The sequence below is a fragment of the Dipodomys merriami genome, unplaced genomic scaffold (assembly GCF_024711535.1).
Source record: "Dipodomys merriami isolate MVZ:Mamm:240054 unplaced genomic scaffold, mDipMer1.0.p SCAF_3, whole genome shotgun sequence".
Lineage (NCBI taxonomy): Eukaryota > Metazoa > Chordata > Mammalia > Rodentia > Heteromyidae > Dipodomys > Dipodomys merriami.
The window spans coordinates 81,427,075-81,499,163 of NW_027204492.1; the positions used below are offsets into that span (position 1 = coordinate 81,427,075).

General features: G+C 42.7%; 1 protein-coding gene across 1 annotated transcript; it reads left to right on the top strand.

Moving 5' to 3' along the window:
- The first annotated feature begins 8,818 nt into the window (after positions 1–8,818).
- Itih6 (inter-alpha-trypsin inhibitor heavy chain family member 6) lies at positions 8,819–44,286 on the top strand. Its single transcript, XM_070039157.1, has 14 exons — positions 8,819–8,920; positions 11,785–11,939; positions 19,511–19,621; positions 20,439–20,686; positions 23,006–23,175; positions 28,344–28,460; positions 34,227–34,398; positions 35,945–37,736; positions 37,849–37,985; positions 40,341–40,433; positions 41,088–41,123; positions 41,425–41,538; positions 42,850–43,227; positions 44,075–44,286. The coding sequence occupies exons 1-14, from the start codon at positions 8,819–8,821 to the stop codon at positions 44,284–44,286; spliced, it is 3,837 nt and encodes a 1,278-aa protein (XP_069895258.1).
- Positions 44,287–72,089: the final 27,803 nt, after the last annotated feature.

Below are 72,089 nucleotides of genomic sequence, written 5' to 3' on the forward strand. Positions count from 1 at the left end.
TTGAAGTTGGGCTTCCAGAGTTGTTTCCTTTTTCTGAATTTTGTTTCCTCCAGGCTGCAATTTCACCTCATCACTTTCTTGCCCCCTAGCTTCTCTGCCCTAACCACACAAATGTAGCCTCTCCTTTTCTTCCATTTCTAGTGCCCCAAATCTTTGTCCCTTCTAAATCATATCAAGCCTTGTTTATCGGCATAAAAACTCAGTCTTGATCCCAAGAACTCTGAGAGGTTATTTAAAGTCCCTAAGGATAGTTGCAACATAGACTGTGTTTTAGAAGAAACAATCTAAGTTGTTATATAGAGGTGTAGATCAGCTGTCATCTTGGAAATGAGGAGAGAAGTGATGACCTTGGAAGTCATCTGAGTAAGCAATGGTTGTTATTTGGCCTATGATGGTAACAGAGGAGGTAGTGGGAAGTAATTGGATTCAGGAAAGAGTGGGAGAAAATTAAAAGGAAGCTAGGTGCTAGTGGTTCAATCCTGTAATTATAGCTACTCAGGAAGCTGAGATCTGAGAGTCACAGTTCAAATCCAGCTCAGAGAGACAAATCTGAGAAATTATTGCCAACTAAGCACCAAAACGCTGGAAGGGGAGCTGTGGCTCAAGTGGTAGAGCACCAGCTTTGAGTGAAAGAGCTAAGGGACATAGCCTGGATGCAGAGTTCCCAGTATGGGGGAGAGGGGAGAGAGGAAGACAGAGACACAGAGAGAGACAAACAGAGAGACAGACACAGAGACACACAGAGATCTGTTAATCATGATCAATGCTGCCCAGAAGTCAAGAAAAGCAAATTAAATTTTAAAAATATGCCCAGGGATTTTGACAATTGGGTAGTGATCTCTACTGACCTTGGAGGAATATTATCAACCGTGTTGAATGCTGCCCAGAAGTCAAGATGAGCAAAGGCTAAAAAAAAAATAAAAGGAATTTTGACAATTGAGTAGTGATTTCTAGTGACCTAGGAAGAAACATTATCAGTGTAACTATTTGTGGTTTCAACAGCTAGGGACTTATCCAGAAATTCATTCTTTTCTTCCTCCTTAGTAATAGGACATCTAATTTGTAGATAAATACAACCAAGGGTTGTATTCCCCTTCATTTAAAAGACTTAAGAAGTCAAATCAAACTCTAGAATGGTGGATCGATCAGTAAAGCAAAACACAGGATCCCTAATGAGTTTGTGAAGCTACCATGGCCTACCTACCTCTGGCTTTAGTGAGGTAAATAACGGTATGTCTTACTTAAACCATTGTTGTTTAGAAGCTTATTCCATGAGGCAGTTTCTTAATTGTGCTGAGTTGAGATATGAATGGCAGGTAAAGTAATCATGTGTGTACATGTATGTTTGTGTGCGTGTGTGCCGGTCCTTGGGCTTGAACTCAGGGCCTAGGCACGTCCCTGAGCTTTTATACCCAAGGCTAGTCCTCTACTTCTTTTTTTTGGGGGGGGGGGAGGGTCCAGTCGTGGGGCCTGAACTCTGGGCCTGGGCACTGTCCCTCAGCTCTTTTAGCTCAAGGCTAGCGCTCTACCACTTGAGCCACAGCGCCACTTCCGGCTTTTTTCTTTTTGCTTATGTGGTGCTGGGGAATCGAACCCAGGGCCTCATGCATGCAATGCAAGTGCTCTACCACTGAACCAACTCCCCAGCCCCGAGTCCTCTACTTCTTGAGCCACAAATCCACCTCCCAATATTTTTTTTGGTGCTTAATTAGAGATAAGAGTCTCATGGGCTTTCTTGCCCAGGCTGGCTTCAAATCATGATCCCCAGATTTCAACCTTCTAAGTAGCTAGGATTTTGGGTGTGAGCCAACTGTTTTTCTTTTTTTTTAATTTAATTTTATTTTCAAGGTGATATACAGAGTGGTTATAGTTACATATGTGAGGTAGTGAGTACATTTCTTGTTGAACATTGTTACCCTCTTCCTCATTTTTCTCCCACTTTCTCTCACCCCCACCCCCACCTCACCTCCAAGTCGTAAAGTTAACTTTCAACTGTTTTTCTGAGAACTATGCATGGCTGTCTGTATCCTCCCTAAACAAGATGTGTCCCTATTACCAAATGTGCCCTACCTCTATGAGATGTGCCTATGGAGTTTCTTCCACACTGAACACTCTCTGTTACCTCTACCCCTGATATGTCTACCTTCTGTTTCTGTTTCCAATGTTTTAAGTTCCATAGTGTTATTTCCAACTGCGACCTTTAGGATCCTGAAGTAACAGAATGAGGTTTTAGGAGAAGTTGTTGGATTCAAAACAGTGAGGGAAAATTTTCAATCCAAGTCCATGGTAGAGGCAATTCCTAAAGATTTTCTAACTGAAAGCTTTCCCATTGCCTTCTCCATTCCACCACTTTCTTAACACAGTGCATCCTTTACCTTATGATTCAGAGAGCACAGGACTTTATTTTTTACAAAAGAAAAGACACATTTAGTCTACAGTCTTCACACTTTGACTAGAGAGATATCTTCCCACCTTCTTTGCCAACTCTTGGAATCTTTTGATTATCAGCATTTATTCACAAAACTGTGAAGAACCTAAGTTACTCAGTCTCAAGCCTATTTCCAGTATCTATAGAATAGTAGAAAAAACCTGAAATGACAAAGATTCTATATATCAACTAGAGAGAAAGATGAAAAGCTGAGTTATCACCAAACATCTACATGGTGGTACATACATGTAGTCCCGGCACTCAGAAACTGAGACAGGATTGTGAGTTGGAAGAGTACATAGTAGCCTGTCTCAAAAAACCAGGAGACACAGAAGTAGAAAACTCAGTCAATTGTGTTGAATTATAGACTCTAAATGTGTCTTGATCTATAAAAGAGGAGAACGATTGCTTAGTGAAAAATAATCCCAGAGCACCAAGAGAACAGACCTCCTGATGCTCAAATGGGAAGCCCAGAATATCCTCACCACCACTCCTGTCTTAGCTTCTCAGACTATACAGAATCAATACCTCTGAAATTTGATAACCTCGGGAGAGAGTACCAAAACAGTTCCCTTCCCAGCCAGGTGCTAGTGGCTCACACCTGAGGACTGCAGTTTGAAACTAGCCTGGGCAGAAATGTTTGTAAGACTTTTATCTCCAATTAACCTCCAAGAAGTCAGAAGTGGAGCTGTAGCTCAAGTAATAGTGTGCCACCACTGAGCAACAGAACTAAGGAACAGCAACTAGGGCCTGAGTACAAGTTCTACACAAGAAAAAGATTCCCCTTTAAGACTTCCTTGTTAGTTCTTCAGTCACCTAAGCTGAACCGCTCAGCAGATTTTAAATTGACATCAAGACTTATTTTTTACATTTCCACGACCTTTCTACCATTCAAAAAGGCCTATAAACTATTTTTCTCATGGGCTGTACACCCAGAACCTTTCTATCCTCTAACATACTGGCAGCTCTACTTCTTTCATATCCAAGCTTCCAGGTCCTTTCTCTTGAGCTACTGGTGGAATCCAATTCATTCCCTATTGTATATAAGACGATTTAACTCACTTGTTACTTCAAGCCTCAAGGGCTAGCCATCCACAATCAAATTTTCATTAAACAAAAGGCACAGTTTCCCTTAGGTAAGAAAACCTGGTACCCATTTCAGGGCTGACACTGCTTTTTTCTGTCTCTTTGTACAGTGAGACCTGCCTCCATACAAGCTTGTGAGGTAGGATTAGTCCATTCAATAGAAAATAAGGAGCAACTACTTATTAACATCTCTACAGAGGTGGTCCTTGCTTATGAAGGACTTACAGTTTGTATTGCATGAGCACCAGCTTCATTTTATACAGGGCAAGATTAGGGATGACAAAGGTAACTTGCCTAAAGCAGCTAATGAATGGCAGGGAGGACTTGAATACAGGTCAGTGTGATGCCAAATACCAGAGCCTTAACCACTAGACTTCCTCTGATGTTCTAAGTTCCAGAAGGTTATTTCCAACTGCTATGGTTTGGATTGTGTGTATCTCCAAAGGGTTCATGGAAAAGATGGAGCCTAATGGAAGGCAATTAAGTCGGGGGGGGGGCACCACCCTTGGAAAGGATTAATGTGGTTCTCATGGGACTCTGCTCAGTTTCTGGAAGAGTTGGTCTTAGAGTTAACCTGACCCATGCATTCCTCTGACTTCATGTCCCTGCATACGCTCTCTCCATTTTGATTATGTTCTTCCATGATGCCAATCACCATGTTGTGATGCAGCCAAAGAGGCCTTCATCAGAAGTGGAACAGATGGAGCCATCTTGTCTTAGATTTTAGCCTCCAAAATCATGAGCAAAATAAACCTCTTATCTTTATAAACCATCAACCTCAAGTATTTTCTTATACCAATACAAAACAAAGTGACACACCAACCCATTTTGTAAACACATTAGGCACATTATAATGTGATTTTTATCTATAAATGAAAGTCTACATATTCGTATGACTACTTAGTGTTGTTAAGCTTCAAAAAGTTTTAAACATTTGATTATTGTAGAAGGCAACGAATCAACCATTAGAGAAAAGCATAAAATGAAAGTCCCTTGCCTTTTCCATCTTTTAGGAATTTTCTATCACTGACTGCCTTTATGATTCTAGGTAATATATGTGTAATGTTTCATTTTTTTAGTTTTAGCAAAGATTTATTTTAGTACAACAGGGTAAAAGTAGGAAGAAATGGAAGAGAGAATCATAAAGGAAATGGGAAGTAGTGACTCTTATAATGTTTCTTCATTTATAAAATTTAAACCATACCCTATTGACTCTCCAAGATAGCAATGAGGGTTTGTTTTATGAGCACTACTTCCTCACTTTTCCCTCTACTCCTCTGAAATGATCAACAACAACATATATTTGTTATTGGTTTATTTTGTAACTTAAAAAGATATTCAGAGCCAGGCACTGGTGGCTCACTTCTGTAATCTTAGCTACTCAGAAGCTTGAGGAGCAAGGTTCTAAGCAAGGCTGAGCAGAAAAGTCATGAGACTCATCTCAAATTAACCACCAAAAACTGGAAGTAGAGCTCAAGTGGTAGAACACCAAAGCTTGAACCAAAAAGCTAAGGGAGAGTGTGATGCTCTGAGTTCAAGTTTCATACTGGCACAAAAAGAAAGGAAAAGAAAGAAGGAAAGGAAAGGGAAGGAAGAAAAGGAAAGAAAGGGAAGGGGATGGGAGGCAAGGTGAGGAAGGTATGGAGGGGAAGAGGGAAGGAAAGGAAAGGAAAAAGGGAAGGAAAGGGAAAGACACTCAGATTTCTATTTCCTATAGCATCCATTTTCTGATCCTTTCAATGACTTACTTTGTAAAACAAGGGTTTTAGGGTCATTACCCTCTCTCTGCCTCTTCAAGGTACCACACTGTCAGTTTCATCTTTCCTTCTATATTATCCAAGTTGTTAACATTTACATCCTGTTCTACAGCCACAACCAAGTCTTCCCTACTTTGTCTCTCCAAGTTGAATCTAATATCTGAGAACCAATAAACAGCATTTACATTATCATGACTATGTAAATATTTTTCAAAATCCAGCTGACTAGTGAGCCAGGAATATATTTCCTTCTCTACAAGTCCAATGTCACAGATCTTTGGTCCTCTCAAAATAAGAGTGTTTCTAAAGTCAAGGTCAAATGCTCTCTCTAATGCTCCATCCGCTGCTTATAATCATATGCTATTTTATTTTGCTTTATATTTGAGCTACAACTTTCTTGTGTAATGGTACACACAGAGTTTCTAATAGCTTTCTCTCTTCCCTTGATTCATATGCCTTTATTATATTCCCTCATTCAACAAATATTCATTGAATATTCACTATGTGCTGAATACCATTCTGAGAGTTGAAGATAGGGCAGTGAAGAAGACAAATTGAAAACTTGGCTCCCTATGGAGCTGATTCTAACAAGACAAAGAGAGAACAAGAATCAGATAAATAAGTAAAAGATATAACAAGTTAAAAATGAGTGATTCGATGCTATGGGGAAAAAGCCGGGTAAAAGGTAAGCAGAAAAGGTCAGTGAGGAGGGAGGTTTTAAGTAGGTTAGTCAATGAATGACTCAATGAAAAGGTAGCCTATGAGCAAAAGCTTGGATGAGCTGAGAGAGTTAGCCAAGTGGATACCTGGATACCTGGGAGAGAACATTCCAAGCAGAAAAACATTCCATGCAAAGGCTCCCAGTGAGGAGCATGCATGGCATTTTCCCCCACTCCTAGCAATCTGAAGAAAAGTAAGACCATAGGTGATGAAGTGAGGGAGGAAGAGGAGGAAAGGAATGAATAAGAAATGAGATTGGAAAGGTAATGAAGTTATCCTAGTTATCCATGCTCACTTAGGTCTTGTAAGTCAAGGTAAGGTTCACTCACAAAGGAGAGATCTGACTTGAATTTTATTTTTGTTGTTGTTGTTGAGTTTGGGTTTTTTAAATTTTTTTTTGTTTCAGTCGTGAGGCTTGAACATAAGACCTAGGTGTTGTCCCTGAATCTTTGTGTTCAAGGCTAATTCACTACCACTTGAGCCACTTCTGACAATTGGAGATAAAAGTCGGATGTACTTCCCATGATTCTCAGATCTCAGCCTCCTGAGTAGCTAGGATTACAGATGTAGGCCACCTGTGCCAGCCTTGACTAGAATTGGTTTTTATTTTTTTGGTCATGGAGCTTGAAATCTGGACCTGGGCGCTGTCCCTCAGCTCTTCAGCTCAAGGCGAGTGTCTACCACTTGAGCCACAGCACCACTTCTGGTTTTCTGGTGGTTTATTGGAGATAAGAGTCTCAAGAACTTTCCTGTCTGAGCTGGCTTTGAACTGCAATCCTCCGATCTCAGCCTCCTGAGTAGCTAGGATTACAGGCATGAGCTACTGTTGCCTGGCTTGACTAGAGTTTTAAAAGAATATGGAGTCAGGCACTGGTAATCTTTCTTTAGCTGTAGGAAATTCACTTCCAATATGTTTTTTTCAAGTTTTCTTCATTTGGTGTGGGGGGTGTCTAGGACTTTTTGTTTAAAGGTCAAACCTGCTTGATTGATCTGTAACTCATATATTTTCTCTCATCATTTTCTGTTTCTTAGGTTTTCTTGCCTTATGTTCTGCGAGATTTCCTCAATGCTATTTCCTAGTGTTTCTGTTGATCGTTTTTTAAATTTCAGTAACTTCTTTTCAATTTCTGAGAACTTTCTTTTTTCTGAGTGTTCCTGTTTTAAGGCATCTTGTTCTTGTTTTATGCTGCCATATCTTCCTGAATAGCATTGAGATTATTTATCATTTCTCCTTCTGAAGTTCTCTTTTGTTTCTCAAACTCCCAGAGTGATCTGCAGTCTGTTGTTCTATTTGTTTATTTTAGTCTGTTGCTTTCAAGCTGCAGGATTCCTTAATTTGCCTAAGAGTCCTTGGGCAACTATTCATCTTCAAGAGAAAGAGCCTGGGGAGCTGATGGACTTTGTAAAATGTCCTCTAGGCTTTGTCCTGGGTAAGTGCTAGAGCTGTGTAAGCTCTATGTGAAAAAAAAGAGAGAGAGATTGACAAATGTTCTAACCACACTAGTGACCCCTTTGTGAACTTCCAAGTACTTTTCTTTCCCCAGACCCACGCCTCAGTCCTCTTCATAAGACCTGTAGGCACTGAGCCCAGAGTACTGAAACTCGGCATCTCCCTGATCCCCGAAACTCCTGCCTGTCATCTCCATTCTTCTCTCCAAAGAGACAGAGAGCTATCTATGTAGCCCAGGCTGGTATAGACCTCATCATCATCCTGCTTCCACCCCCAGTGTGCTAGGCTGTCTATGGCTGGCTGCCATACTATTATCGTTGCCATGTTCTGTCCAGCTCTCATCTTAGCAGCTATTTACCAGATATATACAATGTGCCAAGCATTCCAGAAATACAAACTCCTTTTATTTTGCTTTTGTATGTTGGTACTGGGACTTGAACGCAGAGCCTTGTATGCTAGCTTAGATTTTTTTTGCTCAAGGTTGGTGTTCTAACATTTGAGCCACACCTCCACTTCTACCTTTTGGCTGCTTAATTGGAGATAAAAGTCTCGTGAAATTTTCTGCTCAGTTGGCTTTGTGCCATGATCCTCAGATCTTCGCCTCTTAAGTAGGTAGGATTACATGTGTGAGCTACCAGTGTCCAGCCTACACATACTCCTTTCATCTTCACAATTTTACAAAAGAATTGCTATTATTATTTGCATTTTATAGATAAAGAAACTGAAGTTACAGTGAGTGTAGTCAACTTGATTACTATCACAGAATCAGTAAGTACCAGCATTGAAAACTACATTCTCTTTTTGGTCTCTGCTTAATTCTGCCTTCGTCTCTGACTGCACTAGAGATCATAACTCTGTGTCTGTGGTGCCCCTAAAATGTTATGGGATCCTGAGCTAGTCTCTCCCAGCTTAAGACAAAAGTCAATACCAGAAAGAACTAAGATCATAGGCTTGTCTCTCCAACCTCTCTTTCATCTCTGCTACCTTTTTAAGATGATCAGAGCTGAGTGACCTTTTTTTGGCCCCAGTTACTAAGCTCTGGTGGATGTTTATAGGAAAGAAAAACCCCACCCTGAGCCAACATAGCAAACAGACAGCCCCAGCACTCTGGTATGTTTAGTTTCCATTCATCTTACAGCTGGATGAGGGGAAAAAGGGAGGCATGGAACTGGCCCTTCTCCAGGCAAGATGCCAGCCCCAGCTCTTAGACAATCCTGGTTTGTATGGGCCTCAATGCCACATTCACAGCCCGCTCCACACTTCAGGATGGTCCCTCCCTCTCAAGAGAAGGGATACCTGGAGGTTTAAAAGAGCAAGGGTTTGGAGATCAGCCTTAGACCTTCTGGATGTGAACAGACCCAGACCAGAAGTAGCACCATGTCTGAGTGGAGGTGCCTCATCTGTGTCAGTTTTTTGCTGACATTTCTCCTTGAACTGACATACCAGGGACCCCCTGATCCCTCCTCATCAAGCACAAAGGTCAGTTTGGGGATAAGGGAACAAAGCTCTGGGATATGTGAGAAACTGAGTTCCTTGGGGAGGAATATGGGAAGGCATAGTGTGCTTCTTCAATCCGAGGCTGAGAAGCAAGGGCTAGAGAAAAGAAACACTGTATGCTGAGCAAGTGTCAGAACCTGCATTAAGGGTCTAAGATTTATTATTTTAGTTCTCATAGGATCCTTATATGCCAGCCTCTATTATTATGCCCTCTTTGGAAAGGACCAAAAGCTCAGAGGTTAAAACACAGGAAGTATGAGAATTAGAACTTGAACCTACAGACATCTGATCCCAGATTGCTTCCATTTCTCACTACTGCATATACAGCGAATTAGATATGCATGATTTGTGGGTATATAAATGGATCTGGACTTTGGAAAAGGTGCCAGGTGTTGGTGCCTCACATCTAAAATCCTAACTACTCAGGAGGCTGACATCTGAGGATCAAGGTTCAAAACCAGCCTGGGCAGGAAAGTTTATAGGACTATTATCTCCAATTAACACACACACACACATACACACACACACACACACACGTACACACTCATGCACACACACATAAAACACCAGAAGTGGAATTGTGGCTCAAATGGTAGAGCACTAGTCACAAGGGAAAAAGCTCAGGGACTGTGCCCAGGCCCTGAATTCAAGACTCAGTACTGGCACACACACACACACACACACACACACACACACACACACACACACACCTTCAGAAAAGGTGAGGAAGAAAATCATATACTTGATGGGTTACCTCACAGTTTCTGAGGCTCACGTAACACATTTGTGAAATGTGAACAATGGATAGTATTTAGTTCATGAGCTGTTGTGTGAATTCATGATCATGATGTCAGATGCTTTACATGCTTGGAGTGCATGATTGCACTGAGTATGATCAATTCTTTATGCCTGGGACATGAAAAAAGAAAAAAACTGAATATATCAAGAGTGCCTTGCACAGAGTGAAGCCCAATCAATGGAACTATTCAGCTACATTCTAAAGCCTGGTAAAGTGTCATATCTGCTCTAAAATGAAATCCATGCCGGGCGCTGGTGGCTCACGCCTGTAATCCTAGCTACTCAGGAGGCTGAGATATGAGGATCGCGGTTCAAAGCCAGCCCGGGCAGGAGAGACCGTGAGACTCCTATCTCCAATAAACCACCAGAAAACCGGAAGTGGCGCTGTAGCTCAAGTGGTAGAGCGCTCGCCTTGAGCTGAAGAGCGGAGGGACAGCGCCCAAGCCCAGAGTTCAAGCCCCACGACCGACAAAAAAAAAAAAAAATGAAATCCATGGATCAGCATCTTCTGGAAACTTATTAGAAAAGTAAGATCTCAGAACTGGAGGTGTGGCTCAAGTGGTAGAGTGCAAGCCTTGAGTGAAAAATTTAAGAGTGGAAGGGCCTTAGTTCAAGCCCCAGTAGCAGTACAAAACAAAAGGTAAGATTTTAATATTCACTCCAGATGTGCTAAATCAGAATTTTTTCTAGGTACTCAGGAGGCTGAGATCTGAGGGTTGAAGTTCAAGTCCAACATGGGCAGAAAAGCCTATAAGACTCTTATGTCCAATTAAACCACAAAATAAAGAGAAGTGGAGATGTGGCTTAAGTGGTAGAGCACCAGACTTAAGTAAAAAAGCAAAGAATGAGGCAGGGTGTCAATGGCTCACAACTGTAATCCTAGCTATTCAAGAGGCTGAGATCTGAGGATCATGGTTCAAAGCCAGCCCAGGCAAGAAAGCCCATGACACAATTTTTTTTGGTCATCATGGGGCTTGAACTCGGGGCCTGGGCACTGTCCCTGAGCTATTTTGCTCAAGGCTTGTGTTCTATCACTTTGAGCCACAGTGCCACGTATAGTTCACAGACTTTCCTACCCAGGCTGGCTTCAAAATGTGATCCTCAGATCTCAGCTTCTTGAGTAGCTAGGGTTACAGGTGTGAGCCACCTGTGCCTGGAAAACTTTGTAGTACTTTTTTGTTTTCCATGAGACTCTTATCTCCATTTTGTTAAAATCACAGTAAAAAGCTGGAAGTGATATTGCTCAAATGCTGGAGTGCTAGCCTTGAGCAATAAGCATCTAGGCCCTGAATTCAAGCCCCAGAACCAGCACCAAAAAAAGCTAAGAGTAAGAGCCCAGGTCCTGAGTTCAAGCCCCAGTAATGATACGCGCGCACATGCACGTGTGCACGCGCGCACACACACACACACACACACACATAAACACAGGCCTCTGTACAAATACTTCTTCAATTTTATATGTATACAAATCTCACAGCATCTTCTTAAAATGCAGATTCTGGATTTTGAGGGGATTCTTTTTGTTTGGTGTGTGTGTGTGTGTGTGTGTGTGTGTGTGTGTGTGTGTGTGTGTGTGTGTGTGTGTGTGTGTGTGTGTGTGTGTGTGTGTGTGTTGTGCTTACACTAGGAGCCTGGGTACTGTCCCTTAGCTTTTTTTTTTTCTCAAGGCTGGCACTCTATCATTTGATCCATTCATCTACTTCTGGCTTTTTTGGTTGTTAATTGGAGGTAAGAGTCTCACTGAGTTTCTTGCCTAGGCTGGCTTTGAGTCTCAGTCCCCAAGTCTCAGCCTCCTGAATAGCTAAGATGATAGGCGGGAGCCACCAGGACCTGGCCCAGAGGTCTCTTGAGTCATCCTCTGCTTTGAGTCTTAGTGAAATATCAAGGAGTTTCACTACATGAACAGAAGGTATCATTTTCTCTCTTTGGGTCTCAGTTTCTCCACATATACTTGGATAACAGTCTGGAAATCTTAGGTCTTCAAGAACAGATGCATCTGGGCCAGGAATCAAGTCTAGCTAACTCACTTCCTGTCTTTTTTCTCTCAGCTGTTGATGACAAGCTATTCCATACGTTCCACTGTGGTGTCTCGCTATGCTCATACTATGGTCACCTCTGTCCTGTTCAATCCACATCCTGAGGCCCATGAAGCCATCTTTGACCTGAATCTGCCTCGCCTTGCCTTTATCTCCAATTTCACCATGTAAGTCTGCTTCACCTCTTCATTTACCCTTCAGTCATTTGTGCCTACATTTGGGCAATCTTTTATTTGTTCTTTCTGCAGCACGTAGCGATTAAGAGGATATACTCTGAGATCAAGCTTCTTGCATTTGAATCTCAGCTCTGCCAGTTATGGGACTCAGAACACATTCCTTCTCTTCTGAATCTCAATTTTCCATAAAATGGGGGAGAAAATTCAACCCACTTGCAAGGATTAAATGAGTTAATATGTGTGAAAATCTATGCTAAAATTAGTATCAGGCACATAATAGGTACTTGACACTATTAGCTTTTTAAAAAATCAAGGAAACAGGCTTCTGACTGTATGATTACACTGTGCTAGGTATGAGTGAAAGAGGAAGGTTAGTTGCACATACTCCCTGCTCCTAAAGTCCAGTCTAATAAGGGAGCCATGAAAAAAGGAAGCAGGTGGTTTAAATAAAGTATGCAAGGAGGAAAGAGAAGAATGGGAATAGTACGAGGCAATGGCCAGTTCCCTTCCCCCAGTCAGTTAAAGAAAGCCTTGGATAAAAGACTCCTAAAATGAGGTTTGAAAAAGGAAATGTCCACCAACTAGGTATGTGAAGGCAGGGCTAAAAAGTCAAGTTGAAGGTGTTCCCTCATGAGAAATGTATGTGCATTTGTGTCACTGAAGTCTTAAGGACAAAGGGTAGGAGAGTGGTCAGAAATGAGATTTGAGAGGCAAGGAACCACTAAGCTGTGGACAGCTTCCAAAGCTAAAGAGAATACTTGGATATTACTCCCCAAATACATGAGTTTATTAAACCTTATGTTCTATTAAATATACTACAAGGCAAACAGATTAGATACATTATGAAGCATAGGAGGATAATTGATTAAAGGATGAAGAAAAACTCTGCAGAGTGCTAATTTCTTGATTGGTCTCCAGCCAATTCCCCAGGGGGATGCACACTCCCTTTGGAAATAACTGTAGCCAACATCGAGGCCACGTGGCAAGGTTTAGAGCAATGAGTGATGGTAGTGAAGTAGGTGGGCTGAAAGGGCCAGCCAGGAAGCTAGGAGACCAAATAAGGAAATAGCCACAGAGTCTGTTTAAGGGATGCTGGAGGCTGGGACAGGATAGTGTGGGGGAGGAGGGGAGATTTGAGAGACCACTGGAGAGAGAAACAACCTGGAACTATGAGAGGAGCAAGCAAATAGACAGTGACTGCCTTTTCTCAGCTTCTCAGACCTGGGAGATAACTTGATCAACCTTGGTTGAGATGAAGGGAAAGCTTAGCAGGGGCCCCATTAGCTAATATGACACCTCAGTGTGAATTAGAAAGCACTGTCTGGGTTTGGGAATAGACAATCTGAGACCTAGCAAATTAGCCCAGCCTAGGGAGAATTTCTGCCCTTGCTCAACTGCCTTAACCCCTGTGCATTGGAAGAAGGCCCTTGTGCCATAAACAGCCTACATCCTGGAGCTGACATTGTGCCAATTAGAAACTTCTGGTCCTGCCTTAAAGGAGGAGGTGATTGGGTGAAGTCAGAGTCAGGATATACAAGACAGAAGCATTGAGGGTAGTCATGGAGGGCTTCCTGGTAGCAAGATTTCCATGTGAGTAAGATTTGAAGGGAACAAGATTATTCCAAGAAAACCAAAGACAAAAACAGAAACAAATCACACATATACCACAAACAAACAAGCAAACAAAAATCCTGGAATGTGATGGAATAGGGAAGCTAACCTGAGAGGTTCGCAGTCACTTGAGGTAAGGGCCGTCACTTGAGGTAAGGGTCAAGTAGTCAGGCAGAATTTGGATTTTTTTGTTTCAATAGAAAACAAACAACAAAAAAGAAACACCAAAAGAATTTATTTTAATTAAGCAAAGCAGGCTGGAGGAAATGTTCTTGGGCAGAATCTGTGGAAAGTATGCTGGCTAGAGACAGCACACACAGAGGCCCCAGTGTGCTGCTGCCAGAGCAGCTCCACCCGGGCCCCCCCAACCCCCAGGAGACCTTGGGGTCCTGCCAGCTCAGCCCACCCCCGCACTAGCCCAGCCATAGCAACTTGGTTTCAGCTGCCTTGAAATATTCCCTGCTTGAGGGGTCTCTTCTGCCAGCTAGGGATCCTTTCCCCCAGTATTCCTGGAGGCAGAGGCTTATCCATGCCTCAGTTACCCCATTTGCTAAATGGAGACAGTTATACTTGACTCCTATAGAGTTGTGCTAATATTCTCTAGAACATCACTCTCTCACTTCTCAGAGGCCACCTCTGATACCCCCTCTACATTTCAGACTTGTTCATGAGTCTCCATTCATCATGGCAATCTACCCTTCTCTCCCTGCCCATGCCATCCACTGCTCTGGGTTTTTCTGGCTGTTTGGGATGCCCACTTGGCAAATAATGACTGAGTGCTTCCTGTGGGCCAGACTCTATTCCAGGCACTAAGGATACAGCAACAAATAAAACAGACAAAATCTCCTTTGTACAACTACTTAAGGATAATTTTTTAATTAAAAAACCCACAACAATGCCCAGTGCTGGTAGCTCATGCCTATAATCCTAGCTACCATGAGGCAGAGATCTGAGGATTGTGGTTCAAAGCTAGCCCAAGCAGGAAAGTCAGTGAGACTCTTCTCTCCAATTAACCACCAGAAAACGGGAAGTGATGCCGTGGCTCAAAGTGGTAGAGCACTAGCCTTAAGCAAAAGAGCTCAGGTATACCACCCAGGCCCCACAACTGACAAAGTTCAAGCCCTACAACCAACGAAGAAAAAAAAAGAAAAAAATACTTTGCCTTCAAGATGTTCAGTCTTTTAGAGAAAGCAAGACATAAAACAAATAAATATGTCAGTTTGTTAATAAGAAATGCTACCCAAAAATGGAGAGTATAGCAAGAGAGGGGAAGATGTTATTTTAGAGTAATCAAAGATATCTCTCTGAGGAAGTAACATTTAAACAGATCTGAAGAAAGAGGGTGCGAACACTTGCAAAGATCTGGAGGAAGGAATAGTAGTTGCAAAGACTCTGAGACACAAATGTACTAAACACATTCAAGAAATAGCAAGGAGGGGCTGGGAAGGTGGCTCAGTGGTAGAGCGCTTTCGGTAGAGCGCTTGCCTTGCATGCATGAGGCCCTGGGTTCGATTCCTCAGCACCACATAAGCAAAAGAAAAAAGCCGGAAGTGGCACTGTGGCTCAAGTGGTAGAGCCCTAACCTAGAGCTGAAGAGCTGAGGGACAGCGCCCAGGCCCAGAGTTCAGGCCCCATGACCGGACCCCCCCCCCAAAAAAAAAGAAAGAAAGAAAAGAAATAGCAAGGAGCACTAATCACAAAGGCCAAGCAATGGAAACAACCTAAATGTGCATTCACTAATAATAAACATATAAAGAAATCGAATTCTATCCCGCCACTTGTGACAACTTGAATAGAACTGGAGGACATTATGTTAAGTGAAGTAAGCCAGGTACAGAACAATTACCTCATTATTTCATTCTTATGTGCAATCCAAAAAAATTGATCTCATACAACATCTCATGGTAGTTCTGAGTACGGGGTTAAGTAGAGATGGGGAAAGGTTTATTGATGGATACTAAGGTACAGTTAGCCAGGAGGCATAAGCTCTGGGGAATTATTGCAAGTATTGTGACTCCAAATAATCATTATGTACTGTACATTTTTAAAACCAGAAAAAAAAGGGCCAGGTGCTCATGTCTCATACCTGAAATCCTACCTACTCAGGACATTTGAGGATTAAGGTTACAAACCAGCCCAGGAAGTAAACTCTTATCTCTAATCAACCACCAAAGAAGCCAGAAGTGAAGCAATGGCTCAAGTAGTAGATTGCCAGCCTTTAGTAAAAAAGCTATTGCCAGCCTTTAGTAAAAAAGCTAAGAGACAGTGCATAGGCCCTGAGTTTAAGCCTCAGTACTGGCAACAAAAAAGAAAAACATTAATAGATAAAATAGAGCTAGTATGTATTTCAATGCTATAGTATTTACTTAGTATGCATGAAGATCTGGGTTCAATCCCCAGAATAAGAAAGAAAGGAAGGGAGGGAAGGAGAGAAAGAGGGAAGTAGCAAGGAGGCCAGTTGGCTAGAGCAAGATTGACTAGTAGGGAGAGACGGGATTAAAAACTGAACTATCAGCCAGACTGTGTAAGTTTACAGTGGGCCTGGTGAGGGGTTTGACTTACACTCTGAGTCGAGATGGAAGTCACAGAATTTTGAGCAGAGGATATACATGGTCTGCTTTAAGGGTAACAAGGTCTTTCTACTGCTTCAAGAAGAGTAAACTATTAGGAGCAAGGGTTTAAAGAGGGAAGCCAGCTTGACTCAGACATATACTAGATATTGCAAATAAGGAAAACCATGGGACCTATGTTTCTTTGGGCCTGGCTTACTTCACTTAATATAATTTTTCCAAGTCTTTCAATTTCCTAACAAATGGGGCAATGCCATTCTTTCTGACAGAGGCATAGAATTCCATTGTGTATATATACCACATTTTCTTGATCCATTCATCTACTTAGGGGCATCTGGGTTGGTTCCATGTTTTTTCTTTCTTGCGATTGTTTCTAACATATTTATAAGATGATTTCTTTGTTGCTTTGTATGTCCCTCCCCCACGGTATAACCCCTGTTTTCACTGTATTTGATGTTGGTATAATTTGGGGAGGGGAAGGGAAAAAACAAATTGTTTAAATAGGAATACAAGTGGACCCATTGCAACAATGAGACATACAAGATGTTATGTCCAAAAACGAACTTTACAACCTTGGCACAGGGTGGGGGGATGGGAAGGGATGGGAAAGGAGGAGGCTACAATGCTTGATAAGAAATGTACTCATTACCTTGCCCATGTAATTGTAACCCCTGCGTACGGTATTTTCACAATAAAAAAATAAAAATTAACATTAAAAAAGAGGGAGACCAGCTAGTATATTACTGCATTTACCAGGAAAGAAATGTTGGTTGTTATTGTGGGAATGGTGAGAAGTGGAAAGATTGTAACTGTAGTCTAAAGATAGAGCCAATCCCTGATGGATTGGACGTGGAGTGTGAGAGGAAGAAGGGAGTTAAGCATAACTTTAAGATTTTAGCCCAGCAACTATTTCCTGAGATAAGGAAGAGCAGATTTGGGAAGAGGAGACAACAGAAGCAAAGTTTGGGATATGTTAAGCTTGAGATGCCAATGGAACATTCTACTGGAGATGTCAAGGAAGCAATTGGATATATGACTTTGGAGTTCAGGGGACAGATCTATCCTAGAGATACATTGGGAGTCAGCTGTGTATAAATAGTATTTAAGGCCATGGGACTTGATGACATCACCTAAGGAGTGAATGTAGAAAAAAACAGAGGAGGGGAGTGGAGGGGGGATGAAAAGGAAAGGAAAAGAGGTCAAGAACCGAGATCTAGAGTGTTCCAGTGTTAGAATCAGGAAGAGAAGTTGCTAACAAAGGAGCCTAAGATGGCATGACTAGTGAGGATTACTTACCCAAATCCTCCTATTCATTCAGGCTCAAATCCAAAGCCATGTCCTTTAAGACCCTTTCCTGAAGGTTTGAGCAAAAGTATTTTCCCCCTTCTGTAAACTTTGTGTGTGTGTGTGTGTGTGTGTGTGTGTGTGTGTGTGTGTGTGTGTGTGTGTGTGTGTGTGTGTGTGTGTGTGTATGCATTATGCATGCTGGGCCTTGTGCCCTCACTTGGCCTTTTGCTCAAAGCTGTATCTCCACCATTGAGCCACATTTCTACGTCTGTGTTTTTGCTGGTTAATTGGAAATAAGGGTCTCATATAGACTTTTTTGCCTAAGCTTGCTTTGAACTGGGATCCTCAGATCTCAGCCTCCTGAGTAACTAGGATTAGAGGAATGAGCCACTGAGCCTGGCTAAAAATTTGTTTCACAACGAATTATCTTCCTAAAACAAACTGGGAAACTGGAGATAAAGCTTTTTGTCACATGTATCTTGGAGCTCCCTGAGAACAAGGCTCCCTCCCAAGTGAGGTCCAGAGGGCTGTAATAATTTACACACTGCCACAACTTTTACCATCATATTTCTTTCCTTAATATAATTGACTTAAATAGATGCACTTAGCAGTCCTGGGGTTTGAACTCAGGGGCCTCAGTTTTCCAGGCAGGTACTCTACCACTCAAGCCACAGTTACAGCCCTTTTATGTATTGATTCTTTCGGTCTTTGAATCTTATGGTCTCACATTGCTGCCTCCTATCTATGCCTCCTAAGTAGCTGGGACTATAGGTATGTACCACCCAAACTGACATACTTCTTCAAGAATAAGTTAGTTTTGAACTTTACAACTTCAGGGGGGAGGGAGGAGTTGGGGAAGTGGGGAAGGAAGAGATGGTAGTGGAAAAACAAAGGAGGGGGTAACAATGCTCGATAGGAAATGTATTCATTCCCTTACTTATGTAACTGTAACCCCTCTGTATAGTATCTTTACAATAATATATATATATATATATATTTAAAAAGAATAGTTTAGTTTTATCCTAAGCAACAATATGTATTTTTTAACATAGGGTCTCACTATGCAGACCAGACTGACTTTGAACTTCCTGCCTCAGTCTCTGAATGCTGGCATTACAGTTCTGCACCATCATGCTCATCCCAATGTTTTGTAATTTTAAATAAATGGTATAACAACTATGGCTCTGTTGGTAAAGCACTAGCTAATGCGCAAAAGCATCATATACCAAGTTCAAGTCCTGGTCTCTGACCTAAAATTTTTTAAAGTGCCAGGTGCTGATATCTCATGCCTGTAATCTTACCTCCTACGGAGATTGAGATCTGAGAATCACAGCTCAAAGCCAGCAGGGCAGAAAGGTTCATGAGACTTTTATCTCCAATTAACTACTAAAAAAGCTGGAAGAGAAGTTGTGTCTCAAGTAGTAGAGCACTAACTTTGAGCACAAAAATTCAGGAAAAGTGCCCAGGCCCAGAGTTCAAGCCCTAGGACCAGCAAAAAAGAAAAAGAAAAAATAATTTAAAAAGAAAAAAGAACAAGGTTTTGTGTACTAAATGGCAGGATCCATTCAACACTTTGAAAAACACAAAGCTAGCTGGGCACTGGTGGCTCATGCTTGTAATCCTAGCTACTCAGGAGGTGAGATCTGAGGATAACGGTTCAAAGCCAGCCCAGGCAGGAAACTCCATGAGACTCTTATCTCCAATAAACCACTAGAAAACCGGAAGTGGCACTGTGGCTCAAGCGGTAGCACACTCACCTTGAGCTGAAGAGCTGAGGGACAGGGCTCTCAGGCCCAGAGTTCAAGCCCCACGACCAACAACAACAACAGAAAAATGAAAAACACAAAGCTCTAGTGCCAGATCCTCCAGATGTTAGGTGGGTTCCATTTCCCCATATGACAAATGGATATCATGATAACAACTGCACCCTATTTTATCTCCCCCCCTTCTCTTCTCCTGCTATATTTTTTATTTCTCTCTTCTAATCCCTATTCTACCTCTTCTCTTTCTTTGTATATATTTTTTTCTATCTCTCTGAACATCTTTTTTATCCCTTTCTGTCTCTACTGTCCCTTATCTTTTCTGCTCCATCAGGACCATCAACAATAAAGTCTATGTTGCAGAAATCAAAGAGAAGCACCAGGCCAAGAAAATTTATGAGGAAGCTCATAAGCAAGGAAAGACAGCTGCTCATGTAGGCATTAGGTAAGGTTCCATCAATCTGAAATATGACCAAGTCATCTTATCTGAGTGTCCAGGGGACATGCATGTTCTCTCTTTGTCTCAATCTCTACTTTTATGAAGTGTTGGTGGGGAGACAATAAAGTTGCCTTTATAGGCTTACATGTGATCGTGTGAGTTTGTGAATATCAAAGTGTGCAACCAGTAAGTGTTCAATAAATGGGAATTAATGTCCCCATTTCCATTTTTATGTTGATTGGCCGAATGTGGCTTGTTTAAGTATTGGCACCTTCTGGAAAGGTTATGTGCAAGTGAGATTTTGTTTATTCTAAATTGAGTCTTGTTTCCTTCCTAAGTTCTATTCACTTGTCAAAAGTGGCTTGTCTTCTTTCAATGTTTCCTCTCAACTTCCAAGAGAGTTTAGTCCTGCAGGAAAACTTCACATTTGGCTATTGCAAACCGAGTTACTGCCACATAAACAAGCTTCAGTCTATCACATGGGGCAAGAGTGGGTGCACAGAGTTGTTTGAAGGGTAAGAGCATTGTGTTAAAAAAAAAACTCCTTTCACAAACTGAAGCATTAGCCCCTAGTTCTTCTGTTCTAGCTCCAGATTTTCACAAACAGTTTCCTTGAGAAGGACCAACCTTTGAGAGAATTTCTCAGTAGGGGAAATGAATGAGGAAAACAGGTTAGGGGTGAATGTCTACATCACTTGACTGTAGGGTCAGGAATTTGGTTGAAACAGAAGTTTGGTCTGCTCTTCTGGGTTGAAGCAAAAACATCTCCTAACAGCTCTTCTACTTCTCAGGAAATCCAATGCTCTTCTCACTCTGATTCCAGGGACCGGGAATCAGAGAAATTCCGAATCTCTACTAGTCTGGCAGCCAACACAGAAGTGATATTTGCCCTATCCTATGAGGAATTGCTCCAGCGACAGCAAGGCCGGTACCAGTTGGTGGTGAGCCTGAGGCCTGGTCAATTGGTGACAAGGCTGAGTGTAGAGGTCACAGTGTCAGAAAGAACAGGGATCGCTTATGTGCATGTGCCACCACTGAGGACGAGGCGGCTGCGCACCAACGACCATGCAAGTATGTGGGCAGAGTGGTCAACCACCTTACTGGCTATCCCTGAATAGGTACTTCGCCCTTTCCACAAGGCTACCCACATTCTTTGCCAAGTTCCTTCCCAACTCAGAGAGAGGAGAGCATGTGAGAAGTAGAAGATGTTTGGGGTCCAACATCTGGCCAGTCATTGGCACCAGTATGAACTTGGCACGTTATAAACCAACCAAGGCGTGATATATCCCTCATTAAGAGGAGTCAGATTTGGGAAAGGGCTGTTATTTTAATACAATGAACTCTTGAATTTAAAAATGTAAGGGGGGCTGGGAAGATGGCTCAGTGGTAGAGCACTTGCCTTGCATGCATGAGGCCCTGGGTTCGATTCCTCAGCACCACATAAGCAAAAAGAAAAAAGCTGGAAGTGGCGCTGTGGCTCAAGTGGTAGAGCGCTAGCCTTGAGCTGAAGAGCTGAGGGACAGCGCCCAGGCCCAGACTTCAGGCCCCACAACCAGACCCAAAATAAATGAATGAATGAATGAATAAATAAATCAATAAAAATGTAAGGGTGGCAGCAGCCAGGCTGGCAGAAGCCTGCTTTGCCCTGGAACCCCCATGGAGGGCTGAAGGAAGATGGGCAGGCAGGGAATGCAGGCTGCTCTGGAGGGGCCACTGCAGGCCCTGTGGGCACAGAGCCATCCTGGCTGCCAGGCTTACAGCTGGGGTCAGAGGGTGGGGAGGAGCCCAGCAATGCCGGTCCTGAACCAGCGCAGGTGAACCTGAGGCCCAGTCAGGCCCCAGACCTCAGCACCAAACACAGCTCCCATGAGAGCTGAGGGACAGCACAGGGGTGTGCCAGCCCCCGTGGCCACCCTCCCGAAGCTCTGCAACACTGGGCGCCCTGGCTAATTTGACCCTGCTGACCAGACAGGCAGTGGGGAACACACAGTGCAGAGAGACAGACACACAGACCAGTTCCCATCCCTGCTAAAGTGGGGCCATCACAGCAAGTCAGCCCATTGCTCTGTCTCTCTTTTCCCATCCATAAGAAGGAGTTGGGTGCAAGAGATGTCACCTGTGGCCCAGGACCAGGAGGAGAACTAGATAACAGTGCGCCCCAAATTTATGGTGCAGAGCAGTGAATACTGCATGCTGGCCTTCAGAGCGAGCTCTATTTGGCACTCACAAGATGCACAGATTTGCACATGGGCCTGCTGGAGTTTCATGCCCACATGGACTGCCTGGGAAGCAGGAGACATGGTCAGTGCTAGGCTATGGACAGGGAGGCTGGGGGTGGGAGGGAGGGATGGCTGGTCCAGGGCTTCAGGGCAGCAGCAGGGACCTGGGCTCACAGGCCATGTGAGTGCTGCAGCCTCTGCTCTTAAGCCCTAAGCTAAAAATGGCAGCTCCCTCCCCCTTCTCCTTAAAGGTTGAAAGAGAGGAGAGAAGCAATCCTGAGGGGATCAAACAAAACAAAGACTTCTGGAAGGAAGGAAGCCCAGGGAATGTATGTCAGCAGGCGCTCAGGAGTATGGGGCTCCCTTTGCCCCTAAGCTTCCTGACAGCTGTAGCAGGAAGGAGGGGGAGCAGAATTCCCAAGTCTCCTTTTTCTGGGAGGAGGGAGGGAGGGAGGCCCAGAGAGAACATGTCTAAATGGACGCTTGTCATAGACTAAAATTCCAGAGCAGTTGCTCTTGTGGCCAGCTCAGCAAACTTCCGGAACCAGCAAGTCACCAGTGATTTCATGAGCCACTAAAAGGCTCATTCCACATGTGATGCTGGGAGTGAGAGGCAGAGGGGAGGAAAGCACATGCAACTCCATCCCAGAGGGAAACCTTGCTGCACTGCTGTTTCCCACAGTCAGGAGGGGGATGGGAGAGACCCAGGCTTGGATGTGTGTGTGTGTGTGTGTGTGTGTGTGTGTGTGTGTGTGTGTGTGTGTACCTGCCCCTGTCCTCACACCCAGCATTCTACCTCTCTGGGAGGAGACCCAGGCTCCTAATGGACCTGAGGACTTACTTGCCAGTGGTGTGGAGAGTGGCCAGGTTGGATAGTGGGGCAGGGAGAGGCTGTGAGTGAGAACAGACTTCCAGGGCTGGGGCCGAGGGCAGAGCTTGGTGTGTGAGGCAGGGGAGGCAGGGGGCAGAGCAGGAGCAGGCTGCAAGGTTTGGGGCAGAGCAGTAACTGGAGCAGGTGGAAGGGCCCAGAAGCCAGAGAGAACTGCAGGTGATGGGAGGGTCCCCCTTCTCACCTTCCCCACCAGTTGTCCCTTTAGCTGTCCTCACCTGTGGCTTTTCTGTGGGCTGAGCCCTCCATGCCACCCCACTGTGACCTTCCCCAACCCTCCAGGTGAGGCTGACTCGCCCCCATCCACCAGGATTGAGAGAGGAGAGACCTGTGTTCGAGTCACCTTCTCCCCAACAATGCAAGAACAGTCTGCTTCCTCCAGCTCAGGCATCATGGCTGACTTCATAGTGCAGTATGACGTGACCATGGAGGACATCATTGGGGACGTGCAGGTGCGGCCTCAGGGAAGTGGATTGAACTTGGATCTGAGCAATGTGCTGGTGTGGACAAGTTGTCTATCTGAGTCTCCTAAGGGATAAATGAATTGTGTGATCGGGGTAGAAAGATGTGTAAAGACACCTGGCTTCACACACCTATGAGCACCCCAAATGGCAGGGCACCTGGGACTGTAGAAAGGGAAATCAGGTCTTCATATACCGACCTTAATGTGAGAAGTGATGGCCCATTCTGGAGCATCCTTAGTCTGGGAGGCGGGTGGGCCAGAGGCTCTGACATTTCCATGCAGTTTTTGTTTCTTGATTTATCTGTTGTTGTTCTTGTTGTTGTTGTTTTGTCAGTCATGGAGCTTGAACTAAGGTCTTGGTCACTGTCCCTGAGCAACTTTTATTCAAAGCTAGCACTCTACAACTTTGAGCCACAGCTCCACTTCTGGTTTTCTGGTGGCTAATTGAAGATAAGCATTTCATGGACTTTCCTGTCAAGGCTTCATTTGAAGAGTGATACTTAGATCTCAGCCTGCTGAGATCTTAGTATCTCAGGTAAAGGCCCATTACAAGGGTATCTAAAAGGCCCTCTCTTCACTTAAGCCATGTGCCTTCAGTTCTGAATTAGTGAAGACAGTGAGGAGATTCTATGCTTCTTGGGAACAGCTCAGCTCACCAGGGACCCAGGGCTCCTGGCTAGAAGAAAAGGAGGATAAGGAGGAAGTAGGGGAGGACAGAGCCTGAGAGGTCTGCTCTCACCCTTTTTCCCTCCCACTTTCCTGATACAAGCTAATCTCCTCACAGTTCCCAACCATTCTATGCCTTTCTCCACAAGCACCCCTCACATATGGGCAAGCTTGCTCACAGTATCAGCTTTCCTGAGTGTGCCTTCTTCCTCCTTCTCCACTGGCTAGTACCCTCCTCTTTTGTAATCCTGCCTAAGCAAATGAAATATATGTGGCAGAGTATGAAAGGGTCTAAGAGAAGGAAGATTTCCTCAAAGACTTGGCTTTGGGAAGAAATGAGTAGGACTTTCTGATTCTGTGCACAGAGTGAAAGGAAAAGCATGCTGAGATAGGGAACAGCATATGCAGAGACACACAGATGTAGCAGGGCCTCAAGGAGGAATTGGGGGGTACCTTGCCAGCAGGTGGCATCATCTAGTGCACTGTCAGGTGGGTGTGTTTTGTTCATGGAGGCAGAGTCAGGGGCTTCCTTCTTTACCTTTTCCACAATTGCCTAGAGATGAAATGTAGGTAGGATCAAGCTTTGTCAAGGTAGGATGGAGCATAAAAAGCACACTCAACGCCCCCACACTCAACTGACTGTGCTGCCATCCCCCCTGGAGCCTTGAGCTCCTGGCCCACTTCCTGTGTGGCAGGGAGGCTTATCTGTCAAATGCCCCACCGCCACCCGCGCCTTCACTCAGTCTCCTGTCTCTGTCATAAACAAGGCTGCCTGACACTGAAGGAAATCCCACCTAGGTGCCGCTTCTTGCCTCTTGGTAAGGGCAGGGTGGACACTGACTGGAGCTAGTGACATGCCTTCTGCATCACAGACAAGATGGGGTGGAAACCAAAATAAAGGGAATTAAGAGGATCAGGGACTGCTTTGTGGCTGTCAAGGGACTTTAAAAGTACAAAGAAATGGCCCTTGTGAAAGGCTCTGAGGGCAGGGAAAGCCCCAGAGCCCAGATGACTGCTGGATGACAGGGAAGTGGTTGAATCTTGTCAGACCTATGCCTGGCTTCCACTGTGTCTGGAGAGTGGGGAAGATGGATTTAAAATACAATACAGGGAGGTGAGCGAAAATGAGGTGACACGGAATTCTGTGGAGTCACAAAGTGGCTGGATTGTGTTCTATAGGTGAAATGACACTGCGATGCCTGTGCAGTTGTTGTAAGCAGTTGAGAGGGAAGACCGGCACTGAGCCAGGGAAATTTAGGAAAGTGAAGGCTGAGTCTGAGCAGGTTTTCCTCAGAATGAACAGTTCAGCATCCCACAAAGTGTGCAAGAGCAAAAAGCAACAGGAGGGGGTAGTTGACTTGCAAGGGCACAGGAGAACTAAAGGTGACCCTCAGGACTGGGGAGCAGTGAGCCTGGGTGGTGGTGCCTGGCATGAAAATAACATACAATGGATGCAGGCCTGGTTCAGAATAATGATCCAACCTAGCTGAAGGTGACACTCACGTATGGAGAGGAGTGAGCATCGGGTCAGAGGTGGACTGTATGAGAATAATGTATAAGCAGGGCACCAGTGGCTCCCAGTAATTCTAGCTACTCAGGAGGCTGAGATTTGAGGATCACTGTTCAAAGCCAACAAAGCAGAAAGTACCCATGAGAATCTTATCTCCAAGTAACCACTCAGAAATCAAAGTGGAGCTATGGCTCAAAGTGGTTGAGTGTGAGCCTTCATTGAAAGAGCTCAGGGACAGTGCCAAGGCCCTGATTTCAAGTCCCACAACCCCAAACAACAAAATAATAATAATAATAAATAACATACAAAGAGTTGGAGGCCTTCCCTCTAGCCTAGACACCCAGAATCCAATAGTTCAAAGCATAGTACCTCCAAAAGAAAAACAAAATACAACTGGAAAACACACAAGGACTTCAGGGATGTAGACTATGCATATCCTCTTTGTCCAGGTGCCAGTAAGTCATCTTCAACCCTCCACTTAAACAGTTCAGAATGTGTGGGGAAGTGGGACATGTAGGTACCTAGACAGGGGAGGGAGACATTGAATTACTAGTGGTGATATGAGGTACAACACAAGAGAGTCACTGAGGTCATGCAAGGAAGATAAGGTCTTGATGGCAACAACTCCAAGGTAACCCCAATTCCCACAGCCATTGACTTCAGGCCTTAGTAGGTTCCACTACCTGCAGACAGCTTGCTTAGAGACCTAAATCCGAAGAGTTGATGATCTCAGCATCTCAGGACCAAGGACTTAGGAGAAAACAGGAGCTCAAGTCAAATGTCACCTACAACACAAAGATCCTCCTGGAGAAGGTCCACACATGAGCACAATGAGTTTGGAGACATGCTAGTCGTCTTAGTTACCTTTGGTGAGAAGTGGAACAGGAGGTGGAATGACCCAGGGGCTTGCAGGTTCTACAGGATTGAACTGGAGGTGAGACAGTGGCAATCCTGATTATTATTAGTATGGATGCTGTGGACAGCAAAAGACCCTAGTTACAAGTGAGAAGAGCCCAGTGCCAGTGGCTCACACCTGTAATCCTACCGACTCAGGAGGCTGAAATCTGAGGTTCACGGTTCAAAGCCAGCCCGGGAAAGGAACATCTGAGAGACTCATAAGTCCAATGAGCTACCAAAAAGCTGGAAATGCAGCTGTGCCTCGAGTAATAGAGTGACAACATTGACCAAAAGAGTTCAGGGACTGTGCCAGCACCTGAGTTCAAGCCTCAAGAGCAGCATAAAAATTCAAAAAGTGTGTGGGTGGTGGTGGCACACGCCTACTGTAATACTAGCTACTCAGGAGGCTGAGATCTGAGGATCATGGTTCAAAGCCAGCCTGGGCAGCTAAGTCCATGAGACTCTTATCTCCAGTAAACCACTAGCAAAACAGAAGTGGCAGTGTGACTCAAGTGGTAGAGAGCTCACCTTGAGCTGAAGAGCTAAGGGTCAGTGCCTAGGCCCAGAGTTCAAGCCCCAAGACTGACCAAAAAAATCCAAAAAGTGTGAGGAAACTGGGGACAAGGGGTTGTAGACTTGGATGGTAAAGATGCCTAGTGAAGAACATCCTATGGGTGGGTCCTGTGGGAGGTGCTGAGTGGGAGACAGGAGGCAGAGCATGCCTCCCGAGGGGGAGGGCAGAAGGCACTTGTGGAGCTGCCTGGCACTAACCAGAGGGAAAAGGCTATGGAAATGGCTACCCTACCCAACTTTAGGGTGGGTTTTGCGCCCATGGGAGGATCTACACCTTTCACCTTCCCTGTGGCAGGGTGTGGATGGGATGAGCACACTGAGGAGGGCTGGCCAGTGTGTCCTGCCCCAGAGGAATGGGCTCACAGAGGAGCTGGGCCTGGAGAGAGCAGGGGCAGGGCCGCGTGGCAGGGCTTCCCCAGTTCCCACACACCCAGGTCTGACAGGCACACAGGCTGCCAGTTGGATGCTGCTCATGGCCCGGGCAATGGCAGGCTGGCTGGTGGAGGCCTTGGGGAACTGGGATAGAGTGCTAGGATTGGGTGGAAGCACAGACCTCCCATCCACAGGCCATTCCTTGGGAGTCAGAGGAAGCAGGAAGCCACCATGTGCTTCCACCTCCTCTGTTCCCCTGATGCAGGAGGCAGCAGGGGAGAGCCTCGTGATCTCAGCTGGCCCAAGGGCAGAGAGGAGGATGAACTGTTTCCCTGGGCAGAGAGAACTGCTGCAGTTCCTTCAGGCTTCGGGCCCAGGCTTCAGGGGAGCCCAGGGCCTCAGCAAGCACAGACATCAGTGGGCTGAGTTGCCTGCCTCTGGTCCTGAGGGGCCTCCCAGCCCCCTTCCCTTCCCTCAGCTGGCCCAGCCCCCAGGCTTTGCAGAGGGAGAGGGAGAGGGAGAGGTGGAGGGGGCAGGGGGCCAGCGGCCAATCACATCCAGGACAGCCCCAGGCATCTGTACCTGGTGCAACCAATCCCCTCTGTACAGACAGCTCAATTGGCCTCTGCTGCCTCCTCCTCTCCCTGCTCTGCCCAGCAACAGCAGAAAGGAGGTTTGAGGGGGAGAGGGAGGCCCTGCAGACTCCCAGCCCTTGGCAGCAAGGAGCTGGGCCCCAGGCTCATTCTATGGAGGGAGGTTAAAACAATACTTGGAGTTCCTGGAGCCCAGGCAAACGTCCCTGGGGGACCCTCAAGACTGTGTAAGCCCAGCTCTCTCACGGACAGGAACTCACATATTACAGAGATCCTGGTCCTTGGAGCCCTGGGCCACAAGCCAGTCTTCTTCACTCCACAGCTCTGGGCAAGGCCTGGGATGGAGGGCTGAACCGCCAGCAGAGACACAGCTCTGGTGTGGGAGACAGACATGAGGCAAACCTCCACACACATGGCCACTGAACTAGAAGCAGGGATGCGTCCTGGGAAGGAAAGTGCAGGCTCTTAGGGGCGAGAGGCAGAGGGTCTGGTTTACATTGTCTCTCACCCTTCTTCTTCCTCTTGGTTTCCCTTCTGTTTGTCCAGATTTATGGGGGCTATTTCATTCACTACTTTGCCCCCAGGGGCCTCCAGCCTGTGGAGAAGAACGTGGTGTTTGTTATTGACGTGAGCGGCTCCATGTTTGGAACCAAGATGAAGCAGGTACCAATGACCCTGGGGTCTTCCTAAGTCCTGCCGTTATATTCCCAGGCCCACAAAGCAAAGAGACAGAGAAGGACAGACAGAGACCGAGAGGTGGCACAATGAATGGGACCAGAGACCCCTCCCTCACCATGAACCAGAGACCTCAGCCTGTCTCAGCCTCTCAGAGCTCATGAACTGGGCTCTCCCTAGGGACCTCGTGCCCTACCTCATGGCAGCCACACTTCCTGGAGCTACAGAATCAGAGGAACATTGAAACATGGATCTCTGGGGCTTGAAAACACTAAGAGTTTCAGTCCCACTTTTCCAGGGCTTGATGTGTCTCAAGTTCATTGAACCTTCAAGACAGAGAGCCCTGTGATCATAGAATGCTAATCCAATGTGACCTTTAGGAATGATGACTGATTCTTCTGGATGCCCTATCCCCTAGGGTTTATGTTCATTGTATTTCTTAATCTGAAGCCCTGATATTTTAGGATGCTGAAATTGTAGCATTTGAACTCCTGCAGTTCTGGGGCCATGTATTTTCTCCTTGCAACACTCCTATCCCTGAGCCTTGAATCACTAGTTTCCCTGCCCCTTGTGTGTCAGTCATGGAGTTCTAGAAGCTGCGTTTCCATTCAGAATGCTCTCAGCCCTGGAGAGCTTAGGCTAACTAAGCTTTTTTTATGACTCAACCAACGTGTGGTCTCACAGGAAGTGTCTCAAATGAGCTTGAGTGCAATGGGAGGGCCAGATCCGACTCAAGCCCTTTGCAGTCTTTCCAACTTACTCAGGTGTGTAGGGGTCAGGATCCCTGGTATAGCTCATCTCACAGGAACACTAGCTGGATGAGGGCCTGAGCCCCAGCCTCAGAACTGCAGAATGCTTTCTCTCCCCTAGTCTTTAACACTATGCCAGCCTAGCTCCTCCACGGTATGTGGAAGATACAGCTGAGTGAAGTTTAAGACAAAAATAGAGGGAATTATCACCAGTAGCTATATTTCCAATAAATATTATTAGTTCTTCAGCAAGCAGGTATAATTACCTGCTTATCAAGTACATGTATATATATATATATATATATATATATATATAATTTAATGAAACTTTTAGAAACTGAATAATTGAATCTAAAACAAAAATTAGATTTTTGTTATCTTATGTGACATAATTCCTAAAGATAGTAATGATGTTTTCAGCAAACATAGTTTAGGAATAAATTCAATTCACGAGAATGGTGTTTTAAGAGAGGAGAGGGGAAAATATGCTTTTATAATATATTCACCCCGTGAATCAAGTGGTATTTTAAAGCAGACTTGGACACGTTGTAAACCCACATTGTAAACTTGATTTGAATCACTAAATGTTTTTCTCTAAGCATAGTGGACACGCTGAGATAAGAAACCATGTAGTCATATGAAATGCTCAATTAAACTTAGAGAATTCAGAAAGGGAGTGGAAATAAAAAAATAAGAGCAACAAGTAGTTTTAAATATTAAAAATATTGATCCATCAATATCAGTAATCATTTTAAACGTGACTGTCTTTGATATGCCAATTAAAAGACAGTTTTAGCACTGATAATAATACAAACATCAGGAGGCTCAAGTAGCAGAGCATCAGCCTTAAGCAAAAAAGTCAAGTGTGAGTGCAAGGTCCAAAGCCCCATTACTGGCACAATAAATAAATAAATTAATTAATTAATACTATTTAAAAAGTAATAAAATAAACCCCATTCATATGTTGTGTCTATGAAATATACATATAATGTAAGTTATATATAATATACACATATATAAATATAAAGACAAGATAGAATAAACATAGAGGTTTACTGAATATTATACCATGTAAACCCAAATCAAAACAAAGCTTAAGGGGGTATTTTTGATAAAATATACTTCATGGAAGGAAATTATTAGAAATCACATTCACAATATTTTGTCAGAGAGTTCAGTTCTCCAGAAAGACATAATAAACCTTCATCTGTATGCACTTAATAACAATACCAAAATTCCTGAGGTAAAAATTGGTAGAATGGAAAGGAGACATACACAAACCCAAGATTATAACTGGAGACTTCAGTATCCCTCTACCAGTAAATAATGGCAACAAATGAAAGTAGCTCTGTTGGCAGATCCTATCGGCAGATAATCAGTAATACATAGTTGACCTAAATATATCCTTCAACCACCAGGACTGAATTGACATTTGTAGAATGCTTCGCCTGTCAACAACAGCATACACATTCTTCTCAAGCCCACCTAGAACATTTACCAACAGACTGCATTGGGGATCACAATCTACACCTGTGCAAGTTTTTCATCACTCTGACAAGTACTTAAACAATTGAAAAACGAGGAAGGATATATTCTGAGTCACAGTTTTAGAGGTTTCAGACGATGGTCAGGTGGCTCCACTGTTTTTAGGCCTGTGGCAAATTAGAAATATCATAGAGGAAGAACATAATGCAGGAGACTTACATACCTCATGACATCCCGGAAGCAAAGAGAAGATAGAGGGGCCCAAGGACAAGTTGTACCCTTCATGAGTCCATCCCAGTGACTTCCTCCAGTGAAGCCCCACCTTCCACAGCTTCACAACCTGTCAATAGTCTACTAAAATATTGTTTTAGTAAACTAGTGTGACAGTACTGCCACCTGAACTCCAGTTCTTGTGCTATAGCTTGACTATTCTGCTTGAGGCTAAAGATCTACTACATGAGCCACAGCTCTACTTCTAGCTTTTTGATGGTTAATTGAATATAAGAGTTTCATAGACTTTCCTGCCCAGGCTTACTTTAACTGCAATCCTCAGCTCTCAACCTCCTGAGTGGTAAAGGATTACAGGCCTGAGCCACTTGTACTCAACAGTCTACTCAGTGCTAATCTATTCTGATAGCACCTCACAGACACACTCAGAGACGTGTTTTACTAATCTCCTAGTTGTCTCTCAATCTAATCAATCAGATTAACCATCAGTGCACCTTAACAAATCTAAAACAGTGTAAGTCATGCAAAGTGTACTCTCAGACTAAGTAGAATCAAACTAGAAATCAGTAACATAAAGATAGCTTGGAAATTTTAAAAGCAATTGGAAATTTTAAAAAATTAAACCACATAGTTCTAAAACCATAATGTATCCCTGGTTGACATCTTGACATCGTGTCTGACTTGTAGACTCCCATGGCTCCCACTTTTGTACTTCTGCTCTAAGGAAAAACCATTCTCTTAAGTCTCAGACCTCTCAATGGAAATAAGAGTATGGTACACAGCTCCCAATTCCAGGATAGATTTTTCCTACGACAAGAAAGACTCAGATCACCTTCGAAGCATTCAGGCATTGCTTACCAATTTAAGGTATAGAGAAAGGTATAGAGAAAGTGAGTTTCAAATGTCCTACAGTCTCTGAAATTCATACCTTTCAAAAGGACTGAAAGTAAAACACTGTACTTATAACTATCACTAGATTTAAAACGTTTTAAATTTTAGTCTCTGGATTTTAGTCTCTAATTTATTATCTGTCAGCTATGTGAATCTGAGCACGTTACACCACCTTTGTGAGACCCTGTTTTATTGCCTATAAATAAGGATATTAGTGACTTCTTTGTTGTGTTTCTGTAAGGATTAATTGTGCTGATACATCTAAAGTATTTAATACAGTATTTGGAACATAGCAAGTGTTCCATAAATTCTACCTAATACTAGAATTTACAAACCTGATTCCCTATTCTAAGCAGTGTCATGGAGAAGGAAGATAGGAAGAAGACTTATTCTAAGTCCTGTTCTCAGAGGCCTTGATATGTGACCACATAGTGAAAATATTCCACACAAGACAGTTAGCAAACAGTCTGGGACAAGGGATGTCTGGGTGAGAAGGATGAGGATAGGAAACTCAAGGAAGAGATAGATGAGAGAGAGAGAGAGAGAGAGAGAGAGAGAGAGAGAGAGAGAGAGAGAGAGAGAGAGAGAGAGAGAGAGAGAGAGAGAGAGAGAGAGAGAGAGATCATAATAGATATAGTTATATATCTAGCTCTATCTATATATCTATGTATCTATATATAGATATAACTATATCTCTCTTTCTCTAGATATATATCTATATATACAGAGAGAGAGAGAGAGCTGAAGGTAGTCAGAGATAAATGTTTGACTACCTGAGCCATGTCTCCAACCCCATGAAGATACATATTTTTAAAGTGAGAGAGTATTATATTAAAATGGCACAAGATTGAAGTTGTAGAGGTAAAGTGGAATCTTGGTTATCTGAGAGCTGGTGAGAATATTCTCCTGGAAGAAACAATATGAGGATAAAAAGTAAGTTAGAGGAGAACCAAGGCATGCCAAGTTATTGTGAGGCAGCTATAGAGACCTGGAATCATAAGACACTCAAACTTTAAGGTCTTGAAATTCTTGAATCCTAAGCAATTGGGTCTGGACCCGTAAAACACAGCACTCTTTAGTTCAAATAAACATAGACATAGACTACTTCTGTACAGAAGAACTTTCCTCTTTCTTTTTTTCTGTTTTGAGACATGGTAGCCCAGGCTGACCTACAACTCATGATCCTTCTGCTTCAGCCTCCCCTATGCTAGAATTACTTACAGGTGGGTGCCATCACACCCATCTTTAGTACAACTTTCTATTTGCTTTCATATTTAAGAAGTTTTTTATTAATCTGCTTCAGCTTTGTTACTTTTTTTGGGGGGGGGTCCAATCGTGGAACTCTGGGCCTGGGCGCTGTCCCTCAGCTTTTCAGCTCAAGGCTAGCGCTCTACCACTTGAGCCACAGCACCACTTCTGGCTTTTTTCTTTTTGCTTATGTGGTGCTGAGGAATCGAACCCAGGGCCTCATGCATGCAAAGCAAGCGCTCTACCACTGAGCCACCTTCCCAGCCCCAGAGGTTACTTTTTTACAATAATGTTCTATCTCACAGTCACAAAACTCAGTCTTGCACACACACACACACACACACACACACACACACACACACACACACACACACATACTCACAATTAAATGGATTACACTTAATTTTTTCTCCTAACCCTTTTTGTTGCCAGAGCCTGGGCCCTGTCCTTGAGCTTTTTGTGCTCAAGGCTAGTGTTTTGCCACTTGAGCCATAGTTCCAACTTCTGGCTTTCTGGTGGCTTATTAGAGATGAGTCTCATTGGACTTTCTTGCCTTAGCTGGTTTTAAGCATTGATCCTCATATCTCAGCCTCCTGACTAGCTAGTGTTACAGACATGAGCTACCGATGTCTTATTGTTTTGTTATTTTTGAAACAGTTTCAATATATAATCCAGTCTGGCCTAAACTCCTGGTACTGTAGCCTCAGCCTCCTGAATGCTGGGATTACAGGCATTTGAAACCACACCTCTATTCTTCTGTTTATTTTGAAAGAATTTCAAACATTCTACTAGAATTTCCTTGATGATTACAATGTTCTCAAATTATGTGCCATCTACTACAGCAGCCACTGACCTCATACTATTGAACACTTAAATGTGAAGAAGAGAATTTTCAAATTTTTCTTTCACTAATTTACATTTCAATTTAAATAGCTACATGCGACTAGTGGCTGCCATGTTGAATGGTGTAGTTTTAGTCTTTGGACCAAAGAAATCCAGGGTATTTGGATTTGCTATTCTAGACTCAGAATGATGGAGTTAGATAGTCTTAAAGCCATCAAACAGACCTTAGTGCTTTGAATGGAAGGAGCTTTTCAAACTCATAGACCTCAAGTCTTGTCTCATCTTCTTTACCTCATCAATTCCCCCACAGACTAAAAAAGCCATGAATGTGATCCTCAGCGAACTGCGAGCCAATGATTACTTCAACATCATCTCCTTTTCTGACACAGTTAATGTCTGGAAAGCCGGAGGCTCTATCCAGGCCACTACCCAGAATATTCACAGTGCCAAAGACCACCTGAGTCACATGGAAGCAGATGGTTGTAAGTGTTAACCATATGGGCAGGGTATGGGGAATTGGGGGAAGTTCCCAGAATCTTTTCTTCATTTCCCCCAGCCTCCTCACTTCTCACCTGGCCAGAAATGTCACTATTACAGATTTTACACAAACATGTCCCTATATCCTCTGGATTTCCTTCCCAATTCTTTGTCCTGTGGGAAGAGCATGATTGATTCTCCTTGTATATTAGAGCACATTTCTCTTTGGGCCTGAGTTTCCTCTTCCTTAAAGCACTTAGCTGGGTACCAGTGGCTCTGGTCTGTAAATCCTAGCTACAAACTGGCTAAGATCTGAGGATGATGGTTTGAAGCCAGCAGGGTAAGACAAATATGAAGAGACTCATCTCATATTTACTAGCAAAAAGCTAGTAGAGATATGGCTCAAGTGGTAGAGTTCCAACCTTGACTAGAGAAAAGTAAACTTCTAAGAATACAAAGCCCTGAGATCAAGCCTCACTACTGGCACACACAAAGACATACCCACAAAAGCAAACACAAAAGAATTTGCTGAAACTTTTAAATTCAATAATCTACATTGTATATGTGTGTGTTTGTTGTGTGTGTGTGTGTGTGTACACTATTCCTGGGGCTTGAACTCAGGAGCTAGGTGCTATCCTTGAACTTTTTCAGCTCAAGGGTAGCTCTCTACCACATGAACCACAGCACCACTTCTAGCTTTTTCTAAGTAGTTTATTGAAGATAAGAGTCTCAGGGACTTTCCTGCCTCAGGCTGATTTTGAACCGTGATCCTCACATCTCAGCCTCCTGAGTAGGTAGTATTAAAGGTGTGAGCCACTGGCACACACCTTAATAATCTAAATATTTATTTCCAAACTTTTGATCAAGTTGCTGCCCTGATTCTAGCTTTTGATCAACCTCCTCTCAGTCGATCACTGATGTCCCTACAACCACCACCACCACCTCCTGCCATTTCATCCCTTTCTCCCACTGTAGCAAGAAGGTAGGGGTGCTATCCTTAGATAGCTGCCAATCTGATGAAGGACACACACACACACACACACACACACACACACACACACACACACACACACACACACACACACACTAAGAAACAAGTCCAAAACTGTCCTAAGTTTGAGAGCTGTTAAAAGCCAAGGACATGTGGGCCTCACTGTCAGATCTTGGGAAGCCTGGATGTGGGTGGAGGAATGGGAAAGATAAGCACCCCAAACAGCCTGAGAAAAGAGGAGATGTGACTGAGTCTGGGAGGTGGGTGTGGCTTCTAATATGTGTGCAATTCACTATTACATATTTTACACAAACATGTCCCTATATCCTCTGGATTTCCTTCCCAATTCTCTGTCCTTGTGGGAAGAGCATAATTGATTTTCCATGTATCTTAGAGCACATTTCTCTTTGGACCCGAGCTTCTTCTCCCTTAAAGCACTTAGCCAGGTGCCAATGGCTCTGGCCTGTAAATCCTAGCTACAAAGGAGGCTAAAAAGGGCAGGGGTGGGGGTGGGGAGTGACCAGAGAAGGTGGTCTCACAATCTGCTGCTCTCCAATTAGGGACTGACATCAATGCAGCTCTGCTGGCCGCTGCTTCAGTACTGAATCATAGTAACCAGGAGCCTGGAAAGGGCCCTAGTGTGGGGAGGATACCTCTTATCATGTTCCTGACAGATGGAGAGCCCACAGCTGGCGTGACAACTCCCAGTGTGATCCTCTCCAATGTCCGTCAGGCACTGGGACACAGGGTAGCCCTTTTCAGCTTGGCCTTTGGGGATGATGCAGATTTCCCTCTGCTTCGTCGCCTGTCCCTGGAGAATCGAGGAGCAGCCCGACGAATATATGAGGACGCAGATGCAGCTTTGCAGCTAGAGGGCCTCTACGAGGAAATCTCCATGCCTCTGCTGGCAGATGTGCGTCTGGACTACCTAGGTGGTTTGGTGGGGTCTTCCCCTTGGGCTCTATTCTCCAACTACTTTGGTGGCTCAGAACTCGTGGTGGCTGGCCAGGTGCAGCCAGGCAAGCAGGAGCTAGGCATCCACCTAGCAGCCCGTGGCCCCAAGGGTCAGCTGCTGGTGGCCCGCCACAATGAAGAAGCCACCAACAACAGCCAGAAGGCTTTTGGTTGCTCAGGAGAGCCTGCCCTCAATGTGGCTGGCTTTATCCGCCGCCTCTGGGCCTATGTTACCATTGGAGAGCTGCTGGAGGCACGCTTCCAAGCCCGTGACACCACCACTCGCAATCTGTTGGCTGCCAAAGCTCTCAACCTATCCCTTGAATACAACTTTGTCACACCTCTGACCTCACTGGTAATGGTGCACCTCAAGGAGGCCAGAGAGGAGGCCACAAGGCAGCCATCTATCAAAGATGTACCAGGTACGGTCACACCCTCATGTAAGAACAGCCATGGTCTAGGAACAGGCCCAGCTCGACCAACTCTGGTGCTCAACATCTCCCCCAAATCAAGACTTGTGAAACCAACTTTACCTACGACTGTCTCTATGAAGAAGACTCTCAGTTCCAAGGAGGTGGAGCCATTGGGTCAGAGCTCTAGTAGTCTATCAACATCAACACACTCAAAGCCCAAAACTGTAGCACAAGATTCTGGCACCTTTGCACAGTCAACTGTCAAGATGAAACCTGTTGTTCTCATGCCTACAAATTCTGCTGCTCTGTTGCCACAAAAACCTACTGCTCCATCACAGCAGAATCCTTCTATTGTAGCACCCATGAATTCTAAGACCCAAATCCCACCTCTGAATCTTGGCATCCCAACCCAACCCAAAGCTGGCACTATGAAACAGCATTACAAGCCCGGTACTACATCACAACCTAAATCAGATGCCCTAGCTCATCCCCATTCTGAGGTATTCATATCACAGTTCCCCAAACACACACCACAGCCCAGACCTACCTCCACACTTCAGATCTCTAAACCTTCACCACATACCAGACCTAAAGTTCCTGCTCCCAAGATCTCCAAAAATCTACCACACCCTAGACCTGGAATCCTCTTACCCAAGTCCCCTAAAATCCCTCCACTTCTTAAACCTAGCACTCCACCTCACCAGACTCCCACAAGTTTATCACTTTCTAAGCCTGGAACCCCAATCCCCCATACACCACAAATGCTGCTACCTCCTAGACCTGCCAGACCCAGGCCTCCCCCTCCTCAGAGCCTTAGCACATTCTCAAACACTGTGTTAAGCACCACAGGTTCTAGCAGTACTATGACCATCTCTGTTCTTGGAGAACCCCTCGCTACTCCTTTTACCCCCACTCTGCCTTCTTTGCTGCCCACTGGAAGGCTCTGGCATCAACAAGACCTGCTGATAGGACCTCAGAGCACCAGGCAAGTATTGAGGCCATCTGTGCCAAGACTCTCAATAATAGCCCTACCCAACAGTTTTAGTCATCTGCCCAAAGACAGACTCCCCAATCCTGCCAATCTTGCTACCTTCCAGTACTCTCCCTGAAACCATCAGTCTGCTTCATCTCCCAGAAGAGCTAGAGCTGCTGTCTGAATCAATGATGGAGTCCAAGTTTGTGGAGTCCTTGAACCCGCCAGCTTTCTATACCTTCCTCACTCCTGATAAAAATGGTGAGTACCACAGGCAAAGGGACAAGCCATGGTGAGGAGTTCTGAATGAAGAACACCAGGTGCTGGGAGTCTAAAAGCCTGTGCAGATATGCTCGTCCTTTCTTGTTTGTTTTGGGACTGTGGATTAGTTGCTTAACATCTCTGGATCTCAGTAGCTAGGTGCAGAATCAGAGGCCTTGGGAGATAAGACTGGGAAGGCTGAACAGAAATAAACAGGTCAGACAATAGTGTTGCCATTTGCTTTGTTGGACATGATGCTGATGATTCCCAAGCAGGGGAGGAACTTGGGTGTGTAAATTACAGTATCACTGGCCAAGGAAGCTTGGATTGGTTTTTCTGTGCTCTCTGAACAGCCCTGCTTACTATGAGAGAGGTGAAAAATTTGAAAGATAATGGTAATTACCTTTATTTTTATATTTATTATTATTATTGCCAGTCCTGGGGCTTGAACTCAGGGCCTGGGCACTGTCCCAGTGCTCTACCACTTGAGCCAGGGCACCACTTCTGGCTTCATATATATATATATATATATATATATATATATATATATTTTTTTTTAATTGTAAAGATACTGTACAGAGGGGTTGGACCCAGGACTTCATGCATCCTAGACAAGCACTCTACCACTAAGCCACATTCCTAGCCCCCCTTTATTATTTTTATTTCTTCTGATCTTTTGTAATTACATTCAAATGTCATAAAGATCATGAAATAACAGTTTTGAACTCTTCCTATAGTTAGTACTTTTCTATATCATGTATTCATAATCTTTTATTCAAACTCCATAAGAAAACTATTGATATATGCATTTATAACTAAAACACAGAGAAGTAAAATAACTTCTACTATGTCACATGGCTACTTAGAGATTTGAACCCATACAATCTGGTCTCAAAGTAAATCTACTTCACCACTCCACTATTCTGCCTTCCTTAGGGAACAAGTGAGGGTGCAGAGCACCATTGCATCTCATCCATGAAACTGTTCCACACTCCTCACTAGTGTCTCCATTTGTTCTCCTGTCCTGCTGCAAGCTGTTTTCTCTCTATAGCCAAAAGGTGTGTGTGTGTGTGTGTGTGTGTGTGTGTGTGTGTGTGTGTGTGTGCGCGCGCGCGCGCGCGCGCGCGCCAGTGCCAGGGCTTGAACTCAGTGCCTGGATTTGAACTCAATGCCTAGGCAATGTCCCTTAGCTTTTTCCCCCAAAGCTGGTAATCTACCACTTGGGCCACACCTCCACTTCTGGCTTTATGCTAACTAATTGGAGATACGAGTCTCATGGACTTTCCTACCTGTGCTGGCTTTGAACTGAAATCCTCAAATCTCTGCCTTCTGCGTAGCTGGGATTTGGAGCCACCAGTGCCCAGCTCTAAAAGATGTCTTTTAAAAGCATAAACCACTCATTGTCCCTTACCTACTTAATCTCCCTCAAGGATTTCCCATCATACCTGTCTAAAGTCCTTTTCATCACCCTGTAAGGCCCTGAATGAGATACTCCTATACCATTCTTGTCTAATCTTCCACCCTTGATCCATTTTCTGAACCCCAGCACCTCTAATCTCTCTACTATTCTTCCCATTGGTCATTCCTTGATGTTCATTCAGGGACATCTTTCAATCTACTCTCTCTGCTTGATAATCAATTGCCTTGCCTGCCTTGTCCTGCCTCTTCCTAGCACCTTCATCTCTTTCTTTGCCCCTAGAACTCCAGCCTGTGCTTTAGGTCAGATCTCCTTCCCTACTCTCCCTTGAAGGCCACTTTAGACCTCTATTACTTCTTTAGTCTGTCTACTAGTTTTTTTTTTACAGCATTTATCATCATTGGTAATTATGAATGCCTGACTTCTTCACTGACCTATGAGCTTTACCAGGTGAGAAACTATCTGAGTGCTAGTGGTTGATACCTATAATCCTAGCTACTCAGGAAGCTGAGATCTGAGGACTGAAGTTCAAAACTAGCTCAGGCAGAAAATTCTGTGAGAATATTCTCCAATTAACAAGTAAAAAGTGAGAAGAAGAGGAAAGTGGAGGGTTGGCTGAAGTGGTAGAGCAGAGCGCCAGCCTTGAGTGAAAACTAACAAGAAAAAGTGTAAGGTCTTGAATTCAAGCCCTAGTACTGGCACACATCAAAAAAGAGAAAATGTCTGCATTTTTTATCACTATATCCTGGTGCTTAAGCAATGCCTGAATGACTACCTGAATGAGTCAGAGACTAAGAGTCTGGGATGAGCATAAGGTCCCAGTCCCAGAGAGAGGTAAGTCACTTTAGAAGCCAGGTAGGCCCTTTGGAGGGTACAAGGCATCTTTGCCATAGAGGGTGAACAATTCCACTTATTCATTTTTTTTTTGTAATTAACAGGAAGTCCACATGGGGGTGATGATTCTGAGGAAACTCTGGGAGTAGGTGAAGGCAGCATAGAATCACAGGAAAGTATTGTGGAGCTAGCAAAAGGTGAGCAAAAAAGTCCTCTACCCTGGCTGACTTTGAACCATGATCCTCAGATCTCAACCTCCTGAGTAGCTAGGACTATACATATGAGCCACTGATGCCTGGCAAAGTCACTTTTTTGATAGATCCACTAATTAAGCTGGCCTTTAAGGAGAGTTAGAAATTGATCCTTGCTAGAGGAAAGGAACACACTCCAGATGGCAGGAAAAACAGCAACAAAGGGTCACTAGCAAAAGAGGGCAAGAGCCTGGCATGGTAGTTCATGCCAATAATCCCAACATTCTGGAAGCTGTGACAAGAAGGCTGCAAGTTCAAAGCCAGCTCGGGCTACATAGTATCTCAAAAAGCCAAAATCAGTCAGTTCCACTGGGTTGGAGCATATAGGAATGACTGAAGAAGTAGAGGTATGGTTCAAGTAGTTGAGGGCCAGCCTTAAGCAAAAAAAGCCAAGCAAGAGCATGAGGCCCTGAGTTCAAGCTCCAGTACTGGAATGAAAAAAAGAAAAGATTGAAAAGTAGAGCTAAATTCCAGAAAAGCCTTAAATACTGAATTCAAGAATTTGGACCTTGCCTGGAATGAGGTGACTCAAAGATCCCAGGGTTGCTAGGAATGTGTTAGATCAGTCCCTCAACAACACAAGCCCTCTCTCCTTTGCAGGCACATTGCCAAGCATCTTTACCTTCTCATCTTCCGGTAAGCCAGCCATCTCCAGGACCCTCCTGCCTGAGTACAGGGACTGAGCTCTTCCTTTGCTCTTCCCTTTCTCTCTCCCTCTCCCTCTCCCTCTCCTTCTTCCTCTGCCTCCTCTCCCTCCCTCTCTCCCTCCTCTCCCTCCCTCCCTCCCTCCCTCCCTCCCTCCCTCCCTCCCTCCTCCTTCTCCCCCCCTCTCCCTCCCTCCTGAAATAGGCATGGCCTTCCCCTCCTTTCTCTTCCCTCTTCTCCCTGCTATTCATTCAAAGGACATACTTCAAGAGTTACATCTCCTGCCTTACAGTGGATGGAGATCCCCATTTTGTGATCCACATCCCACACTCAGAAGACAAGATATGCTTTACAGTGGATGGGCGTCCAGGCGACCTACTGCAGCTCATAGAGGACCCAAAGGCAGGTGAGAGCCCCAAGAGCTTCATCCACACACACATCAAAGATGGGTGTATTTGGCTGGGAATGTGGCTTAGTGGTAGAGTGCTCACCTAGCATGCATGAAGCTCTGGGTTTAACTTCTCAGTACCACATACTTAGAAAAAGCCAGAAATAGCCCTGTGGCTCAAGTAGTAGAGTGCTATCCTTGAACAAAAGAACCTCAGGGACAGTGTCCAGGCCCTGAGTTCAAACCCCTAGACTGGCCAAAAAAAGATAGATGTATTCCTGTTAACAACTCAAGATATTTAGTAACTCAGTTACATGCAGTAACATACAAGAGTGCACAAAAAAATGGACAAACACAAAGATAAGCATCATGACAGACAGTAAATTCTTTTGGATTCCTACACCCACAGATATGCCAGCATGCACCCAGACACATAGTAACATGTAGCACATGTCAAAATAGAGACAATGGCTTGCAAATCAACACACTCAGGCACACAAGCATTGATAGCCCCAGATGAATCCCAGTTTCCAGGAATTGAACACACACAGGTAGCACACATTCTTTGCTGCTCTAGGCCTGAAAATCACTGGTGCACAGAAATGCCAACCTGCACACATACTGACACTCCACATGCATGGCAGTACATATAGCACACACCCTGACATCCACAACATACTCCATTGCACTAAGACATAGAACACTAACATGTGAAGAGGCACATATGAACACACCATCAAAAATACATACTCCAGCTGGGTGCTGGTGGCTTACACCTGTAATCCTAGTTACTTAGGAGGTTGAGATCTGGTGATCGTGGTTTGAAGCCAACCTGGGCAGGAAGGTCTATGAGTTTCTTATCTCCAATAAACTTCCAAAATGTCAGAAGTGGAGCTGTACCTCAAGTGGTAGAGCAGTAGTTTTGAGCAAAAAAGCTCAGGGACAGTGTCCCAGCTTTGAGTTCAAGCCCCAGGACTGGTACTCTCTCAAAATACATACTTCAACATGTCACTTTCTTCACATATGCAAATGCACTAATGTACTTAGAAATGCTTATCTGAATATAACCAAGCCACTCAAAGGCAAACACACACATACACATACCAATAACCACACAAAAGTGAGTGCACACACACATACATGTCCTCCTCATCTTCACACATTGCTCAGGAAGGATTATGTCAGAAGCATTTTCTCAGAAACCAACCTACCAGTCACAAATCTGTACTGGCTCAACTAAACCCTGAGCCCCAAGACCTCCCATCTCTGCCTATGTTGTGGTTGACCATATGAAAGCCTGTACTCTGGGCCTACACTCTCACCTTCTAGGGCTACATGTGAGTGGGAAACTGCTTGGGGCACCACCAAGACCAGGCCATGAGGACCAGACACGCACATACTTCCAGATCATCACAGTCACTACAGACAAGCCTCGGGCCTATACCATCACCATCACCCGCAGTTCCATATCTGTGAGAGGAGAAGGCACCTTGCACTTATCCTGGCACCAAACTGCCCTGGTGAAGAAGCCCAAGTTGGAGCTGCATGTGACTTCTGCTGCCCGTCTCACTCTCCGCCTTGGGCCCTACCTGGAATTCCTGATTCTCCGACACCACTACAGACAGCCCAGCAACTTGCAACTACCCCACCTGGGGTTCTATGTGGTCAATGGCTCAGGCCTCAGTTCCTTGGCCCGTGGCCTGATGGGTAAGTGCTGTCCGGGCTAAGAGAAACCAGAGATTACTAGCCTACCAGAGATCTTTGTCAGGGTGGAAAGGTAGATGCTCCTCCAGTACCTGGTACCCTCAGCTACAAAGAGGAAATCAGAACTAGGCTTTGCTCTTAGGAAACTCCTGATCTGGAGAAAGGAATGAGCCAGACATGGGTAGTGATCACAGGAAGTGATCTTTGTTAGATAAGAAGCAGCCCAGGAGGCTAGAAGACCTAAGGTTGAGATCTCTTTGAGCCTTGTAGTTAAAGAAAGACTTACCCATCTGGAAAGTTGAAAGGACTGAACAATGGAGGAGCTAGAACTAGTGATCAGAGATGATTGTCAGAATAAAGGCTTTGAATTTATCCTGAAGGCAAAAGGGAGTTGTATATTATAAACTTCCCTCTAAATATTTATCCCTTTATGAAATGGAACCATAAAACTTCAGACTGTAGGTTAAAAAACACTGGCAGAATCCAGGAACAGCTGCCCATGCCAGAGTTTGGGTGCTGTGATAGTGGATTAAATAGTTTTCCCTCCTCTGGGCTCCTTCTATTTCTTCTTCCTTTCAATCTGCCTTATCTTCTCCTCCATTCCTGGATCTCCTCCTTCCTCTGCTATATCATCTGCCTTGGCCCTCTATTTCTAGCCTACGCTCCTATCCCATGTGGCTTCTCAATGCTTCCCACGATGCCCACCCAGCCTTTTCCCTCCTCTGGGTCTTTACTGCCCCTGTACCCTCCTGCTTTTCCTTCTGGATTTCCTCCTTAAGGCTCTTCCTTGAGCTCTGGGCAAGGGAGTCTAGACACTGCCCTGACTGGCCACTACATCTCTCTTCTTCAGGGCAGTTCCAGCACATAGACATCCGCCTGATGACAGGGCCAAATGGACCTTACCTGAAGAGGCAACATAGCCCAGATGTGCCTGTGGTTCTAGGCAAAAGGCTGCTGAAGGACTCACCAAGACTTTTGCCTCGCTGGACTTCCTGCTGGCTGGTGATGCGTTCTCATGTAGAACAGTTGCTTGGCCAGCCTTACCTCGCTTATGTCCTGTGATGGGTCCTAAACTCCAGAGCCAGGAGAACTGAATTAGGGAGATCAAGGGGTTGGGGCATGGGGTGAGCCAAAGACAAAAAGACCTGGGGATGTGGACACACATAAAGACATATATACCAGGACACATAGAGTCATGTAGGCCTATAAACCTAGAATATTAGAGACTCTTGTCTTCTCAAGGCCTCTCCTATGTCCAGTGTTTACTCCATATTCCATATCATCACTGGAAGAGACATGGTTTAAAAAAATGGATTGTGTCACTAGACCTGCTCACAACTTTCTCTGACTCCCATGGTGTATTTAAGGGTCCTGGAGATTATCTAACAAGTCATATTCTGTCCGGCCACAGGATCTTTGCATGACTACTTCCTTCAGCATGACATTCTTCCTTTGCCCCATATGGGTAAATTTAGTTCATAATTTGAGGCTTAGTTATTACCACCTACGCCTTCCTTGGCTCCTCACCTAGACTGAGTTTGGTCTCCTCCTCTTTGTCCCCTCTAGGCTCACAGCACTCATCATATGATGTTCCAATCATCTACTTACTCAACTACATCCCTAAGACTGTAAGCTCTGTCAGAGAAAGGACCTTTTCTGAATCATCTATGAAGCTCCACCGAGGCTTAGTAAATATTTACAAAATGAATAAATGAATGAATGAACAAAAATAGCCATAAATAGCAATAGACACACATATATACATTCGACCAATGACACAGGACACACAAAGAAAGACAGCAAGAAAGACTCACACATAGAAACATAGAGATAGAGAAGGAAACACAAAGCACAGAAAATTCAAAGAAATATGGTCATAAGGACACAAAGACACTCAATTAAGGAGACAGAGTCCAAAATAACAGCACCAAAGACATAAACCTAGACAAACAGAAACATGCTCTTTTGTTGGACCTCTTTTGTTGGTCTTGATTGACTGCCCCAGTCACAAAATGGAAAGGAAACAAAAACAAGGTAACTCAGAAACAAACATAATAAGTAATATAATGACACTGAAACCTCCAGGCACCAGTGGCCTATGCCTGTAATCCTAGCTACTCAGGAGGCTAAGATCTGAGGATCAAGATTTGAAGGCAGTCCAGGCAGGAAAGTCCACACTTATCTCCAATTAACTACCAAAAGACCTAGAAGTAGTGCTGTGGTTCAAGTGATAGTGTTAACCTTGAGTGAAAAGGCTCTGGGACAGATCCTAGATCCCAAGTTTAAGACCCAAGATCTGAACAAAAATGGACACTGATATAAAGCAATACAGAAACCAAGAGATAGCATCACACAGAGATCCAGATTCAGGAGCAGAGATCAAGACACCAAAGATATAGGGACACAAAAGCAACCAGGGAGACACCGGTCAGAACCATAGTCTAAAACTCCAACCAAGGGTAGAAAGGCAGAAACACTGACATTCTGAATTGCAGACATGGGGAGAGATGAGAGAATATAAAGAAACAATGCCAGAGACATACAAAGTGTACAAGTAGATAGTACAAAGATCTGGACTTGGTATCAGAGATTTAGACACATAGGTATGCACAAAGGAACATATTAAGAGTGAAGCAAAGTTGGATGCCAGTGGCTCACACCTATAATTCTAGCCACTAAGGAGGCTGAGCCTGGGCAGATAAAAGCCATGAGACTCTTATCTCCAGGAAACTACAAAAAAGGCAGAAGTAGAGCTGTGGCTTAAGTGGTAGAGTGCTAGCCTTGAACAAAAAAATCTCAGTTCAAGCCTGAGGATCAGCACACTCACACAAATGAGTGAGGCAAGATCACAAAGACAAGGAGTCCTAGACACCTAAATAGTAGCAAGCACCATTAAACAGATAGAAATTGGACTAGATAATGCAGACATAAAGATAGACAAGGAGAGACCCAAGTATAGTGGTGACATTTTGACATAGTGGAAGGAAGGGTTATAAGTTGGCTCAGTGGTAGAGTGCTTGCCTCACATGAATGAGGCCTTGGGTTTGATTCCTCATCACCACATAAGCAGGAAAAATCCAGAAGTGGCACTGTGGTTCAAGTGGTAGAGCACTAGCCTTGACTGAAGAGCTGAGGGACAGTGCCCAGGCCGAGAGTTCAGCCCCCACAACTGACAAAAAAAAAAAACCAAAAGAATTCAAAACCAGAGACCCTAGAATAAGCAGACGGGAATGTGAACATCTAACAGTCACATGGATACAGGTTAGATTCTGGACAGAAACACAGAAGAGTTTAAAAAAATAGACATAGGGACAAAGAAATCTAAACATACAAAATATACCCAAATGAGCAGAACAGTGGCAAAAGAAAACACTATCCAGAGAGATAAGAGTACAAGGACACAGAATCAAGATAAATCTGAGACCAGAAACAGTGACACACAAATAGGCAACCAAAGCTACAAATGAAGGGATAAGGCCAGTATATTCATCCCAAGAACATAAATATAGTTGCTCACAGATTAAAAAGCATGAATCCAGACACTAGACACAAACAGAGAGGCAGGGACACAGAGGTGATGAGTCAGATCAAAACAAAACTAGGGACAGAGTGAGAGAGAAAGAGAAACAGTTCCAGAGCAATATCCAGACAAATAAACCCAGAGAATCGAGTCCTCACAGTTGTGGGGATTCAGAGAAAAAGACCTAGGACTAAGAGAGACATCAATAGTAAAAATCATTTGACATATCCACAATAACATGAAGAAACAATAATACACAGACATTGACAAAATATGAGATAAATTGGCTGAAAAGAAGACAGATACCAAAACACAGACAGAGAAATGGACATGGAGAACAAAGCTGTAGGAATGCATAGGCTCAGTGACTAATCAAAATTGAGCAAATGGAATGAAAAATATGCAGACCCCCTAAGCAACACGGAGACTTGGAGACTCCTAGACATGAAAATATAGAGAATCAGAAATGCACACATGCTATATTACAAAGTTTCAGAGACACACGAAAACTTAGGGATGCTCAAAGACAGGAACAAATACAAAGTGTAATACCAAGTTTTATGAGCACTTAAACACAAAGACCTATAGCCAGCAAGTCACAGGTAAATATACAAGGACATGTGAAGATTCAGGGACACACAGGGTAATATGCAAAAGTTTAAGGACACACAAACATTCATGAACATGGAGAGTTGGGGATATGAAAAGAATCACATGCAGGTAAATAATCAGAAATAGACACCAAAAGCCCACAGTTATGTATTAAAAAAAAAAGTGACTCTCTCTCACTTTCTCTCTCTCTAACACATAGGTTCACTGAATGACCAGCCACTGAGACACAGATCTGTGGACACACAGAGACAGGGAACATGGACACACTAGACAGAACAAAGGCTCAAGGACATTCAAGGACAAGAATGCACAGACACTAAAACACACAGATAAGAGACACAGAGTCAAGGACAGAAGTAAAGAATCAGAGACTTAGGGACACCCAGAGATAGGGATATACAGACAATGAAACACAGAGACAAGCTGGGCGCCAGTGGCTTATGCCTGTAATCCTAGATACTCAGGAGGCTGAGATCTGAGGATCACGGTTCAAAGCCAGCCCGGGCAGGAAAGTCTGTGAGACTCTTATCTCCAATAAACCACTAGAAAACCAGAAGTGGTGCTGTGGCTCAAGCGGTAGAGCGCTCGCCTTGAGCTGAAGGGCACAAGGACAGTGCCCAAGCCCAGAGTTCAAGCCCCACAACTGACCCAAAAAAAAGAAAAGAAAGAAAAAAGAAAAGAAGAAGAAACACAGACAAGTAGGATTTATGATATAAAGAATGGGACACAAGGACTAAAGGCATGGCTCGAGTGATTGAGCTCTTGCCTACCATATGTAAGGGACTGGCTGGGTTGGATCCCCAGTACCACAAAACAAGAAGAATGAAAAAATGAAATTCAGACTTCCACAGAACCCAAAAGATACGGATACTGGGCCAAAATAAACAATACAACCACAATCACTACAACATAGTAACACTGGGACACATAAATATCTTGGGAAAATAAATTATGTAGACACTGGATCCCAGCCAGACCTTCCCATTCACATACTAAGATTCATAGCCAATGGAAAACATAGGCAGATACTAGAGCACACAGACACACTGGCTGGACAAATACTTAACACACAGACATCATAACAGTTGTCAGACACTGGCACACACTGAGACATTGGCACACATAGACATTGGTACATAGGCACACGGACACACAGACACTGAGATATACAAACAGAGGGACTCATATTACCTGTGACACATATGCCCCTGGAACACAACAAACTACAGCACAGAAACAGAAGCATACAAAAGGGAAAGGACAGCCAAGCCCTGGTGGCTCACACCTATAATCCTAACTATTTAGGAGGCTGAGATGTGAGGATTATACCTGAGACTCTTATCTCCAATTAATCAGCAAAAAGCTGAAAGTGGAGTTGTGGGTCCAGTGGTACAGTATCAGCCTTGAGTAAAAAAGCTAAGGGAAAGAACCTTGGTCCTGATTTAAGTCCCAATACCAACACATACACATACACACACACACACACACACACACACACACACACACAGCCCTAGAGGCCAAAAATACAGCAACATGCTAACACTAGAACAAATAGACACTGAGGCACATGGACACAAGTATAGTGATACATAGAGATGATGAGATTCACAAACAAGCAAACAGGGATATACAAACACTGAGGTTGCTGGAACTGATATACGTAAAAGCAGGACACATATTCTGGGGCACACCATCAATGAGGTACACACATGCAGGCATGGAATGCCATAGAACTAGATCATGAAGGCATTGTGACACATGGATACAGATGTACAAAGAAATGGCTAAAACAGAGAGAATCAACAGAATGTTGAAAAGGGTGGTGACATGGATCAAGATGCACTTTATTTATAAACTGGTTTGTTGAATGCCAACTCCTTTGTGAAAACACTGAAAGGTAGTACACACACACACACACACACACACACACACACACATAAATGAACAGAGCGCTATGTACTGGTAGCTCATGCCTGTAATCTTGGCTACTCAGGAGGCTGAGATCTAAGGATCATCTTCAAAGCCAGCCTTGGCAGGAAAGTCCAAATAACCACCAGAAAACTGGTGCTATAGCACAAAATGGTAGTGCTCTAGAGCAAAAAAGCTCACAGACAGCACCCAGGTCCTGAGTTCAAGCCCATAACCAAACAACAACAACAAAAACCACAGCACACGCACCAGAGCATGCAGACACTGGCACACTCAAACATTGAAGAGCTTAAGTACTGGACCTACACAGACACCAAGTATGCAAATGTTGAAATATACAGACATTAGCACAGAAACAGCTACTAAGACATCTAGTCATTAGATTAGGCTATGCTCTATAGCAACTGGGAAATACATAGACATTGTGACACACAGTAATCAGAAACTAGAACCCAGAGTCACTGGTACACATCGATGTTGGTGCCCAGTAAAGACAGACATTGAAACTCATAGATATTGAGATACACAGATACTGGGGCATGAAAACGTTGATAAACACAGGATTACAGCCCTAGCATATGGACTGTTGGGTGTACGGAGAAATTAGAGGATACAGTTGTTAGGATAGACAGACACTGAGAAACAAAGGCACTGGTGCTCAGAAAGACTGGGACACAAGCACTGAGATACACATGCTGACTTAAAGAGATATGCGATATACAGATATGGGACCACACAAACAATGGCTACTCAGAAACTGGAACAGAGGGAAAAGAAAATAGCCACACACTGGGATCGACAGGAACACACAGACACTGGGATACTACACAAATTTAGGACATAGAAGCTGGGTGTGGGTGACTCTCACTTGTAATTTTAGCTACTAAGCAGGCTGAGATCTGAGGATCAAGATTCAAAACCAGGCCCGGCAGGAAAATCTATGAGACTCTTATCTCCAATTAACCAGCAAAAAAAATAATTAGTGGAGGTTTAGCTCAAGTGATAGATCACCAGCCTTGAGTGAAAAAGTCAAGTCAGAGAGAGAGACAGACAGAAACAGAGAGACAGACAGAGAGACAGAGAGAGAGAGAGAGAGAGAGAGAGAGAGAGAGAGAGAGAGAGAGAGAGAGAGAGAGAGAGAGAGAGAGAGAGAGAGAGAGAGAGAGAGAGAGAGAGAGAGAGATATCCTGGCTTTAAACACAATAGTAGCACCAAATTTAAAAAACCCACTAGGATATACAACACAAACACACACAAACTGAGGTACAGAAACCAAGGCATGCAAAGCACAAACGTACTACTGTGTGCTTACAGTGACAGTATCACTGGAACACAGAAGTACTGGGATGTACAGGAACTCAAGGGACTAGGAAACAGGATGTGCAGAGCCTGTAAAACACACATCGAGGACATAGGCAGACAGGCAGACAGATGGCATACACACAGACCCTAAGGTGCAGAAGTACAGACTTATAGAAACTAAAGCTGAAAGACACACTGCAACATGCTGGCACTCAGAACATTGATGATGCAAATCATCAAAGACATGGTATAGACATCCAGAGACATAGGTACTGCTGCACACCCAGCACAAATGTTCCGTGAGAAATATTCAGTGTGATTCTAGCCAAACATACAAACACTGGGCCATACACACACTGAGGTACATGCACAGGCACTAGTACACACATAATTTGGGGAAGTAGACAGTTTGATGAAAATAAACCAAGAAATACAGGCACAGGATGTGATCATGTAAAATGATATTTACCAAAATGAACTCCAAGAAATGGAAACAAGAGGATTTTTTTTTTGTTATTTTGGTTTTGTTTTGTTTTTCTCTTTTGTCACTGTTTTTGTTTCTGTACCTTCTGTCTTTTATGTAAGTTTATCTGATTGGGGGGGGACACAGAAGGGGTGAGACAAAGGGTAAACTAATTCAGCAGTGATACTCACTAGACACTATGATGAAAATGAACTATACAACTTGTGGGAAGGGACGGGAGGGAAAAACTGGAAGAAAGTGAGGGGAGGTGTAACACTGTTCAAAAATGAATTCATTATCTGACTTACGTAACTGTAACCCCTCTGTACATTACCTTTACAAGAAAAATTTTAAACGAAATATAGGTACAGGAATATACATTCTTTTAGACATACATATTCTGAAACACTAGCACACACATATCAGGATACACAGACTCGAGGATAAAGATGCTAGGACAAAGAGACAACAGGAAACATGAGTACATGGGATGTACAAACACTGACACACAAACAGTGGGACACACAGAAACTGAGACACAGAAACTGATAAATACATGCACACACACATACTTGGATTCACAAAGTTACCCAAACACACACACACACACACACACACACACACACACACACACACACACACACACACACACACACGAGTTTTGGGGAAAATCACACCTCTAGGATATATAGACAATTGATAAGGAGCAGACCTTGGAGTATACAGACAATGAGACACATAAATTGGGACACATAAACCCAAGCACATGTTGCCACAGAGACACTGTAACACATGAACACTAGAACATGCAGACACAGCCAAATAGTTTGGGGGACAGACTCAGACTTTGTGACATACAGCCTCTAGGAAGCAAAGACATTGAGAGGCCACAGTCACTGGTAGATATTGAAAGAGAAAAAAAGGCTGAGAAGGTGGCTCAGTGGTAGAGTGCTTGCCTCACATGCATGAGACCCTGGGTTCGATTCCTCAGCACCACATAAGAAAAAAACCCAGAAGTGGCTCTGTGGCTCAAATGGTAGAGCATTAGCTTTGAGCTTAAGAGCTGAGGGACAGCACACAGGCTCAGAGTTCAGGCCTCACAACTGACAAAGAAAAAGAAAGAGAGAAAAAAAGACCTGGAGAGCTAGACAGACTTTGAGACACACACTGTCCAACATAGTCTCTGGGATATGCAAATACTGAGGATCCAAAACACTGGCATATACACCAAGACATAAATACAGCTGCATAGATATATGAACCCTAACTCTAAGATGCATCAACACTTAGACATGAAAATGAACTATTCAACTTGTAGGGGGCAGTTGGGAGGGAAAAACTGGGAGCAAAGCTAGGACATATATTTGCTGGAAAACTGAGGTACTGGAATGCAAAACCACTAGGATATAAAGACACCAGAATGCACAGAACTGAAAACATGGGACAATTGGACACACGGTCACTGGAACAGACATTGGAACACAGACAATGGGGCATACAGGCAGTAGGGGACACAGATTATAGGATACAGAGATTCTGAACTGCTCTTGATTCTAAGTCTTAAAGAACTGAGTGCTTTCCATGAGACATTTTAGGGGGCTGGGGGAGATGGAGCAGATGAATGGAGAGAAGAAGTGTGGGAAAATATAGTCATTGTATTTGATGCACATAAGTGAAAATGGAACTAGGTTACTTGAGGTTAAGGGTGGGGTTGGGAGAAATAGGGGAAACATTGATCAAGGTACATTGTACTTATAAACTGATATGTTGAATTGAACCCCTTTTATACAACTCCTAAAAGATAATAAAGAAAATGTTAAAAGAGAAGGAAAGAAAGAAGTAGGGGTCTCATCCTGAATCCTGAGACAAGAGAAGGCATAATAGTGCTCTGGGAGAGTGGTGACTGGATAAGGAGGTGAGTGGCAGAAGGAAAGTGTTGAAGAAGAAGGGAGCATGCTTGACAAAGGTAAGCTTTCTGTTGAGGCAGTAGAATCAGCACAGCCTGAGACAACAGAAAAGGATGTTCAAAGCCCAGCAAAAGAGAGGAGAATAGAGAAAAGAAAGCAGGTCTTGTTGAAGTGTAAGTGGATTGGAATAAGCAAACACAAAGGTTCCATCTCTGGTTCACATGCATACCATTCATTCATTCATTCACTCACTCGCTCATTCAAAATATTCATCACAGTCTTCTTTTGTTCCTGACTCTGTGCTGGGTCCTAAGAATAAAACAGGTAACATAACCTAGTCCCCTGGGTTCCATTATCCCACTGGGGATATAGACATTGAAATGGATAGTGATGATACAGTAGGACCAATGCTAGGATACTGGGGAGCACAGAGATCTGGGGACCCCAGTGCTCGCAGACTCTAGCCTGGGAGTCAGGGTGGACTTCTCAGAAGAGTTAAAATCCAAGGCTAGGGGCTGGGAATGTGGCTTAGTAGTAGAGTGTTTGCCTAGCATGCATGAAGCCCTGGGTTTGATTCCTCAGTACCACATAAACAGAAAAAGCCGGAGGTGACACTGTGGCTCAAGTGGTAGAGTACTGGCCTTGAGCAAAAGAAGCTTAGGGATAGTGCCCAGGCCCTGAGTTCAAGCCCCAGGACTGGCCAAAAAAAGGATCTAGAACTAGTTTTTTTTTTAAAGTCAGGTGCCAGAGGCTCTTACTTGTAATCTTAGTTACTCAGGAGGCTGAGATCTGAGGATGACTGCTTGAAGCTAGCCAAGGCAGAAACATAACTTGTGACAACATAATGATGACTCTAAAGTTGGTCCTTTTAATGGCAATCAATGACTATAGTCACATAGTTACATTCCTTCCATCTTTTGTGAAAACCAGGCAGAATCTACAATTGGGCAATGCCTCTATTCACAGAGGATAAAATGAGGCCAAGAGACTATACATGACTTCCTTGGAGGGCAAAATAAGTTAATAACAAAGACAATACTAGAATTCTGAGACTAAACCAAGACTAGACTACACTCAGGCTGATTTAGGCAGAAGCAATTTGCTCAACAGGTGTTAGATACTCACAGAGTCTGAAAGGGCTGGAGAATCAGAAACAGAGGGAAAATAACAACAACAACAAAAAAAAAACGATGCCCCAAATCCACCTCAAGTTTCCTAGAGGAAATGTTGCTCCTGACACCCCTAGAAACTAGATTTGCAATGACCACATCATTGAGAGTGAACACTTATATCTCTGGAAGACAGATGTAGAATCAATTTTATACAACTCACATTTTCCCCTTAGACATGAACTCCTGACTCAAAAAGAAATGTTAATCTAATTGATGGAAGCTTAGTCATGTGCTCAGACCCCACTTTCAAAGGTGACTGGGTAAGTAGTTATAGTTCAGCCTTTTCAGCTTTCTGGGGTATCAGGTGGAATTTTTCTCAGAAGCTAGTGGATTATTAAGCACAGAGAAGGATTTGGTAACCAGAAATAGTAATAAATATCCATTATATATGGCTTACTACTCAGGACTTCTACAGTAGTATAACACACTCTGAAGTTAGTTGTTCAGAAAGCATTTCCCAAGTATGGGAAGCTAGTAACACTAGAAAGGAATTATGAGTGTTAGAAAAAGGATATCCTCCATTTCTTTCTCCCAGGCTGTTTAGAGTGTTTTACCCACCCAACACTGAAGATCTGGAACAAGGTTTAAGACTAGGAAGGCTTCCCGAGGAAGTGAAGCTTTGCTCTGGACCTTAGAAGATAAGTAGACTTCAGAAAGCAAAAGGAGAGGAAGAACGTATTGCATTGTAGTCTTTATCCTTAACTTTTCTTATCTGATCCCTACCTGGTCACTGGCTATCTAAGAAAAATGTTCATGTTGGAACTGGAAAACTGTCGAGAATGTCTAAAGGATAGTAAAATGAATACTGCCAGGGTTCCAGGACTAGATCCCAAGAGCCATTCTGGGGCCAACTGCAAACAGACACATAGTACAACAGAGGGTCCAGCAGTAGTCTCTGACACTGTCACCCATTTTAATGGGTGGGCACACGCACCATTTCCTTCACTTTTGTGTTACCTCTGATCATTCCTTTCCTCAAGTATCAAACTGCTTTGTGAAACAGAGAAAAATCAGATCTATTTTTCAAGGTTATAAGGATGAAATATATGTATTTACGTGCACATTGATATGTTTATAGTGCCCAGCTCAAGGTCTAGCATATAAATAAGGTTTAATGTTATTATTCCTTTCAGAAACTTGGAGCTACGAGGATCCTTAAAGACTATTTACTTCAACAATCTCCTCTTTCACATACAGTAGCTGAGACCCAGGAAGAGTAAAAAAAATCTTTACTTAAGCTCTCATAGTAAGTTGTAACAGAAAAAGAACCAGAAGCCACCCTTGCCAAGTCCTTAACCAAGGCTAGTTTTCACTCTGTCTAGCTAATTCATGCTAGGAACAATCCACACTGTGGAGGTAAAGTCAGTGGGTCCAATGGGCATTTAGCCTATCTTTATTAGTTGGTAAATTTAGTCACCTAACATTCACAAAAAAAAACTCTTACTAGGCAAGTTTGAGGACAAGAGAGACCTTAGACCTGACCCCTAGTCCTGAAACATTCCATGAGTTAAGAAGAAATGGGTATAAAAACAACTGGAAATGAATAAAAAGAGATGTTCATCTGTGCCATGTAATAAGGAGACTAAAAATCAGCTTTGGAGGATATTAGCTTCCCCTCAATACAAACTCCACCAACTTCTCTATATGCATGCTACATTAAATTGAATGAGAATGATGTTCCTTAATATGTTTAACTAAAGTTTCTCCATTTTATGTAAAGTATGACCAAAATAATTCTGAGAATTTTCCAGCTTCAACTAAATGAGAAGATCAGCAAATCTTCCCACAAAAGGCACTATAAAGATGAGAAAATGTGATTAAAAAAACAATTTTTCAGACTAAAGGCATATAATACTTTAAGAAGTATATATACTAGCCAGGAGTTGGTGGGTCACACATGTAGTTCTAGCTACTCAGGAGGCTGAGATCTGAGGATTATGGTTCAAAGCCAGCTGGGGAAGGAATGTCTGTGATGCCTTTATCTTAAATTAACTACCTTAAAGCTGGAAAGGGCACTATGGATCAAGTGGTAGAGCACAAGCCTTAAGCACAAAAATTCAGGGACAGCACCCACTCCCTGAGTTTAAGCCTCAGGATTGGTGCTCTCTCTCTCTCTCTCTCTCTCTCTCTCTCTCTCTCTCTCTCTCTCTCTCTCTCTCTCTCTCTCTCTCTCTCTCTCTCTCTCTCTCTCTCTCTCTCTCTCTCTCTCTCTCTCTCTCTCTCTCTCTCTCTCTCTCTCTCTCTCTCTCTCTCTCTCTCTCTCTCTCTCTCTCTCTCTCTCTCTCTCTCACACACACACACACACACAGCCAAAGAAGTATGTATAGTATTTAAACTAATGCACTTGGAATAAGAACATAGGAAATATATGGCATTCTGGCCTTATATTTCTCCCCTACTCTTCAGCTAGAAAAAGGTAGAATTCTGCCTGGGTGGGATAGGCCATAAGCACTAACCATTTCTCTACCACTCACTGTATAAGAGATCTCACTCAATTAGAACAGAAGATAATGACCATGTTCAGTACTGCCAGTAGAAGGGACTACTTAACAGAGCCTAACAAGTCACTCTGCTATCTTTTTTTTGGCAGTCCTGGGGCCTGAACTCTAGGCCTGGGTGCTGCTCCTAAGCTTCTTTTACTCAAGGCTAGCACTCTACCACTTGAGTGACTTCTGGCTTTCTCTGAGCAGTTTATTGGAGATAAGAGTCCCACGGATTTTCCTGACCAGGCTGGCTTTGAAAAGCAATCCTCAGATCTCAGCCTTCTGAGTAGCTAGAATTATAGGTGTGAGCCACTGGTACCCAACTATCAGACTCTGTTATCTTGAGGTTATAGTCATGTTTGGGACAAACATATTCCTGGGTAGAGCCTGAGGGGCCACAAACTACTTTTCCAACTCTGAGATTGTGCTCATAATGCACCTTGGGGCTCAAATGAGAGAGTAAAGACTCGAATAGATTTTGAAAAAGTTTAAACTTTAGATTCACATAGATTCACATTGAGAAAGAAGACTTATGGCTCAATGTAACTGAGCACAACCTCTCTCAAATCACTGGCTTACCAATAAGCTATGCAGAAACAAGAACAATTGCTAGGAAGCCAATGTTTTATTTTAAAAAAGAAAACAACATAGACATTAGTGGTTCTGTGTCATGAAAGAGGAAGAGGGGAGGTACTGAACAAAGAAATAACTTGAAAAACAGTAAAACTAACACTCTGCAGGGAGGAAAAAATTATCATACTTCAGAATTGTTATAAAATACTTTGTTAAAGAACAAGTGGATATTCAACTTGAATATGATAATAACTATAAAGAAAACTTCACTAGAAGGATTCAACAAGAAGTGCACATTAAAGGATCAGCAAACCCAAGGATAGGTGAACAAACTACAATTTGAGGGTAAACTTATACAACAGTGGTACTAGACACTATGTTAAAAATGAACTATGCCACTTGTGAGTAGGAACAGGAGGGAAAAACTGGGAGAGAACAAGGGAAGGGGTGACATTGTCCAAAAAGAAAGGCACTCTACCTGACTTACATAATGGTAACTCCTCTGTATATCACCTTTGTAATAACAATAAAAATTAAATTTAAAAAACTATAATTTGAAAGACAAAAGACTGAAGGCAAATGAACAAATCCTCAGAAATGTCTGATTCCACATCAATCATTCAAAGAAAAGAAGGAGGTGGAAAAAGTGGAAGAAAAATACTTGGATAAATAAAGGAAAACAGGGCTAGGAAGGTAGCTCAGTAGTAGAGTGCTTGCCTTGCATGCATGAGGCTCTGGGTTCAATTCCTCACACCACATAAGCAGAAAAAAACCCAGAAGTGATGCTATGGCTCAAGTGGTAGAGTTGAAGAGTCTTGAGCTGAAGAGCTGAGGGATAGTGCCCCATAACCAAAATAAATAAATAAATAAATAAAAACATTCCAAATGTATCTAAAATTACTTACCGATTCAAGAAGGTAGGATAAATGTAGAGAATCACAAATTACTGCCAAACTTCTGAAGGCCAATAACAAAGAATAAGTTGTAATAGCAGGAAGAAAAAATATACATAGTAGAGAATCAGTATTAATAATTATCTTCTTATTAGAAACAATGTGAAGGCCAGAAGAATGGTTTATTCAAAATGCAGAGATTTCAAAAATACAATTTTATCAAAAATAGGAAAATAAAAACACTCCAAAGGATAACCAAAGGCTGGAAGAATTCATGACTAGCTAATAATGTACCTTGCCAGAAATATTAAAGAAGTGCTTTAGGCTGAAAGGACTGACCCAGATATAACTCAAATCTATGAGAACTAACTGATAAATATGTAGATAAGTCTATCAGACTCTAAAATACAAATTCACTTGTTTCATCTATTAACTTCCTATTTTTACCAGTCCTGAGGCTGGAACTCTGGGCCTGGGCACTGTCCCTGAGCTTCCAAGGCTAACACTCTAACCACTTGAGCCACAGTTCTACTTCCAGCTTTTTCTGTGATTTTTTTAATTTAAATTTTAATTTTATTGTCAAGGTGATGTACAGAGGGTTACAGTTAAGTAAGGTAGTGAGTACATTTTTGTCGAACTTGTTCCCCCCTTCCTCATTTTTTTCACCCTTTCCCTTCCCCAGTTCCCCCAAGTTGTACAGATCATTTCCAACATATTGTCTTGTGAGTATCACTGTTGCATTGGTCCCCCCTTTGTCATTTGTCTCACCATTCCCTTCCCTACTTCAGATAAATGTATATACAATACCCAGGGTACCAAAATCAAATACAGTGACAACAGAGGATAAACCGTAGAGGGAACAAAAAACACAAAGGAAAAAAGAAATCATGTAGCACATTAAAACAACAACTAAGAAAAACCTCTTGTGAACATGTCTTGGAGTTCATTTCACTTAGCATCATCAAAAAACACAAAAGAAACAAAATAATCACATAGTACACTAAGAAGAACAGCAACAAAGAGAAAACCCCTTGTGTCCATATCTTGGGGTTCATTTCACTTAGTATCATCTTATATGGTCATATGTACATAGCTTTTGACCTTTTCTGCTTGTCTGCTAAGATTATCCTAGACGTACACTAATTGTTGCAAATAAGGGAAACCATGGGACCTATGTTTACTTGGGTCTCCCTTACTTCACTTAATATGATTTTTTCCAATTCTTTCCATTTCCTTCCAAATTAGGTGGTGTCGTTCTTTCTGTTGGAAGCATAGAATTCTATTGTGTGTGTGTATATACACCACACTTTCTTGATCCATTCATCTACTGAGAGGCATCAGGGTTGGTTCCATATCTTAGCTATGGTGGTCAAAGAGGAAAAATTTAGATTTCTTGATTATAGCCATTTTAACTGGGGTGAGGTGGAATTTCAATGTGATTTTGATTTGCATTTCTTTTATGGCCAGAGATATTGAGAATTTCTTCATGTGTCTATTGGCTATTCTTATTTTTCCTCTTCAGAGAAGTCTCTCTTTAAGTCTTTGCCCACTTATTAATGGGGAAGTTGTTTCTTTGAGGATTTGTTTTGGGGGAATTTAATTTTTTGAGTTCTAAGTATATTTTAGATATGAGGCACTTGTCCATTGTATGGCTAGTGAAGATCTTCTCCCAAGCCATGGGCTTTCTATTAATCTTGCTAGCTATGTCCTTTGCCATACAGAAGCTCTGCAGTTTCATGCAATCCCATTAGTGCAACCTTTCTTTGATTTGTTGTGTTTCTGGGTCTTTATTAAGAAAGTTTTGAGCTGTGCCAAGGAGACCTAGAGTTTCTCCTATTCCTTCCTGTAATGTTTTCAGGGTGTCTGCTTTTACCTCGAGGTCTTTGATACATTTGGAGTTGATTCTGATGCAGTGTGATATGTAAGGTTTAACCTTAGTTTTCTACAGGTGTTGGAGAGAAGAGTCTCACAGAATTTCCTACCTGGACTGACTTTGAACTGTGATCCTCAGATCTCAGCCTCCTGAGTAGCTAGGATTAATAAGCACCCGGCTTATTAATATCCTTTAAACCCTTAAGATTGAATAAATAAATAGCTATGATACTATATTGTTGGGTTCATAATGTAAGTAAATGTGATAAATATGAAAATAATATAAAAAACAATATACCAGTGAGATAGATAGATAGACAGATAGATAGATAGAATAATATGGTTTGTTGTTTCTTTTGTCAGTTGTAGGACTTGAACTCTGGGCCTGGGTGTTATGCCTGAGCCTATTTTCCTCAAGGCTAGTGCTCTAGTACTTTGAGACACCACTCCACTTCCAGTTTTCTGGTGATTAAAAGTCTCATGGACTTTCCTGCCCAGGCTGGCTTTGAACTGTGATCCTCAGATCTCAGCCTCTTGAGCAGCTAGGATTACAGGCGTGAGCCACAAGCATCCAGCCAATATCCTTTCTTTTTTAAAAGCAAATTAGAAACAATTATCATGTGATCCAGCAATCCCATTGACTGGGCAAAAGCAAAAAAAATTAAAAGCAGAGTCTTAGATATTTATATGCTTATTTTCATCACAGTGTCCTCGACTGTAGCCAAGAGATGAGTATATCTACCATAAGTACCCATTGATATATAAATAGCTTAACAAAATGAAGTACATACAGTGCAATGACATGTCACTTGGCAATAAAAAGAAATGGAGGAACCTCAAAAAAAATAAACCTAGTAATTGCTGGGCACTGGTAGTTCATGATTTTAATCCTAGCTACTCTGGATGCTGAAATCTGAGGATTGTAGTTCTAAGCCAGCCCAGGCAGGAACGTCCATGGGATTCTTATCTCCAATAAGCTACTCAGAAAAAGCTGGAAGTGGTACTGTGGCTCAAGTGGTGCCTAGGCGAGAGAGTTCCAGCTCCAGGACTGATACAAGAAAAAAAAGAAATAAAACTAATAATTAAAAGAAGTTAGATGCACAATGATTATATCCTCAAAAAAACCTAGTAACTAAAAGAGGCTAGATGCAAAATAATTATTTATCATATGGTGCATTTTATATTAATTGTCAAGATAGGTAAATTTATAAAGACGGAAAATGGATCTATTATTGACTAGAGCTTGAGGTGAGAGTTCAGATTAAATGTAATAAGGATGCAGGAGGGAATTTTTGGAGGGAATACAAAATGTTCTAAAACTAAATTGCAGTGATAATTACACACCCTGTAAATTGATTATATTTTCACTGTATATTTATAATGTGCATTTTATGGCATGTGAATTATAGTTCAGTTATAATATAAAGTTCAGTTAATAAAGTTATTCTGAGCTGGACACCTATAGCTCATGCTTGACATTTTAGTCATTCAGGAGGCTGAGATCTGGAGGATCACAGCTCAAAGCTAATCCAGACAGAAAAGTCTGTGAACAACTAGTAAATCAACTAGTAAATAATTGAAATAACTTTTAAAAAGCAGGGCTAGCAGGGCACCAGTGGCTCACTGGTGATCCTAGCTACTTAGGAGGCTGAAATCTGAGGATCATAATTGGAAGCCAGCTCAAGCAGGAAAGTCCATGAGACTCCTCTCTCCAATTAACCATCCCCTCCTCCACACACACAAAAAAAGATGATACTGAGACTCAAGTGGTAGAGTGCTAGCCTTGAACAAAATAACTCAGGGACAGTGCCCATGCTCTGAGTTCAAGCCCTAGGACTGGCACCCAAAATAGCAGGGTAGGAGGTATGGATTAAGCAGTAGAGTACCAGTATGAACAAGCAGGCTGAATAAGCTCAAGTTCTGCATTCAAACTCCAAGTATTTTCCAGAAGGAATTTTTTTTAAAAAAGCTATCCTGAGAATATTTGGATGACTTTTCAAACTGGTAATAGGTTTGTTGTACAAGGAAATGCAGGCACCCTCTGTATTTTCCAACTAGATTACTGCTCATAAACTACATTGTTCTCTTAGTCTTAAAGGAGTGGGAGTTTCCCCGTTACCCAAGCAAAGGAAGGACATCCTAAGCAAAGGAAACAGCATAAATGACGGCATGTAGGATTTTCAAAGCCTGGGCATTCTGGCATTGTATTTAGTGTAGTATCTAATTTACAAGATTCAAGTTGGGCAGTGGGGAGAGAAGCAAGAAACTGTGGACTGTTTGTACCCACAGTTCCTGGAGAACTTTAAACACTAGACTAAAGAACTTTGACTGTATCCTGGGGGCAGGGGGACAATAGAGAAACCTTGAAAATTATAGGCAGAAGATTGACATGACCAAATGTGCATATTAGGAAGAGCTCTGTAGAGACTTTGGTAGAAGACACCAGATGACAACCAGCTTAGAAGCTGCTATTGTGTTCTAGTCATTGTGCTAGCTGGCTACTGGCCAAAGAATAGTGAACTAGACAGAAAAAAAGGGTCTTCTCATGGAACTAGCAGGAGGAAGGACAAATAATAATCACAGAAGAAAAGTAACATTAATTTTAGAAAGTAAAAGATGTAAAAACAGGAGAAATTATCCTGGAGAGCATCGCTGAGTAGGAGACATTTCAGCTTGGGACTAGCAGAAATTCATGGATCTAGCCAAGAACAGATCTGAAGACAGACTATTCGCAGCAAGAGGAAAAAGCTAAAGTAAAACCTAAACTGAGAAATAAGTGTGACAAGTTTGATCTGTTAATCTGTTAAAGAGTTAATACTCTTTTTAAAAGCATGTGAAGGCCCAATTTGGGTCAGGTGCACCGGGTTGAAAAGGAAGCAAAAGAGTTTAAGGATAAGTAGCTTGAAATGACACAATGGAATCTAAAGCAAATTTAAAGAAATGACAGGTCAAGGCCTGTTAGTAGGACACCTGGTAGAGTGAGTGATTGCCAGCAGCTATAATAGATAGTAACTGTTCCTGGCCTTGGAGTTCAGTGTGGTTGGTTGCTGGTGTGTGCTGGTGTGTGCTGGTGTGTGTGTGTGTGTGTGTGTGTGTGTGTGTGTGTGTGTGTGTGTGTGTGTGTGTGTGTGTGTGTGTGTGTGTGTGTGTGTGTATGCACATGCTTGACCTGGGATGAACTCAGGGTCTGGGCCCTGTCCCTTAGCTTTTTCACTCAAGTCTAGTGCTCTATCATTTCAGCCATAGCCACCCCATCCCTGCCCGTTTGTCTTTTTTCTGGTTAATTGGAGGTTTGAGTTTCACAGATTTTTCCTGCTGAGGCTAATTTTGAACCATTATCCTCAAAGCCCAACCTCTTCAATAGACAGGATTACAGGCTTAAGCCACCAGCATTGAGATTTTTTTAAATTTTTTTCAAGCTTTCTAGAAGCAAACCAGATGAATATCATTCAATAATGAGTATTAATATTGTTTGCTGAATGTCACTGTTCTGTGTGTTTGGGACACACCACTAACAATACAGAAAAAATTACACCTTCTGGAAGCTCATTTTGCAGGAACAGACAACTAAAAATAAACAGAGCCAAGATGGAAAAATAGAGTAAAGCAACTGAAACTGTGAGGAAGGAGGCCACATTATTTTAGACAAGGTAGTATCACTGAAAAGCAGAATAATGAGCAAATAGAGTGATCAGTCTTCTCATTTTCCTGGCACTGTCCTGATTTTAGCACTGACAGATCCTGTATCTTGGAAAACCCTTCAGTTCTACACAAACCAAGGCCGTTTGTCACTCTAAGAACAAAAAGAGAAGTCAGCACCTGTAGCTCATACCTTGTAATCCTAGTTACTCAAAAGGCTGGGAATGGCAGTCCGAAGCCAGCCCAGTCAGAAAAACTTGAGAGTCTTATATCCAATTAACCGGCAGAAAGCTAGAAGTGGAGGAGCGGCTCAAGTGGTAGAGAGCCAGTCTTTGAGTGAAAAAGCCAATTGAGAGCAAGAGGCCCTGAGTTCAAGCCCCAGTACTGGCACAAAAAGATGAGAGGAAAAAAGTATGAAGAGGAAAAAGAGGATGAAGAGGAAAAGGAGGATGAAGAGGAAGGGAGAATGAAAAGTTGGGAGAAGGAGGAGGACAAGGGAAGAGAAAGGGGAGGAGGAGAAAGGAGCAGGAGGAGGAGGAGGAAGGAACAGGAGGATGACAATGAGGAAGAGAAGGTAGAAGAGAAAGAGGGAGGAGGAGGAATGATATATGCAATTATCTAGAAAAGAAATTGTCCAAATAAGGAAACAGCCCCACTGTAGTTGGAAAACACAGAAGGTGCCTGCATTTCCTTGCACAACAAACCTATTGAATTTACTCATCTGTGTGGATATATAAGTGAGGAAGGTTTCTCCTTCATAGCACCTTCCTCTACACACAGCCCCAGCTGGAAGGGGAGAAAACTAGAAGGAGGGGAGTGGGTCTGAAAAGACTGGGAATAGAAAATGGTATCTTAGCTCAGTGTAATGTGCTTGTGTTCTCCCTCCTTGCACAGATATAAGAATAGCATAAGAATAGCTTGGAACTGAAATACATAACAAAACTATATGTTGTTCCATATGCAGTGTTGAGTGCATCTAAAAATGGCGCATCAATATAATGTTAAAATAAGTTCTTGGCTCAAATCTTGGTGCCACTTTCCTCAATGGGTGTCTGAGCATCAACATGGATTTTTCTTTTCCTGAACCCTTAAATACATGCCAAGCTATGGATATTTACTGGCTGGAGTCACCACTGAATGCTTTTGAACAGGGGCTGTGTATGATGGTAAGGAAGAATCAGATGCCGAAGACAGGAAGGAGATTAAGACTCAAAGAAGATAGATCAACCAGGAAGACCTGTGCAAAGGAACTCAGCTGGCAATCTGTATTACTGTATCTAATTGAAAGCAAATGAGAAAACAAATTCCATGTCAGCCTAGGGCTCTAGACCCTGGGATGGTGGACATGGAAGCAGAGACTCCACAGACAGAGGGAAATTATGAGACCTAAAAGGATGCCTCGTGCCTTCCCATCCACTCTTCTTTTTTCCATTTTAATAACCATCTACTTTTCTTGAAAAATCAATCTTTTGAGAAACTCATTTCACAAGGATGTGGGGAAGTTTTAGTATAGTTGCCTCCCTGGGAGATTTCTAACCATTCTTTTTTTTTTTGGGGGGGGGTCCGGTCATGGGGCCTGAACTCTGGGCCTGGGCGCTGTCCCTCAGCTCTTCAGGTCAAGGCTAGCACTCTACCACTTGAGTCACAGCGCCACTTCTGGCTTTTTTCTTTTTGCTCATGTGGTACTGAGGAATCGAACCCAGGGCCTCAGGCATGCAAGGCAAGCGCTCTACCACTGAGCCCCCTTCCCAGTCCCTTCTAACCATTCTTATTCCAGGGAAGTGTCTCTCACAAATGGTGACATTTCAAACACCAAACACAAATGAAAGTAAGAGAAATTGTATGTATGTGTGTGTTTATATTACATATTTATGTGCCAGTTCTAGAGCTTGAATTACAGTCAAGAACAACCTGCACCTAGCTGAAATTTTATTTTGGGTTGGGATAGATGGGGATTATCTTGCCAATGTATTCATTTTAATCTGCTTCTAGAATGAGTTCTCCATCTATGAAGCTGCCCAAAGCAGCTGTCAAGGTGACAAACACCTGGAGAGAGGGGAGAGCAGTCTTCTTTGATTGAACAATGACTTTCAGACAAATTCCAAGGTCTTTTTTAGTGCTGAATTGCTGGATTAATAATGTTGGACAATGAGTCCTTTTTCCTGTTTGCCTACAAAAACAATGGAAGCTCTACTCTTGGTCTTGATGGGATCTATTAACCTACAGGAGCTGGCCCCAGGTTTTGAGTGGTGACTCTCACTAGGCAATATACTATCTGAGACCTGAACTCATCTTACTACAATATCTGGTCCCAGAATAAGAAAGACAAAGGCATCTCTATAACTCTGGCAACAGTGCTGGGTAAGATTGGCTCAGGGAACAGAGAACTGATAAATCTGGAGTTTGCTTTTCCTGGAATCTAAGTTGGAAAAGACTAAGAGGTAAGTGGCTAAAGATTTAGCTCATTGACCTACTACTTGCCTAGCATGCATTAGGCCCTGGATTTAATTCTCAATATTATAAAAAAAAAAGATAACTGATTATTCTTAGAGTTCCCACTTAAGAAAATGGTACCAAGTGAATCTCAAAAAAATGATAGGCCAACCCAGGTGCTGGTGGCACATGCCTGTAATCCTAGCTACTCAGGAGGCTGAGATCTGAGGATCACAGCTCAAAGCCAGCCTAGCAGGAAATTCTGTGGGACTCTTATCTCCAATTGATCACCAGAAAACTGGATGTGGAACTGTTGCTTAAAGTGGTAGGGCACTAGCCTTGAGCAAAAAGAGCTCAGAGACAGAGCCCAGGCCCTGAGTTCAAGCCCCACAACCAACAAAAATAATGCCAGAGAGATGAAGTTATAAATGATAACTGTATGCTAAAATTAATTTTAAAAATTATTCTCAGCCCTAAACATAGTTAATATAAATGATGCATAAGACACCAAATAATCTAAAATTTTAGACACCAATAAACAATTCATATTTATTTTTAAGCTCTATGGCTATTCAAGTGCCATATACCTACTCCACTATCATATACTAAGATGCTATACACGTTCTTTCAGATGTCTGTCTCTGTTTCTGATTGTCTCTGTTTCTGTCTCTGTCTCTTTCACACACACACACACACACACACACACACACACACACACACACACACATCCTTACATGCCACCCACAATTATTCAGATGTCACATACATTCATTCAGACTTAGTCATGTTTAATCAAATGTCATTTCCCCCTTATCCACCTATCACCTATGAACACCTGAATGTCATACACTCGCATGTCTGAAGCACACCTGAGACAGTACCAAGGCAGCTGCTACCCATGTTCCATCACACATATATTGTGTACATTCATCCAGACATTCTCAAAACCCTTGCTATTCAAAGTATTGTCCTTGGACCAGCACGCTGGCATTACATGAGAGCTTTTAAGAAATACAGAATCTCATATCCCACTTAGATCTGATGAATTGAAATTTACATCTTAAAACAACAAGATTCCTAGGTGATTCATACACACATTAGCAATGAAAAGTACTGGCATCACGACTGAATCTCATTAACTTTCATATTCCAAGAGCCAATAAATGTTTTTACTAAATTAATGACACATTCTAACATCACCAATGCTCATCAAAATGTTCCTTTGCACAGTTCCACTCTGAAGTACATTTCTGGAAGAAATACTTGCTTATATGTACAGAGAGAAAGATAACAGAATACTCATTGCAACATTATTTAAAATGGGTAACATTGAAAATAATCTAAATAAACTGGAGTCAAATATTATCTGCTCATTCCATTGAATACTGATCACTCATAGAAAGTAATGAGTGAATACTATAGACATCATAAACTCAATTTATAATCTTGAATGAAAATCAAGTTGAAGAATTAAACATTTATATGATGTTTATGAAGTTAGCTAAACAATGTGGTAAAACAATACTATGTGCTATTTATTAATAGATTTTTGTGTGTGTGGTAGTCTTAGGGCTTGAATTTAGGGCCTGGATACTGTCTCTAAGCTTTTTTTCCCCCAAGGCTAGCATTCTTTCACAGCTTTACTTCTGGCTTTTTGGTGATTAGTTGAAAATAGGAGTCTCATGGACTCCCTTGCTCCCACTGTCTTGAACTACAATCCTCAGATCCCAGCCTCCTGAGTAGCTAGGATTATAGGCCACCAACATCCAGCCTATTAATATTTTTTTTCTTGTGTCAGAACTGGGCCTTGACCTCAGGAACTCATGCTCTCCTTTGGATGTTTTTTACTCAAGGCTGATGCTCTACTACTTGAACCATGTCTCTGCTTCCAGCTTTTTGTTGGATAGTTGCAAATAAGTCACAGACTTTTCTACTTGCGCTGACTTTAAACCATAATCCTCAGATCTCAGTCTCGTAGTAGATAGGATTACAGCAGTGAAAGCATAAAAACTTGACAGGGAGTTTTTTTTTAGGTTCAGGATTATAGTGATTAGGCAAAGAGGAAGAGGGAAAGAAAAGAATTTGCAAAAGAAAAGGTAACATATGAAGCTAAATAGACAAATTCCTAATTTGGCAAATCTGAATGGCAGGAGTCCTATTATTCCCTATGCTTTTTTTGAATGCCAGAAATAAATATTTCATAGAACAAATTAAAAATACAAGTAAAAGAACTGGGAATGTGGCTTAGTGGTGGAGTGCTTGCCTAGCATGCATGAAGACCTGGTTTTGATTCCTCAATACCACATAAACAGAAAAAGCTGGAAATGGTGTTGTGGCTCAAGTGGTAGAGTGCTAGCCTTGAGCAAAAGAAGCTCAGAGACAGTTCCCAGAGCCAGAGTTCAAGCCCCAGGACTGGCCAAAAAAAAAAAAAGAATATAGCCAGGCACCTGCAATCCTAGCTATTCAGGAGGCTGAGATATGAGGATCATGGTTCAAAGCAAGCCCTAGTAGGAAAATCCCTGTGAGACTCATCTCCAATAAACCAACAGAAAACCAGAAGTGGTGCTCAAGTGGTAAAGCACTCGCCTTGAGCTGAAGAGCTCAGGTACAGCGCTCAGGCCCAGAGTTCAAGCCCCATGACTGACAAAAAATTAAAATTAAAATAAATAAATAAATAATATGAGCAAAGAGCAGAAAAGAGAAGATGCTATTACTCTTGGGAGCTTCATCTTCACAGACAGCATTTCTTCCTCTGTCTTTCTCAGGAAATATTTGTTTGTTCAAGCCAGTTATCTAATTGGTCATTCTTCATTCAGAGATCACTTTCTGTTCCTACAGATATTTCACCTATTTTGCTTTAAGCTTACTTCCTGGATAGGGTAGTAATTACCCTCCCACTTTGGGTAGTACTGATGTTTGAACTCAGGTCCTTGTACTATGTAGGCAGGTGCTCTACCACTTGAGCCATTCCCTCTGTGCTTTTCTTTTGCTTTTCTTATTTTACTACTTAAGATCTTGCTTTTTGTCCATGCTCAGATCCTTCTATTTACACTTTATCTATAGCTGGAATGATAGGTATGTGTCAGTGTATCCAGATTTCTATTAGTTGATATAGGGACTTGTGAAGTTTATTTTTTGCCCAGGTTGGTCTTGAACCGTGATCCATCCATTTCTACCTCCTGAGTAGCTAAGATTACAGGAATGAGACATCTAGCTCACTAGTATTGAGCCCTTTAGTTCCTGGTTGACCCTGATAGGCTAGCATCTACTAGGACATTTTCAAATAAATCAAACAGAACCATAAATAATTGGCATTAACGTCATGTCTCATATAGTCTACAGAAAGCAGCACACAAAAGTTTACTTATTTATTTTTATTGTAAGGGTGGTGTACAGAGGGGTTACAGTTACAAAAGTAAGGGGTAATGCATACATTTCTTTTTGAACTCACCTCTTCACTCATTTTCTCCCAAATTTTCCCTCCTGTCCCCCTCCCCCACAAGTTGTATAATTCATTTTCAACATAGTGTCAAGTGTGTATCATAGCTGTATTTGCTTACCTTTTGTCCCACCATTTCTGTGCTCTCTCTTAGCTTTCCCAAATCAGATAAACTTACATACAAGCAAAAACACAGTATTGTTTTACATTTGTCTTAGTGAGAAGTGTGTTTGATATTACTCTTTCTTTCTGACTTAGCAATCACAAAATTGCATATTAAAAATCCTGTGCTCATCTGAGTGCTACTTGCTCATGCCTATAATCCTAGCTACTCAGGAGGCTGAGATCTGAGGATTTTGATTCAAAACAAGACCAGGCATAAAAGTCCTGTGACTCTTTTTTTTTTTGGTTGGTCGTGGCTGAACTCTGGGCCTGGGTGCTGTACCTCAGCTATTCAGCTCAAGGCTAGCTCCCTACTACTTTTTTCTGCTGAGGAATAGAACTCAGGGCATGTGAGGCAAGTACTCTACCACTGAGCCACCTTCCCAGTCCCTGTGAGATTATTATTTCCAATTAACCAGCAATAAAAGCTAGAGGTGAAGCTGTATCTCCAATGTAGAGTGAACAAAAAAGCCTTGAATAAAAAAGCTCAGGATAGTATTTAGGCCCTGAGTTCAAGTCCCAGGATGGCACAAAAATTGTTAATACAAGCCAGGGATGCAACTTGATAGCAGAGTATTTGCCTAGTATGTGCTAGATCTTGGTTTGATTCCTATTGCAGCAAAATACTACTACTACTACTAATAATAATAATAATAATAATAAACTCATCTTACACTAGGATACATGTATCCAAATATTCCTTAGAGGCAGGATCCAATGATCTAATCATTCTATATTTCCCTGCCCTCTCAACCTAAGATCATGAATGAGATCTGATGGTACTATCAACCAAATTTACTTCTATTGGAATGATCTTAATGTATTCCTTAAAACATAGCTCAGAAGAGAGAATACCTCACTGGAAAGCTGAGAAAGCCTGATGTGTTGCAGTGGTTTCCATAGAGGTTCAACTTTTCCAGATTGTCCCTGAAAATCTTAGCAATAACTTTTACTATGTCTGTGCTATCAGTCAGGCCCATATTAGATTGTAGTGTAAGCACAATCTTGAGAAATGTTTCCATGGAAATACAAAAATTACCATCTGTGGCTGTTTGTTTCCAATTATTCTAGTCAATATCTAAATCTCCTAGTATCAAACACTTGCAATTGCCAAATATGTTTTTGAGTTGCTGCATCTATTTTTTCATGAATCTCGCATTTGAATTATCTATTTTAATCAGATTGTTAATGCTTCTAGTATACTTAGAATAGTGTAAAAAAGTGAAATTTCCAACCAATGTCTTTATTTTCATCAGATCGGTTTAGATGTTGAAGCAATGGCTCATAAAATACTCCATTGAGAGATAGAAGACCCAGAAATGAACCCACAAACCTATACCCACCTAATCTTTGATGAGGGAGCCAAAAACACAAGATGGAAGAAATACAGCCTCTTCAACAAATAGTGCTGGCAGAATTGGCTATACACGTGCAGAAAACTGAAGTTAGATACTTATATATCACCCTGCACCAGAATCAATTCCAAATGGATCAAAAACATTAATGTAAGACTAGATATACCAAAAATATTACAGGAAGGGCTAGTGTAAACACTAGGGGTCCTTAGCACAGGTAAAAACTTCCTAAGATCCAGAAACAACAAAACAAAAAGGCTGGATAAATGGGACTGCATTAAAGTGCAGAGTTTCTGAATGGCAAAGGACATAGCAAGGGAGATAAGCAGAAAGCCCACAGAATGGGAGAACTTTACTAGCTATGCATCAGACAAGGGCCTAATATCTAAAATATACTTAGACTTCAAAAAATTAAATCCTGCCATACTAAAGCTACCAGCACAACTATGTATATTGCAGCATTATTCACCATAGCTAAAAGATATGGAACCAACCTAGATGCCCCTCACTACATGAATAGATCAAGAAAATGTGAGATATATATATATCTCACGTTTTCATATATATCACATTTTCATATATTCATATATATATATGAATTCTATGCCTCCATCATAAAGAATGACACCGCCCCATTTGTTAGGAAATGGGAAGACTTAGAAAAAATTATATTAAGTGAAGTAAGCCAGGCCCAAAGAAACATAGGTCCCATGGTTTTCCTTATCTGCAATAATTAGTATATGTTTAGGACAAGCAGAAAAGATCAAAAGCTATGAACATATGACCATATAAGATGATGCTAAACAAAATGAACCCCAGGATAGGAACACAAGAGGTTCTGTTGCTGTTGTTTTTAATGTAGTATGTGATTTTTTTTGTTTCTCTTGTATGTTCTCCCCCCATGGCATAACCCCCGTTTTCACTGTATTTGATTTTGGTACCCTGCATCTTGTATATACACTTTTATAGTTTGGGAAGGGGAAATGAAATAGTAAAATGCTTAAATAACATTAGAGGTTGACCTATTGTAACAATGAGATGTACAAGACACTATGTTGAAAACAAACTACAACTTTGAGGGGGGAGGAGTTGGGGAGATGGGGAGGGAAGG

Coding starts and splice junctions, on each gene's coding strand:
- Itih6 (XM_070039157.1), top strand. CDS start 8,819: ATGTCTGAGTGGAGGTGCCTCATCTGTGTCAGTTTTTTGCTGACATTT. Junction 11,940..19,510: donor TTTATCTCCAATTTCACCAT/GTAAGTCTGCTT, acceptor CTGCTCCATCAG/GACCATCAACAATAAAGTCT. Junction 37,986..40,340: donor CCTCACTCCTGATAAAAATG/GTGAGTACCACA, acceptor TGTAATTAACAG/GAAGTCCACATGGGGGTGAT.